Raw genomic sequence first — 60948 nt, forward strand, 5'->3', positions numbered from 1 at the left:
TATCATATACGTTACACAGCAAAACACACCAAAATCCTATATGACGTCTTGACTTATGTCACAATATGGACATTATACCAACATATCTGCCAGCTTTAGTTGAGAAGAGTGTCAATGGCCTCCAGTTTCTGGAAGTTTCACATGGTTTAGATGCCTGAGAGGCATCTATCAAACTGCTGACAGCTATTGTGTGAAGCACACCTCGTTTTCCAAATCTGCCTCGCAACAGAGTCCTCTCCTCTGTCCTTGCAGCTCTGGGAGGGGTTCTTAATGGTGTGTGAGCGGTTTGCGTGAGCGTGCATGTGCATGTATATATGACAGAACCGAACCAATGACAGGCACCTCAGCCCAGCCCAGCCCATCGCAACAAAGAGGGCTGGTGGGTTTCACTGCAGCCCCTTCTCGCTCTCCCACACGCTCATAAATAACCATACAGAGCGAGTCTCTGCCCTGGCCAGGGGGAGAAAAAGGAGAGAAAAGAGCCATTTAGGCAGCTCCTCTCCTCTCATGCCTTCCAACTGACCTTTTCCAAGGGTCAATCAGTCCAACCACAACTCCGTACCGCGACCCCCCCCCCCACCCCTTCCTCCCATCTCTCTCTCTCCTTGCTGACACTAACCTGAATCATCCCAACACTGGTGCTGTGGAGAGAAGCCACTTAGCAGGCTTGGGTCATTGTAAAGGAGCATTTAAGACCTGGAAGGCATAAAGCCTCGCAAGCTCTCAGTCCCAGAGCATGCGAGATGGCAGCCGGGGTCAGAGGTGAAGGTCACAATATGGGAGGAGGGGAATAAATCCTGTAGCATGGGCGACAATGGCTGCAATCCCCACTGACAATGATGCCATTGTGGGCCATGGGTTGCTTAGTGTGTCCTGGAGCTGTGCCTAATAGAGTTATAGTGCTGATGTGATGGCTGTAGCCGAGGAGAGTAGTGTCCTTTTATATAAAGGGGGCAACTGCCGAGAAGCTTGAAAGAGTCCACGGCTTCTCAATTTTGTTTTGCATGAAAGCCTGGGATCGTGTATGTGCGTGTGTGTGTGTGTGTGTGTGTGTGTGTGTGTGTCTGTGTGTGTGAGAGAGAGAGGGTTAGGTTACTAGCTTAACTTCACTGAGTTTCCAGCCATGAATCCTTTGCTCACTGACACACATGACATCCTCTCTGAAAAGACTCATAGTTGAGTCACAGTCGAAGATGCATCGCAGAAGTTGTTCTGCTGATGTCAGTGAGCAGGTGGGCTGCCTGACTCACAAGTAATACACTTTTTAGAACAATTGGGGGCTTCAGAATTTATTTATGACTAATCCTGGAGTGATACATTTTAATAATCTAGTATTTATAGAGCAAAAATACTGCTTCATATCATTACAATTTGGATATCATTGGGTTTTGGACTGTTGGTCGGACAAAACAAGCAATGTGAAAAGATCACTTTGGGATCTGGGAAACTGTGATGGCCATTTTTAATTATTTCTAACAATTAATCAAAAGAAAATACAGATTATTAAAACTGTTGAAGTACAAGAGTGTGAAAATACAGGATTAGAAAGACTACAGACCCATTGTTTTGTACGGCTGCTACCTTGTCCAGGTCTCTCTTCTAAAAGAGATTTTTGATCTTAATGGGACTTCCTAGTAAAATAATGTGAACAAAGTCGCATAAGTGACGTCTCTCTCGCTGAAGCTACGATGCCTGTGTGTTTCGTACTCGGATGTACTCATACGAGCAACGGGTCTTACCTGTTCTTTCGAATCCTGGCTGGTAAAAAGTACCAGGAGTCGCTGGATAAAACACATCAGGTCAGATAACATCACATTTGTGCGTGGAACATATGTAAGATAGCAAGCTAGTTAATGTTGGTGACGTATTTTGTGTGAGACGAGAACTGTAGTTACTAAATTGACAAACATCATATGTGTGATTCCTGCCACAATTAAAACAGGATCCAAATAATTATTGGTGTCTCACACCGTTGATCCCATGGGGGACACTGGAAAGGGGGGACTTCGCCTCTCTACGACCTACTTTGATCCATACCTAATGACACAAGGAGGATCTCAAAAACTGGCAGCATCGCATGGATATATTCTACTTACCCTCTTCATGGTCAGGCCTTTATTTGGCGTGCCACTTAAACAGAGAGGTGGGGAAGGCCTCCGGAGAGACAGAGGCCGCTGATACCACAGGATCATCATCCCAAGCATAACTCAGACATTCAGCTGGTAAACGTTATGTGGTGGCATGCCACGAGTACCTCAGTTGTCACCTCTGTTAGTAAGATTAGGGTCTGGCAGAACGGAGTGACAGATGATGAGCGTTGGGTATGACCACTGGGTGCTAATGCAGAGGACGGAGACAGAGAGCGAGAGGGCTGGACTTGACAGACACAGAGGCAGACAGACACCGGAGCGTTTGGAAAAATGGTATGTCAGTTTTGCTGATGTCTATAGTAACAGTAGCCTCCAATTTGACATCCACCAAACATTGGTTTTCTGTTTTTTTTCCTCTTTCTGGCTTCTCTTTGACCTCCTTAAAAGAACAAGCTATGTTTCCCAGGGCCCAGCTATTTGAAGCTCATAGTTTTGGTCATCCAAAGTTTTCTGTTCCAACTCAAGCCGTTCAGACACTGTCCCCACTTACATTTCCACAATGGCAGGGTCCTGGGGGCCAGACCATAGCCGCCCTACACTCTGCCCACAGTTGAGTTGCCTCTGGCAGGACTACTGCGTGCTTTGTGTGCTGGTTCTGGCCGCCGATCAGGGAAACCCCACAGTCTCTCCATGGTGAATGTCGAACGCCCTGCCAAGACCATTATGCATCCCTTCAATGGCCGTGAATAGCAGCACACTACAGTACAGAAGATTTGAGAGATGTGCAATTCACCCAGGGCTACAATGCGAGACCGTGACACAGATACCGACATTGGTGAACTGAACTAATTCCTGACATGGTGTTGTGTCTTTGAGTCTTTTTCTTTTTCCGACAACAAACAAAACAAATCCTGATAAAAACGCGTCCTACGTTGCATCGCGCAGCAAATATGGAAACAGTTGATTGATAATATTCCTTGACACAGTTAGTGGACAAAGTCTAAACAAGCATTAGTACAAAAAAGCCAGGAGATTATTCCACTGATTCTACAAATACTGGTTTGTTGTGACTTAGTGTGGCTGAGTGAATGACAGCGGGAGGCCTATCGTGTACACATTTAACACTCTTAAATATGGGGATTAAAGCTCTTTCCATAATTTCACCAGAATTCATGTAAAACAGGCTGAACCAAACTGACCTAATAACCTCAAGGACACAAAAACAATCCTGTTTGCCATTAACTCTTATAGTTATCTTTGTCTCACTGACACTGCTTGCCTGACCAATTGACCAAAATACAACGTCTCTAACACCTACTGTCTTTAATATTAGCTGCCTATAATAGTCCCTCTGTAGTCATTCTGAGTTGCTTGTCAGATCAGTGTCAAAAATGTAATTCTAACAGAATTAGCTGAACTGTTATCTACATTTAGCACAGAGGAACATCTGTCTATTAATTTCAAACTCATGCAGCGTTTCCCAGCACTCCCACAGTCCAGTGGCATATTGCGGTGGTAGTGGATATCAAGATGAGTCACATCAGCTAGCAGGCAGCTGGCAGGCTTGCAGTATCAGCCTATCCCGTTAATCTTACGATTAGCCTTCACTGATCCCATCAGGACTGCCTGGATCTGGGGTGCAAAGCCTAAAGGTTTATCCTGCAAGTCAGCCCTCGTTCACCCTGGTCACTACACGCACACGACACAAATGGGGCGCACATGAAAAAAATACAAAGCACACACCCCAAATATTTCAGCATTTTCTAATACAATCACGGAGGCGACATATTCCAAACACAAAGCCCCCGGAGACTGGAGCTCGTCACGTCTGTGCCTCACTGTCCCCCCCACTGGCGTGTCTGGAGCCCCGATGTGTTTCGAGAGGATGGCGTTAGTGAAATGTGTCACAGAGTTCAGACCCTGAAGTTAAAGGGGCAAATTTCTGTGCTCTTCTGACACCAGAGCAGGGGGGTTGGGCAGCGGCCAAGTGAAATGCCGTGACAGGCCTCAAGGCTTCTTAAAGTAGGAACGCATGGAAAGCACACAGGCAAACGCTCGATACATCGCACCCTCAAATAAACATGTGACCACATTCACCCAACATGTGCGCACACCCACGCAATTACATACCTGTCAAATGGTGGCTCTAATGCCTAAAAAGAAACCTGGCAACATCCCACAACTACCATTTGGCCAGATAAACAGCATTTGCATATATGCAACATGCAAATGATGCACAGTTTAATGTTGATATTTGCACTGTGTTTGTTGGAAATAGCTGCCAAGTGTGCGTCTGCGAGTGCAGCATGCGTGCGTGCTCTCTTGCTATAATATGCTCCATCATGGCAGTTGGTTTAGCACGTTTCTTCGGCACCGACTGGACACAGGAAAGAATCGTCTTACTGATGGGAAAAAGGAATGCTGGAGGCAATTACCCCCCAGACTCTCTGTCCTCAGGTCAAAAGGGGACCGGCCATAAACGCCTGGACACCAACAGAGACAGACCTCTGACCATGCAGGCCTTGTTTCACTCTCCCTGCAGCCACTAATGTCAGCTGGTTGGAAGAGGCCTCGGTTGTTTAAATTTATAGCACAATGTCATTCTGTGTCATGAGCGAACAACAATGCGTCTATTCATCCAACACGCATAAGGAGATAGTAATCCTGAGACTTTTTTTAGCAACATGAAGATAGAAACAGCATAATGTCTCATCATAAACTAATAAATTCCTCCCACGTTTACATTGATTTTCAAGTCGCTGATGTGTACAGGTGTTAACACACCTAATCGTGTGTCTCCAACAGGACGATGGCAGAGCAGCAATAATTACGTTTGCTGAACGTGTTCGACAAGCTCAACAAGAATATAATACACACTTGCCAAATAGGCAGGCTACTCTGTCACCTCTCAGACAAAAGGGGTTTGGAGTCTGGTGCTCTCTGGATGCCAAACAGCTGAAGACACTTTAATTATCATGAAAACCTATTGCATGATGTCATTCTATTGCAACCTAGTCACTCAGCCAGGAAATTAGGGCAAAGCTAAAAAAGAGGCATGACATGCTTTAATAACCAAGTTGTTTAAAAGTGTAAAATCATATAAGGTATATTGTGTTGTCATTAAATGATTCTAATAGACTATAGGTTTTTCCTTTTCCATTCATGCCCTGCCAGGCATTTTTCAGCTGTTACAGTGCAGCTTGAGGAGAGCTGAATGAAATAGTCTGGAATGTACCATTACAATAGAGAGGGGTTACTAATGCAACACACACTAAGTATCTATAGGTGGAATTCACTTAATACAATATTATTTTGTAGATTCAACTTTTAAATGTTTTTTTTTGTTTGACAATGAAATATAAACTTGACAGGATTTATTCTACATGACAATGCATCCTGCTTGGAAAAATATCTCCCCCTACTGTAGCAGCAGAATGGACTGCGCCAAGATGATGTTACGAACAGCCCTTTAAAGTCGCTCCACTTCCGAGATGAAGTTAAAGTAAGAGCTGCTCCACACAGCAAAGAAGAAGAGGCAAAGAAAGGACTGACATCTGTCTCCTAGTTTAGACAGGATATGTTGAAAATACACAGCTGGACTTTGGAATGTTTTATGGACTCGGAATCAAAGGAGATTCGTCCAAATCCATGTTGGACGTGGCGACTGCATTGAAGTAACACATTGTTGCAAAAAAAGACATTTCTCTTTCCTCCTCTCTAAAACGCACAAAGACAACAAACAGCAACCTGGACTACTCTTTTGCAACAGGAATGGTTTATCCTCCTGAAGGCTTATTCTACATCGAAATGGATCAAGCACCACCAGGTAAGTTATTATAGGGTTAAATAAAAAGACAGCCATTGTCTCATCTGCAGGTTTTTGCAGATTCCTTTTTGTCTGCTTCCTTTTTTTGTGACATCATCTTATATAATAATAACAAAAGCTGTCATCTTGACAACATGCAATGCAAGGTGTTAGTATAAAAACGTTATAATAATGGTCAAGTCTTCAAGTGCCAGAGCTCCCCCAGTGGCATTGCCCAGGCATGCATACTGCAATTCACTTGCCAATTACGTAATACCTTTTCTGTGGACCGACTCAGGCGCAGTGGCTCTTTTTTCTTTTGTCCCACAGCTGCGTATGAGACAAACTTGGACACACACTAATGCATGGCGGTTTTTTTGCATGCATCTCTGACTCCAATAGATGTGCTAAAGGCGTATGAGAGTGTTAAAAGAGTGCATGTAAAAAATAAAAGGGTGAACATAGTTGAGGGTGCAGTTTAATAAAGCGCCGCATGAAACGACCGCTTTGTTCTCTGCTCTCTCTGCAGCCAGCCGTGTGTAATGTGTGTGCTATAGCTCTCTGGAAAAGTAGGCTAGAGGCAAGAGGACCAGACAGCTCGTCTCATGACTTTAACTCATGAACAATTCATTTTATTATTTACATTTTGTCATTTCAACCTCCTTATTATTACATTGTCCTAACATTGTCCCATTGTGCCTGAACTCCACACAACCACCCAGCTCATTTGATGTTAACTAATTGCATCATAATGTTAGCCTTCATTAGTTATATTAATATTATTATTATTATTATTATTATTATTAATAGCTGCAGTTGATATGATGCAATAAAAGTGAATACTGACACATCCATAGGAACAATACAGATCCCCATGTATTATTCCCATAACCACCTAGCTCATTTAATTTGGTGGCATCATCATTTTAGCCTACATTAAGTATTTTTAAGATTATTATTATTATTATTAATAGCTGCAGTTGATATGATACAATAATAAAGTGAATGCTGACACATCCATAGGAACAATACAGATCCCCATGTATTGTTCCTATAACCACCTAGCTCATTTGATGTTAACTAATTGCATCATAATGTTAGAATACATTAATTATTTCAAGATTATTATTATAATTAATAGCTGCAGTTGATGTGATACAATAATAAAGTGAATACTGACACACCACCAGATAGGAACAGTACAGATCCCCATGTATTGTTCCTATATCTGTGCTGTAGAGGGATGCTTCAGTGACCATTCATGTGTGGTTATTATTAAGACTTTTTATGTGGTTTTAGGGTTGGACAAAAGTGCAGAAAACCAGCCTTCAGCGTCACTGATATAATACAATAAAGTGAATACTGACACACGTCATAGGAACAATACAGATCCCCATGTATTGTTCCTGTATCTGTGCTTGTATGGATGCTTCAGTGACCATTCCTGTGTGTGGTTATTAAGACTTTTTTATGTGGTTTTTTAAGGATTGGACAAAAGTGCAGAAAACCAGCCTCCAGCGTCACTGATTTCATACTGTTTTATTATTCCACACTTAAATGACTTGTCTGCACTGGTATGCTCGTGTGGCTTTTTGGAAGCCAGCAGCATAGTTTCTTGGCAGGAGACAGACAGAAAGGGGAAGAAGGTGTGCAGATTTAATTTTGCTGAGTTCAGGAGCCGCAGCTTTGCGTTTTTGTGTGTGTGTGTGTGTGTGTGTGCCTGCCACTGTGCTGCTGCTGCACCTGCCTTTTGTTTATTTTAAGGTCAGAAAAAGAGGAGAGCGGATGGTGGGAGAAAAACCCACATTTTCTCCTCTCTGAGGGTGCTCTTGTATTCTCCCCCAACTGCCTCATGAAAGGCACTTTTGTCCTGCAGTGAAATATATCGCCCTTCACCTCCTCTTGATGCGGTTTGCCCTCCTTTTTTCATTTTTTTTTAAGGGGAAAACGCTTTTCAGCCAAACTCACAGATTTTTTATTCCTTTTTTAAGGTTGACGGAAAACTTAAAGAGGATCTGTTAGCGTGCAATCATTATAGAAAAGAGAGGGGGTGGTGGTCCCAGAGGCTCAAAATATAATTTACGGTTGATTCAATGCCTTTCATGCACTTCAGGACATGCCAGAGGCTGCTGCAAAACTTTAGAAGTTAGACCATGAATCTACTTCGCAAGAGTTGCAGGCAACTGAACGCCTTAATTCTGAGAATGTCTGGGACAACAAAAGAAAACGTGTTTCTATTTGTTGACAGACTAACTGCCACATTTCCTTTTTAAATCACTTGGAAATGATTTAGAGTGTGATATCTCTAGGAAACATGCCTGGGCTTGTCCTCACATCTTGACAGGCTCCATCAAGCAAGGGTGTGACAGAGTGTGTGTGTGTGTTGGTGGGGGGTGGTATACATTCAGATCACATGCATTTGCTAAACACACACATACACGCACACATCCTTGGTTGCAATAGTCATAGTATTGAAGGAGTCGTGTTTTACAGCACTTCACTCGATCTCACAACGGATCAATGCTGTACAATCTCTTTCTAAGAAACTGTTATCCCTGTTATCTTTTCATTTTCTAATCTGTGTTTTTCTTTCTTGTAGCTCTCCCTCCCAGGTCAACAAAGCCAGTGTCCTCCACCATGAACAACAATAACTGCCTTTCGCCACCTACACATACGCTACAGGAAGCTGAATGGTACTGGGGTGACGTCACCAGGTAAAGTACCTTCTTCATCTTGCCATGAATCTTGCAAACACTGAGCGTGTGTCATCTGATTGTCTCATTGGTATGTCAGATCCGTTAACAGTTAACTGATTACCCCCTCAGGGATGAGGTGAACGAGACGCTCCGAGACACACCTGATGGCTCCTTTCTGGTGCGTGACGCATCCACAAAGCTGCAGGGAGACTTTACGCTGACGTTAAGGTACGCAGAAGGAAAAAGAGGATCTAATTGTAACAGCACTGCCACAAATATCATCAACAGCGTTTTTATTTTACGTTGATGAACTAATTTTGTGCTTCACTTTTTTCAGGAAAGACGGGCACAACAAGCTGATCAAGATTTACCACCGCGACGGAAAGTACGGCTTCTCGGACCCCCTCACGTTCACTTCGGTGGTGGAGCTCATTTGGCACTATCAGCAGCACCCGTTGGTGGAATACAACGCCACGCTGGACCTAATGCTCACCCATCCTGTGTCCCGCTTCCAGCAGGTTAGTGAGCACCATTAGGTTATGTTTTTGGATTTAAAAAATGACGGTCAAAAGTGCGACGCTGCAATAAGTGATGATAGATTTCTTTGTTAAATACGGAGGATTATGAATTGCACATATTTAAGTGTCGTTTTTTTTTACTTCAGGTGAAAGAGGACAGCGTCGATGTGGCAGGAAGAAAGCTCAAAGAGGTTCACTGTCAGTATCAGGAGAAGTCAAAGGAGTTTGATCGTCTTTACGAAGCTTTCACAAAGACCTCGCAGGTAAAAACAAACGTATTAAAATGAACTCTGATGGACCAGTTCTTTTCTAAACAGTAGAATTTACATTCATCAGTCTCCTGAGTCGTTTCTTAGCGGATGTATTCTTTGTGACGCAGGAGATCCAGATGAAGCGAACGGCAATCGAGGCCTTTAACGAGACGATGCTGATCTTCGAGGAGCAGTGTCGTGAGCAGGAGCGTTACGGAGAGGAGTTTGAGATGAACAATCAGTCCGAGGGAGCCGACAAAGATCTGGAGAGGTATACCTCATCACATCATGGTCCAAAGAGTGTCCCTAAAATGGGGTTTAATTTTAGTGCCATGTTTCTTGAATTGCATTCAGACCTGTGACTTTTACCTCCCTCCTTGTTAGCTTTCTGATAAATTATGAGAAGCTCAAGTGTCGTCTCGGGGAGATCTATGACAGCAAAATCCATCTGGAGGAAGACTTGAGTGCGCAGGTGGAGGACTACAGAGAGACGGACAGGAAGATTAACAGCTTGCGGCCTGACCTCATCCAGCTGCGCAGCATCAGAGATCTGTACCTCAAGTGAGTATATTGTCAGAACATTGTTTGTGGTGACAATTTCTGTCGCCGCTCTGTGAAGTATAACTACTCTATATTAAAAAATTCTTTACACTTTCCTTGCAGCTGGCTTAATCACAAAGGCGTAAGGCAGAAACGCATAAACGACTGGCTGGGGATACTGAGCGACAGCCTCGATGAGTAAGTTTCAACAAATCCTGTTTTAAGAATGCAACTTATAAACGAGAGAGATTTGTAAGAGAATTGTTACGGAGGTGTTACAACACGACTCTTTGTTTTTTCAGCACGTACGTGTTGAAGGGAGACGAGAAGAATTTGCCACATCAGGATGAAGCAAACTGGTTTGTTGGTGAGCTGAGCCGGACGCAGGCCGAGGAGATGCTTCAAGGTAAAGCTCCTGGAACGTTCCTGATCCGCGAGAGCAGCAAACAGGGATGCTATGCCTGCTCTGTTGTGTGAGTATAACATTTTGGAGATTGATTTTGCGATGAATATTACTTTATGTGTGACACTCATATATTTTTTTTCTTCATTCATTACAGCGTGAATGAAGAAGTGAAGCATTGTATGATCTATAGCACACCGCACGGATACGGCTTTGCTGAGCCCTACGACGCCCACTGCTCTCTGAAAGACCTTGTCCTGCACTATCGCCTGCACTCCTTAGCGCAACACAATGACGCCCTGGATGTTCGGCTGTCGCATCCAGTACACGGCAAAGCTGCAGCCACGCCTTCTCAACACGCAGAGGAACACAAACTCATACAGACTCCTAAACACACAGCGGGGCTCCCGCCGGCCGCTCCAGAAATGTAATCCAACGGAAAGAGACAAAAGGACATGTTTACTGTATCCTGCGAGAACGACTGCATCGAGGTGCATTGTGTAAAGTTTTGCACTACAGTGATTCCATCAGTTTTTGTGAATGGGATTTCACAGATTGAAGTGGGACTGGAATTTGAATGTCAGCTTGAACTTTTTAATTTTTGTTTTCAAAGAGACTGTTTAAGCTTTTTTTTTTTTTTTTGTACTTCATTTATTGCCGTTTGTTTAATGGACACATTTTTGGTGTGGATGTTGACAACCAGAAAATTGCTCACTGACATCAGGTGCTGCACCTTTGTTTCAACTTCAACTTCTACAACCAGAGTTGATGTTGCTAGAGATGTCCATTTCTCTAGTTGAAATGTATTCAGTTCTGAAAATTTGACCAATAGTTTAGAAATATATTTGGTTACTACGGAGTTATATTTGTGCCTCATTCTTGAGCGTGTGATGGCACATTATGAGCACTGTTTTTATTTGCAAGCACTTCAATTATATTTAGTAGAGAAATGATTTATCATGCAAAGACGATTTAAATTTGAGCATGAGAAAAAGAAAATGTGTCCTCAAAATTATTGACGTGTTATCTACGTAAGCACACAATGAGCGCACAGACAAACCCAAGAGCATGCAGAGCAAAGATGTTTAAAGGAAAAGTCTTTGCACACCAAGTCCGTATTTTTCGTATGGATTTTTGAAATCCGTCGTCCGACAAAAATCGTTACTCGCAGAAACCTTGAGTCCGATGAGTTATATTTTTCCCTTCGTTGCAAAAATTCGCAAAACAAGACAAAATTGAATGGATTATGTGGGTGCGATGGATATCGCTAGTCCTAAATGGGGCTAATAAATGAATGACATTAGCAAGAAGCTATCGTTTGGCTGCCTAGAGCACAATCACTACCGTCTAATATTTCATACATCCTTTGTTTTGCGACCATCCCTGATTCCAAGCTGTTCTGCAATCACTTGCTTTAAATTCTGCATCTCTGTATTCTTTTATTTCTTTATCGTAAAATGCTCTCTGCTAGGAGACAAAGTGAATCAGTTTATCAGATGCCATTTTGGATGATGACGTTTGCACGGACGTTGGCTCTGAGTGGTCAAACAACCCTCTTTTGACGAATGCAAAAAACACAGATAATCGAACCTGTTCCAAAAACTTTAATGACGGGCGAAAGTGTCACAGTTGCTGTGTTAACGTGATTGACACAACGTGAGGTTGCATTTATTTTAAAATGTGCGACAGTTTCGGACGAAAAATACAGACTTGATGTGCAAAGGCCTTAAGAGAAACACTGAACTATAGTGTCCAATCCCACAGAGCACTTAGAGGGGGAATGAGTAAAACTGAGGTGCAGTCGTGGATAATAGGAAACACTAACAAGCGTACAGAGCGCAAAATTGTTTGCTCAAATTAAATAATTCTTTACGTGACAATAATTTCTCTATAAAATATAATTCACGTGATTATAAAATACCTTTTTCCGTGCTCAAAATGTCCCGTTGCGTGCTCAGGAGTGAGAAATGCGTTACTACTACTTAGTGCATTTGTGCGGGGGGGAAAATGGTGCTGTAAACAGGCTGTTTCCGTCATACTGGTTTGGTGGACCAAACCATTTTTGGGTAAATGCCACGTGTGAATATGTGAAAAGTCGTGGTGCATCTTGACAATTTGCCCCTTTCTTAACCGACATTCATATACAGTGGATAATTATGTAGCATTAACATCCTGTAGAATACCATTGTAAGAGCATACTCAATGTTATACCCATTGACCAAAGCACTTAATAGTGAGCAAAACTACATCCCTGTTCAGTCCGGTAATTGCATTTGGGCAAATGGGGAGGGCAATTTATGTACACCTGCTGATGTGCTGATCAAAACATAATCTGAAGTACTGTATGTTATATTCTGTTACTCAAAGAAGTATAAGCTTTTTGTATTCTATATATATTTTTTCTATAAACATGCCACAAGATGAAAGCTTGAAGAAAGTGCAATCCAACAGTATTTCTATTGTTGCAATGTATGACGATGATGATGGTGGGTGAAGGTAATGCTGTTATGAGAGGTTGACATTTGCCACAAAAATGCACTCTCTTTGGTGGTGTCGGTATGATGTGGCCTCCGATGTTTGTGTGAACTGCCAGAGGTCCGGAAGTATCCTGCCTCCATTACTTGAACTGTGGCATTGCTCGAGCTATGAATGTTTTTTCATGACATGCAGCCTACATAGCTTAAGAGGAAAGGAATCCATGTTGAACTTGGCACATTTTTCAAGTTTGAGGACAATAGATACTCTGTACAGAGAAACTGTAAAATGTATTTCTGAGGTTGGTTTATGGAAGGAGGGTGATTAAGCCTCTTATAAAAATATAACTCCACTGGGGGATAGAGGAAACTCCTCGGGTGAAGCTAAGCAATGTGAGATCCTGACCTTTTTCTTGCTGAAAGACAATAAACTGATGAGGGTTTTGTCAACTTACGTGATCCATTTGCTTTTTTTTTTTCTCCAGTCTATTCCTGTTTCTGCTTCTTTATCATTTAAGGTACAATTTCTATGACACGAGTAGAAAAAGTATCAAATAGAAAGCATAACATGACTTAAAGTGAGATAACTACATTTACCGTCTATCTCTAGTCGAGCCATTGTGGTCCGATGAGCTTATCCTTGGGTCAGCAGAGATAGGAGGCGAGCGAGGGCACTGGAGGACACACTGTGGACAGATGGAAGAGAAAGGAAGCGATAAGACAATAGCAGGATATGTGCCGGCCCTTTTCCCCTACTCGGCCTGGCCCCACTGTTGAGTCACTAGAAAACAATCTATCAAACCTACTTCACCAAGAATGTGTGCCGTATTGTTAAACTTTTCTGAAGCTCCCGTGAAAGGAACGCAGCTCAACTGTAAACATTTAGTACCAGCCAAGCTTGAGTTTGGCCTCCAGAAATTTACACTATTATTATCTGATAATTACACAAAGTTTTGCACCAAAGACACACTACTATATAAGCCACTGATGATGACTCTGGGTGACATCACCATTTGGTCCTCTTGTGACCAGAGCAACAGGTGGCCTCTCTCAACCATCACATAAGGTCTGTGTTAGTTAGGTAGGGATTAATGAGGTGCAGAGGGCAGGGATGTACCGGGGGAGAGCGTCAGTTCCAGGCCACGGATTACTCCCTCTTACCTGTGTCAGCAGCACAGAGGACCGGTAGACAGGCAGGTGTGCGTGCTCTGCTAGGATGGACCAGATGCAGGGGGAGATAAACTGGGGAAAAAAAGTTCAGAAACTTGTGTTTGATGGATTATTTCTCTGTTGTTACAATGCTAATGGTCATTGTATTTTACATCGTTGGAAAGCCTGTTTATATTCCTTCACAATGATGTCCAACTTGTAAGGATCATGCATTTGTGGGATGAGCAGCACAGCTGATTATGTGGGTAGCGCCCCAAGAAAAATTTGCCAAAATGCTCTGCCAATGGTAAACAGTGTATTCTCATGGTGGTATTGACTCTTGTTTTGAGTTGTTTGGTGGATTGGATGATTGAACTCTCTTTCAGTAACAAGGAACAAACAAGACATATTGGCTATTTTACACTTTATTCACTTAATACACCGTCAGGAGCCTCAGTAGCGGGTGAAGGGCAGTCATTGAAGGCTTCCTGGTAGCCTTATGAGACTGTTTGCCATTGGCAAAGCATTTTGGCAAATTTTGTCTTGGGCGCTACCCACATAATCAGCTGTGCTGCTGATCCCACAAATGCATGATCCTTACAAGTTGGACATCATTGTGAAGGTAAATAAACAGGCTTTCCAACGATGTAAAATACAATGACCATTAGCATTGTAACAACAGAGAAATAATCCACCAAACACAAGTTTCTGAACTTTTTTTCCCAGTTTTAGATGGATGGATATATAATAGGGACAGACTGTACCGTGCGCTGAGTCACACTCAGGATGCGTGAGTGAGTGTCCGAAAGACAGAGTGGGTAGAGAAAGTGTGTGGGGGAAGTAGGTACAGGAAAAGAGTGCATTTTTCTAACTCCTGTACAGGATGGTGTAAAAAATGAAGGGAAAAAAGGTCATGTTAGGCCTTTGCAGCATTTCCTTCGACCTGAAACACCCTCCCACCTGGCTATATCCCAGAGCTATTTGCTTTCGCAGCCTATTTTCCTTTAGTTCCCTGAGTTTAATCTATGTAAAAGCCCAGCCCCCACGTGTTTTTCCTGCACAAACACACACAGTGCATCCCTACTTTCTCCTTCTTTGTCGGTTCAGTCAAGTTTAAATTAATTTTGCTTTATAGTTCTCAATTTAAATAAGTCCTGGCTGGGGAAAGGGAGGGGGCAGCAGGAGGAATTATATTACTATATATTTGCGCTCCCCCCTTCTTATTTTCTATTAACTTATTTGTTGATTTAATTTATTATTACTCTCGTATTTTCGTATTATTAATGGGGGTTTTTTGTTTTTGTTTTTTAACTCTATTCTTTCTTTTTATTATTATTATTATTATTATTATTATTATTATTATTATTATTATTATTTATTTTCTTAATTTTATTTCAATTTTGAATGTTGAAGTTGCTATTTAGTGTACTTAATGAGTTTATCTATAAGCTTATCTACTTAAAAAATTGGTTTATAAACTATTGTAATTACGAACTGTAAATTGCATATAGATTCACAGGTTGATCACGCTTGTTGAGGCGTTTTGAGGTCATGGAAAAGTATAAAAAAATTAAGACGGAAAAGTGTTATGATGCACATCAAAACAAGTTTCAGTATGAAAAAAATGTTGTGCTTTAGTTGGAAAAAAGCCTGATAAAGGTATTTTATTACACCTTCTCAGAAATCCCACTATGATGGTAAACCAAAGGAAAAATATAGTTAACATGGGTTAACACGCATGCACATATACATATGCTCGGAGGTGACCTGAAGTGAAGGAGGATGCATGTGTGTGCCCACTTAAAAATTGGTTTATAAACTATTGTAATTACGAACTGTAAATTGCATGTATAAGAAAACAACCTTGAAAAAAGGATGGATGTGTGTGTGTACCCATGTAAAAAATATTACTATATATATATTTTCTTTAACTCTATTCTTTCTTTTACTCTATTTTTTGGCAATTGCATATATGAAAACAACCTTGAAAAAAGGGAAAAAGTAAAGTATAAAAAAAAGAATTTACTGTTTTGATCGCCCTTTTGTTGAGACGTTTTGAGGAAGTATAGAAAATTAAGATGTAAAACTGTTATGATGCACATCAAAACAAGTTTCACCCTCTCAGAAATCCCACTATGATGGTAAACCAGGGTCTGAAATTAACTTTTTTCACTTTTCGCAAGTGTTTTTTTGTCTGTCACTAATAAATTTTAAATCTATTTACTAAATGAAGGGATAACATTTTAGATCTGATGTAATTCAATATTCTATGTATTTTACATAAAAAAACATTATATACAAGGTAAATTACAGTGTTTTCCCCTGCACGAACACACACACAGTGCATCCCTACTTTCTCCTTCCTTGTCAGTACAGTCAAGTTTAAATTCATTTTGCTTTATAGTTCTCAATTTAAATAAGTCCTGGAGGGAGGGGGCTGCAGCCAGCAGGACGAATTACCTTTGGAGTCACGCCTAAAATACACACACACCATCAACTGTCTCGCAGGCTCCTCAGAAAAGAAGAGAGGTTTTTGCTTTCAGTTTTGGCTTCATCCAATCACATCTCTCCTCCCCTCTGTCTCCGTCTGATTCCACCGGTTTCACACTACCAGAGGAGCCAATGGGAGGCGGAAAACGTGCCACTGAGTCGGCCAATCCGCGAGCAGTTGCTATGTTGGAGGCAGAATCGATAAGAGGGATTTTTTTTTTTTCTTCTTCTTCTCTTTTTTACTAGCTCACATTATATAGCTGGCTTATAGGCTGAAGGAGAGAGATCCTGTTGCCTGCCAAGCAGCATGCAGGCAGGCTGCAGGACTGAGAGCCATTAAAACACACCAACCAACCAGCAGCTCCACTGTTTCTTTCTTTCTTCTTTTAAGAATTCACAGGTTGATCACGCTTTGTTGAGTCGTTTTGAGGTCACGGAAAAGTATAGAAAATTAAGATGGAAAGCCGTTATGATGCACATGAAAACAAGTTTCAAGTATGAAAAAAATGTTGTGCTTTAGTTGGAAAAAAAGCCTGATAAGATATTTTATTACACAGAAATCTCAGAAAACTCTCAGAAATCCCACTATTATGGTAAACTGAAGGAAAAATATAGTTAACATGGGTTAACACGCATGCACATATACAAATGCTTGGAGGTGACCTGAAGTGAAGGAGGATGCATGTGTGTGCCCACTTCAAAATTGGTTTATAAACTATTGTAATTACGAACTGTAAATTGCATGTATAAGAAAACAACCTTGAAAAAAGGGAAAAAATAAAGTATAAAATCAGAACAAGTTTCAGTATGACAAAAAATGTTGCGCTTTAGTTGGAAAAAAAGCCTGATAAAGGTATTTTTATTACACCCTCTCAGAAATCCCACTACGACGGTAAACCAGGGCCTGAAATGAACTTTTTCACAAGTTTTTTTTTTGTCTGCCACTCAGAAATTTTAAATCTATGCACTAAATGAAGGAATAACATTTTAAGATCTGAAGTCATTCAATGTTCAATATTTTTTACAAAAAAAATATTATATACGTGGTAAATTACAGTGTTCAAATTACGCCGTAGCTTCCGGGGGAACCTATTGTACACAGTACTGTACTGTACTGTTCTATTATCATCATATAGTGGTTATTTGCATATAAACGCACAATTTAAATGATTAGGAAATAAATTATTTAAAATAATCTTGGCATTAGTAGTTTTAATGATGTATTATAAGCTGCTTAGAAAGTTAAACAGGTAATAATTCTCTCTCTGATATCTATTTTATATGGCTGTGAAAACATCTCCTTCAAACAACTGAATTTATTCAAATTTCTCACCAAAACGTAATTATACGAGATTACATTTTGCACATATCATGATAAAGTTGTAATTTACCTTCGTCCAATAGTTTACGGAGTAGAGCTTGAACGCGCATAATGTAACCTGCGTTAACTTTTTTGTCCATAGTTAGTAGTCTGCACATTTTTTATCTGTTCTAAATGTACCTTAAAGGGAGATTTGTCAAGTATTTAATACTCTTATCAACATGGGAGTGGGCAAATATGCTGCTTTATGTAAATGTATGTATATATTTATTATTGGAAATCAATTAACAACACAAAACAATGACAAATATTGTCCAGAAACCCTCACAGGTACTGCATTTAGCATAAAAATATGCTCAAATCATAACATGGCAAACTGCAGCCCAACAGGCAACAACAGCTGTCAGTGTGTCAGTGTGCTGACTTGACTATGACTTGCCCCAAAACTGCATGTGATTATCATAAAGTGGGCATGTCTGTAAAGGGGAGACTCGCGGGTACCCATAGAACCCATTTACATTCACATATCTTGAGGTCAGAGGTCAAGGGACCCCTTTGAAAGCCTCCTTCACCACAAGCTAGTATGACATGGTTGATGGTTCATTTATTGGCCATCTCGGTGACCTCTAGTAACAGTGACCGGAGTAAGGGGGCTCAGATCAAACTTAGATGAGAGGTGACACTGATCCTGCTCTTATACGGGGATAACATAATACAGCTTGCTGAAGAACTATTCTGGAGAAATGCCAATCCAGATCCACAACCAAATCAGATTTGCAGATACCAGCTTAGACAGGGATGGCAGATGATCCGACCTCCTTGAAACAGGTAGAGCAGGACACTGACTCACCTCTACTTTCCTTTTGGATAAATGCTCCAACAGTTTACATGACATACATATTGTGTTGTACTTCTATTTCTCAAGGAAAACAAATTTTCACTTATGATTTCAGCTGTAATAAATGAAGGACCTCAAGCTCTCAGGACAATCTCATTGCGGGAGTTCAGCTCTCAAATAGATTAAAACAGAACCAGCAGGCACCTTGCCAACAGGCCAATGTGGCAGACTGCAGATGACAGAGAAGCTTCAGAGTTCAAATCAGGAAACCAGCTTGGTCTGAAAGCATAATACAGTATGTACATTGTAGGCGGCGAACTCAAGATAAAGATAAAGAAGGGTTACGCAGTTCACAAGTCCTGTCAGGTGAGGAGAGAAGCCTTGTCTTGCGATATCAGAACAAACACGTAGATAACATTTGCAAATACAATGTATTTGTAATAAGAAGGAAATTGTACACACAAAATAAAACACCCAGGTATTTTTACAGTGAAAGTTATATATAAAACTCATCCCACAGAGCGCTGTAATTACTCGTTTCGCATTATCTGGTTCGATTTAAAGCCAAGTACTCAGTAAACGCTGAACTCTATCTACTCCCATAAGAACCCTTAAGCTGTCATCTCATGATGTTTTTCTTTCCTGGTGAAAGCGACGTCTAGCCAGAAGACAGAGGCCCTGATGTAAAAAGTCAGACATACCCTGCACTTAAAACAGAATGGTAATTATGGTGACTGCTTTCCATAGGATGACCCTCGCACTATTTACTTTTTCTCCCGCTACATGGGGAGAATCTGGGAGCAAGGCAAACACTCTGCTTCCCATCACCACAATGGAGAGACATGATGATGGTTGAAAATAATCATCGTGTTCATGACAAGCAGAAACTTTAGGGAGAAAAAAAAAGAAACTGAGAGACTAGAGCCTAACAAAAAAATAAAAACATAATCACACACTGTAACAGAACCACTTTCACCAAATGAAGTCTATGTCACTACCTTCAAATTCATTTTAGCACCTCACCTACTTATTAAAACCTGTTTTACAAGAGACACCTGCCCAGGCAGCAGCATAAAGAACAAAAGGCAAAGAAAAATAAACTCGTTCATATTACAAATGAAACACATAAAGCCTAGACACTATAGGGATTATGCACAGAAATTCTATCATTAAGGTTCATTTAAAGGATTTAGCAGAGGCCTGTTGTCTGCCTTTAGTAATGAGGTGAATCAGTAGCTACAATTCAGTTATTTAAACCAACTTCATGCTGGACTTGTAGAGAACATGTACGTCCCTCACGAGCATGTATCATCCCGTGATTGAAAGGAGGCTGTTGTCAAACTTCAATGAGACACCAAATGAGGCTCTTGAATTGCAAATCAGCACTGATCACTTCACGACTGCTAAAAATACGTAATGTGATTAACACACAAACTCAGGCTTGTGTGCAAAGTGACAGTGCTCGTGCCACCGATGAGAAAAAAAAAATAATCTTATTAGAGGATGAAGGATACATTTCCATCCAAATTTTCATATTTTTGGGTTCTCTGATATGCATGTTGGGCTGCACGGAGGTGCAGTGGTTAGCACTGTTGCCTCACAGCAAGAGGGTTGGGGCCTTCTGTGTGGAGTTTGCATGTTCCAAAGACATCAGGTTAGGTTAATTGTTGACTCTAAATTGCCCGTAAGTGTGAATGGTTGTCTGTCTCTATGTGTCAGCCCTGTGATAGTCTGGTGACCTGTCCAGGTTGTACCCCACCTTCGCCAAATGTCAGCTGGGATCAGCTCCAGCACGCCCCATTACAGATAACGGATGGATGGATGATATACATGTTGCCAAGTTAAAACTGTTTAATCAGGGATGATTTAAAAAATATATTACATTTCATGTTAAAACATGAAAACAGGTTACTGAAAAATGGGAAAGCTGGACATGACAGAACACAGTAGTATTACAATGAATATATTTTCTTTTTTTTATACTTAAAAAACATTTATTAATTTGCTCAAAGTTAGACGTCCGTCGCTGATTCTTTGGCTAACAAATGATGCTTTTCATGTTCACAAACTCACTGTAGTCTCTCAGGGCAGACAAGTCAAATCAACATTTATTTGTATTGCCCTTTACAATAACCAAAAGGTACCCAAAGGGCTTTACATTAACATCAAGAAATAACAGGAATAAAAACATAACATATCATAAAATCATAAAAAGGTACATAAAAAGCACAGGAAAAATGTCAAAATGTCAAAAGTCTTGAGCTTAGATTTAAAAAGCACTAGGTCAGTGACAGTGCGTACATCAGGGGGTAACTTGTTCCATAGTTGACGAGTAACATGTAAGTCTAGATTTTTAAATTCCTCCCAAGATATACATTAAAGGTGACATGGGAGTGTAATTGTTTCTCTTTGAAAGTTCACTCAGTTCAGAGGGCGAGCTCTGCCTTATATTGGCTTACTAGGAGTCCATTTAAGCTGTATCCAATAAGCTAATTGTTCAGCTGTGATAATGGCCATGGTGGATGCCCTTTAGGGAAACAGGACACACTGGAAATGTAACAATACATGGCAACAGGAGGGGAAACCAAACCAAGCGTGAAATACAAAGGCTGGCCAAGGTTGGCACATATCTTACCTTTGAGATTTAATTGGCCAACGTTGGTGTCACCACATATTCTCCCAGTACACACCACTGGCTGTTAGATTCTGTGTGACACATTGAAATAGCAGGAAATACAAGTCATATGACAGTTACAGTACTTTTTTTCCTGTAACTGCCAGAGTAGGCGTATTTCATTTTCACCTCAAACTCAGTGCACCAGACAGGTCTAATGGGCCCGAAGCAGAGCTAGAGTTCTTCTGTAATGTAATGACAGGTTTCCAACATAATATTTAAAACCATTTTTTTATGTCAAGCTAAGCTGGAGTGTAGATTACAATAGAGTAGAATAGAAAAGAATAGAATAGAAAGCTTTATTGTCATCGTATTAAATACAACGAGATTCATTGTTGCCACTTCTGGTCATTGTGCTTTAAAACAAATACTTGACAAGACTAAACGAGGCAGATAAAATATATATAACAGGTAAAACACACTCAATATATAAAGCAAATAAAACAGGCGAACTAGTGTTACACTAGAGGTATGAAATATAAAATAGATGTAATGTAAACAGAGATGATTGCACTTGTAAAATAGGTAGGGTAGATGTAATAAATAAAATGTAAACAAAGGTAGTTGCACTTGAGGTGTATATATTGCATCAAGGATATATTGCACTATAAAGAGTAGGATAGTTAGCTTGGTCAAGTCTCCAGTGGAAGAGTATATACAGCCAACAACACAGTGGAGGATGGCTACATCTAAAAATTACCATTCTGCTGGGGGGCTGACATGCTAAGAATACTATGATAATTTACATGGTAGGTTTATGTGGCTTGTTGTCAAGGACTTCCATGTGTTTAGCTGCTTATTCAGAAAAAGGAGACACTGCCATCTGGTGTTTGTGTGCTATAACAACACCTGGAGACAGTTATTGAGTGTGTAAACTGACCAGAAATAGTATAAAAATAAACAAAACACAAATTAAATATGTATACATTATATTCTATACATTATATAGAATAGGCAAGCACCCAACTGGGAAAATACACATATTGTAATCAACCAGAAACTGTCGAACATGTACTGATACACTGCAGGAATTACAGTATCCAGAGGAATCACCTTTTACAGTCACTAAGGAAGGCTAAACACCAGGACTTTTCATTGTCAGGTCTATTGGGGAATACAGCAGCTAACATATACTGTGAAATTATTCAGTTTTTAAGAGAAACTGATTTTGTTAAACGAATCTAGAGTTTTCCTCATTATTATTATTATTATTATTATTATTATTATTATTATTATTATTATTATTATTATTTATATATATTTTTTATTTTATTTATTTATTTTAATATTTTTAATTTTCAGTATATATATCTAAAAAAACATATATATATATATATTTTTATTATCTTTTTATTTTAAATTTTTAGTATATATATTAAACAAATTTATTTTAGATATATATATCAGAGAAACTGATTTAGTTAAACGAAACTAGAGTTTTCCTCATTATTATTATTATAATTATTATTATTATTTATATATATATATATATATTTTCTTTTTTAATTTTATGTTTTAATTTTTTTTTTTTTAATTTTATTTAAAAATATTTAAAAAAATATTTTTTATTTAAAAATGTTTAGATAGTATATACTGTGAAATTATTCAGTTTTTAAGACAAACTGATTAAGTTAAACGAATCTAGAGTTTTACTCATTATTATTATTATTATTATTATTATTATTATTATTATTATTATTATTATTATTATTTATTTTTTATTTTATTTTATTTTATTTTATTTTATTTTATTTCTTTATTTCTTTATTTCTTTATTTCTTTTTTTCTTTTTTTCTTTTATTTCTTTTATTTTTTATTTTTTATTTAAAAATGTTTAGATAGTATATACTGTGAAATTATTCAGTTTTTAAGAGAAACTGATTTAGTTAAACGAATCTAGAGTTTTCCTCATTATTATTATTATTATTATTATTTTATTTTTATTTTTTTTCTATTATTATTTTGTTTTATTTTGTTACTGCACAATCTCCTGCTCCACACTCCAGTAGTGCAGATGCTGATGGTGGCGGTAATGCACCTCTCAGATGGTTTTTGCCAAACCACCAATAAACACAGAAGAAGAAGCAGAAGCAGACCAGTGCAGTCGATCCAGAGAGACTGATGTGTTGACAGTCTGCAGGGCGACGGAAGTTGCCTGCATCCTCATCAGTAAACTTATGGGTGAGTCTCCGTTAACAACAAGATGAATTTAGATTTGTTTTTCTCTATAAAAGTCTGTAATGTCTCTGTGAGTTGTCACTGTCTGAGCAGAGACTGGTCGAGCTGTTAAGTGTACATTTGACTGATTAAATGATGGTTGAATCCACCCTGAGCTGTCTGTTGCTTAGCATCTCAGCTAACGGCGGTGGGAGGTGTTTACCTATTTATATACAGCTAATAGAGCAACAAAGGTGACAGACAGTAACGTATATATGACTGCACCAGTGTGCTATAACACAAAACAGTCAAAAGAATCTGCTTTTATACATTTATAGCTTATTATATGGCCTCAGTTTTAAGATAAGATAAGATAAGATATTCCTTTATTAGTCAAACAGTGGGGAAATGTGCAGTGTACAGCAGCAAAGGGGATAATGCAGAAAAACAAGATGCATCAGCTAACACATATGACAATAACCTGATATTTTCATTTCATTCTCACTGTGCAATATCATTTTCCACTTGTGCAATGTTGTTAATAGTCTGTTTATTGTCAATACTGTATATACTGCTCCTATTTTTATACTTCCTTCTATTTAAATGGTTCATATTTTGTTACACTTTGTTTAGCTCTTTTTTTTTTTACTGTGTTAGCTGATGCATCTTGTTTTTTTGCACTATCCCCTTTGCTGCTGTACACTGCACATTTCCCCACTGTGGGACTAATAAAGGAATATCTTATCTTATCTTAACACAGTAAAAAAAAGAGCTTAACAAAGTGTAACAAAATATGAACCATTTAAATAGAAGGAAGTATAAAAATAGGAGAAGTATTTACAGTATTGACAATAAACAGACTATTAACAACATTGTGGAAAATGATATTGCACAGTGAGAATGAATGAATGAATGAATGAATGAAATTCCACCTGAAAATATCCGATTATTGTCAGATTTTTGGTGTGTGGTGGGCTGGTTGTGGAGTCTAACAGCTGCAGGAAGGAAGGACCTTGGATAGCGCTCCTTCACACACTTTGGGAGGAGCAGCCTGTCGCTGAAGGAGCTCTCCAGTGCTGAGATGGTGTCCTGCATGGGGTGGGAGTCATTCTCCATCGTGGATGACAGCTTAGCCATCATCCTCCTCTGCGTTGTTACACAACAGTCAAGTGTTGTCAGTGTGTGTTTTGGTGTTGATGCTCTTGTGTCTTTCCAGGTCTGTTTTGTGCTGAGACTCACTAGAGAGAGGGAGGGCCTCCATGTTAACACAGACCTGCCCCAGCTGCTATGTACTCCACCTCCGTGTCAACATCCACTGGTTGTGGTGGTGGTGGTGCTGATGCTGCGGCTGCCATGGCAACGCAGGCGTCCGAGCAGGCTCTGCTGGCCTCAGACCGGTACGCCAGACTCATCCTGGCCCAGATGAACAAGATGCGGCTCCGCACCGACTTCTGTGATGTGGGGTTGAGGGTTGGCAGCCGGGTCTTCAGGGTCCACCGACTGGTGCTTGCTGCTAGCAGCCCTTACTTCTCCGCTCTGTTCTCCGGGGGGATGAGGGAGGCGGATAAAGAGGAGGTGCAGATCCTCGGAGTGGAGACTGATGTCTTTGAGGTTTTGCTGGACTTCATATACACAGGTCCGCATCTTCCCCATCATCGAATTCAAGATCTGTGAAGTTTCGTATCATTTTTCTGAGTGTAAATATGAACCCTTTTTTCCTATCAGGCGTGATCAGTGTGACAGTGGAGAACGTCCAGGAGCTGATGGTGGCAGCAGACATGCTGCAGCTGAACGAGGTGGTGTCTATCTGTGGAGAGTTTCTCAAGGGACACATGGACCCGTCCAACTGTGTGGGCATCTTTCAGTTCCTGGAGCAGATTGCCTGCATGGAGATGCTGGAGTTCACTGAGAACTACATCCATGTTCACTTTCTGGAGGTATGAAACAATAAGAGCTACTGCCAATACTTGGTGTTGCTGTCAAACTCTTTTTTTGTGTTTCCCTGATAAATTGAAACTAGATGTACGTGAAATCTGTTCTCATTCCGTCCTTATTCAAAACAAGCCCTGTCAGACACCATCAGCATTTTATCAGAATTGTAGATTTACTTATTTATTTTGCTAAAAGCGTTTCAACTCACGCTGAATTTTCAAGTTTGATGCTTACAGATTGGCCTCTATCAACTGCTTCTCTTTAGGTGTGCGTCACCGATGAGTTCAGGGGCCTGTTGAAGGACCAGCTGGTGAGGCTGCTAAGAAGTGAAGAGCTGAGGATTGAGGATGAGTACCAGGTATTCACCGCAGCCATGGACTGGGTGCTCCAAGATGTGGCGAAGAGGAAAAAACACGTAGTGGAGGTGTTGGAACCGGTCCGCTTCCCTCTGCTTTCCCCACAGAGACTGTTCAAGTACATAGAGGGTGAGGGAAACTTAACATTTTGCATTTATAGTTTACATACTTATTGATTTATATTTACAATATTGCTGTAAGGTGACATATTGTAAACAACATTTTCAACTTTTTTTTGCCATTTTGATGTTCATTGAAGGTATTACGGACTTCAGCCTGCGGGTGGCACTGCAGACTCTGCTGAAGGAATACACTGAAGTCACAAAGTCTCCCAAAGAAAATAAGATGTACAGTCAGTTACAACCAGCCAAGATGAGACCCAGAAGAAAAGCCAGGAAATACCTCTACGCCATAGGTTCTGTTTCAAATTTTCAACAAAGAAAAGTAACCTGATGAATTTAGGTGACAGTACCTGAGATGTTCCAAATGTCAGAAATGTCATTTATTGTGGACCTTTACTTATTTCCTCGTGGCAGGAGGCTACACTCGGCTGCAGGGCGGCCGCTGGAGCGACAGCCGGGCGTTGAGTTGCGTGGAACGCTTCGACACCTTCAACCAGTACTGGACCACCGTGTCGTCCCTGCACCAGGCCCGCAGCGGGCTGGGGGTCGCAGTACTGGAGGGCATGATCTATGTGGTGGGAGGTGAGAGAGCTGAGGCCGTTTTGTGTTTGTGTTTAAAAAAAAAAAAACCTCAACAATCCTCAGTCTGACGAGGAATATTTTTTTCTCACCAGGGGAGAAAGACTCCATGATATTTGACTGCACTGAGAGATACGACCCAGTGACCAAGCAGTGGGCCGCCGTGGCGTCTCTGAACTTTCCGCGCTGTGGAGTTGGCGTCTGCCCCTGCCACGGAGCTCTGTATGCACTCGGTAAATGCCACAGTAGCACTATGTTTAACCACAATCCATGAAAAGTACAAGCAATGACACAGCTGGATTGGATGATAGAATCTCATCATTATCAGAACAAAACAACATGTACTGTGCTTCTTCTGTAGGTGGTTGGATCGGCTCTGAGATTGGGAAGACCATGGAGCGTTACGACCCAGAGGAGAACAAGTGGGAGGTCATCGGCAGCATGGCGGTTCCTCGCTACTACTTTGGTTGCTGTGAGCTACAAGGTGTGTTCCTCCCCTTTGGTTGAATAATAAATATGTACAGTCCCGTGCAACCTGTAAGCTTAGTTAAGTGCCTTTCTGAGTGTTCACAAACTGTTTCATACACACTTACTGTAGTGACCATTTGTCAGAAAAATCTAAATCAAACTTAAATCAAAGGGCCACTGACACACCATGGGTACTCGCAGGCAAAAAAGTCCATTGGTCATGCAAAGTATCTGTGTTTCTTATGATTTATTTCTTAAAAAACAATAAGCAAGCAAACGAAAGAACAAAGAAATCATGGCTATCGCTGCTTCTCTTGCTCTGGTAAGAAAACAACAACATAGGCCTACCCAGGTGCATGCTGGTCCTATACCTGCCTATTACCTATACGTATATAACCGCGGGTGCCCACAGTGTTACCCAGTTCACAAACAAAACAAAGCAAAAATACTAATTCACACAAAAACTAAATGTACTACACAATCAAACAATACTACTTATTATTCTTAGTAAAAGAACAACTAAATACTAACAACAACATAAATAGCTCCTTCGCTTACAAATGCTACTGAACCCTTATTCTCGTTTGGGTTTACTACGGTGTATTTCTTTACTTCTCTGATGACTTGGACACTCTGTGCAGCAGCTCTGAACTAAAAGTCTCTTTCCAGGGTTTATTTACGTGATTGGAGGAATCAGTGACGAAGGAATGGAGCTGCGTTCAGCCGAGGTGTATGACCCCATCTCCCGCCGATGGAGCGCCCTCCCCGTCATGGTCACACGTCGAGCCTATGTGGGGGTCGCCTGCCTCAATAACTGCATTTACGCGGTGGGCGGCTGGAACGAGGCGCTGGGTGCACTGGAGACAGTGGAGAAGTACTGTCCAGAAGAGGTAAAGTGGGACAATTTCATTTTCAGCCCGTAACATCTGTGTCCCAGCATTCTCCTTCACCTCTGTGCTTGTCTTTAACAGGAGAAATGGGTCGAGGTGGCTCCGATGTCCACTGCTCGCGCAGGCGTGTCAGTGTCAGCAGTTAACGGGCTGCTGTACGCCGTCGGTGGCAGGGCCGCCAGCAGAGACTTCTCCGCTCCAGTGACAGTGGACTCTGTAGAGATCTATGACCCTCACCTGGACACCTGGACTGAAGTCGGCAACATGATCACCAGCCGCTGTGACGGCGGGCTGGCCGTGCTCTGATAGCCAGGAATATTCAAACTGTGGACGTCCAAAATCGGTACCTGAATCATTCCAAAACTGCATAAACTGAAGAAAAGCTGCACCTTAAGAAACACAAAAGTGTGTTTCTGTCTCAAGTAGGCTTTCACATGATCATCTATGTTATTTATACATGGATTAGACATGTTTTTGTTTTTTTTAATTTGTCCACAACATTTGAGATTCATTGAACAGCAGATTTTAAACTGGAAAACTGCCAAAAGTGCTTATACTGGACTCATCTGTGTCTCTATTTTCAATTCACTAAATACTTTTACAAGAGTATCGGTGGAAACAGACTTGTTTTCCGGTCTTGTGTATTTGAAGACAAAGCGATCCTTGTGATAAGGATGTTTTTCACAGCAGAGGAGTTCTATTTTGGATGGACCTTTTGGGAACACTGCAAACAGTTCTTGGATAAGATGTAAAAGCACTGTTTGTTTTTTCTTTAATTTTCCTTAAAGAAATGTTTGAGGTGAGTGCATTGCTACTTGAAGGATTTATCAAACCACTTGAGCCTATTTAATAATGGAACCAAAGTTCCATGGTAAGTGATTCCTGTAAATAAGTATAAACTTGAACAGCACACCAGTGCAGTTATCACTCAGCAAATTTCACTGGATTATTTTTGTATATATATGATACTGTAAATAATAGTGCCTCTTTAATCACTATTTACACTCAGATCCAAGCAAGTGAAGAGTGTTTTAATCATTTCACTCATAAGTGGCGCCTGACATTACTACAATTTACGTTTCATTTACATTTCAACTTTATACATACCGGTATGTAGAAATGTTTTTACCTTCTTTATGGTAACTTATTTCATGTTTGCAATCTGAGTGGATCCGTTGCACAATGCAGCAGTATTTCCTATCAACGGTTATAACATCTTGGTTGTTTTTCAGTCTTAATAAACTTCATAAAAGAGTTATGTGTGTGCTGGTTTTAAAATGAACCTACATTACTTCTCTCTTCATTTAGGATAGCTAAAGTGTAATAACTTAAAAGATGGCTCAGGGCCATCCTCCACTGTAAACATCACACTGATCTGGCACATACTGTACATGACAAACATCCTGAGTTGACTGTAAATGTTTGCACGAGAGATTTTATGAACTGTGCAAACAAGAACATATGGAATCACTTACTTAGTGCCAGATAACTCAGCACTCCTGGATTTACACTGAATAGATCAAATGAATTGTGATACATTTTTACCGTAAAGGTTGTGATGTGTGAAAATGTAACATCTTTACATAACTGATAAAATATTCAGGTCTCTGTATCCTATACTCCAGGGAGAGACGGATCAGTGAGGATGTTTGGGAACAGTTAACATAAATAACTCAGAATTATACTGACTTGCATCAGTCTGGAGTTACACAACAATGGAAGGGAAATGTATGCAAATAGCCCCAATGTTTATCCATTGTCTCAAATTTGCACATGTAAAATTGCCACATTCAAACACATTTCAACAAGGGTACTTTACGTCTGTACTTTTCACAGCAAAGAATGTGATTCTACAAATGTTTTCTGATAAATTATTCATGTTTCATTCATTTCGAAGTCTGCCTTGTTCTACATTTAAACTAGTTTGTAATTTCTGTGGTCATTTTGCAACTGTTCTTATTCATTTTTGTAAATGATATGCCACATTTCTACATGTCACACTTGTCCCAAAAGATATTAAAACTATTACATAGGTAACTGAATTACTGTAGTGCGTTGGTGTACACTAGTGTGAACAAAACAGACTGCCTACATCTGCACTTAATTTGTCATTTTTTATTGAGTCCATGTAGCTCAAAGTACAAACTGTCCCCTTAAATCAGTTCTGAATCTCTTTGATCTTCTTCTCGGTGCAGAATTTTTTAATTGTCAGGGTAGCCACCAGCGAGAAGGTGGCAACCAGAGTGAGGAGAGTCCGCATGGCTTTGAACCAGGAGGGGTAGCCAGGCAGCAGGGTCAGGTCGTAGTGCAGAGAGAGACCCAGTCCCATCATAACAACCAGGGCTCCTTCTGTGATATTATCCCTGCAGAGTAGCGCTAGCCAGGCCAGAAGTGAAGGCACCACACTGTTGCCCAAGTTCATCCAGTCAGGCTGAGCAGGACTACCGGCAGGGAGGGCAAACCCCCAGCGGGCACCTCCGAGGAAAGAGACTATACAGGCTCCGTAGACCACTTGAGCATATGCAAGTTCAGGGTAGAAGGACTGCGTGGCAGCCATCAGCAGAGGGGCAGACAGGAAAGGGATGAGCCCAGAGACACCGAGGTAGAGAGCTGGTTTGGGAGCCTGGGCGAGGGCCATCAAACTGAAACCCTCTTTGCTGTCGCCTCTCTCTGAGGCGCCTCGTGAATCCCCGTGGCAGAGACGTGAGGCGGGCCAGCTCACGCGCCTGATGCTCAACAGCCTGTTGGTGGGAGTCAGTCTGGATCTGGATGGCGTTAACACTGAGGAGGCTCGAGAGTGAAGCAGCAGCTGAGCTTTTGTTGTGTAGTTTGGTGCTCTGGTTATCTGCTGAAGACATCTCCATACTGGAACCTGAGAACATAATCATCATTAAAGTGCATAAACATCATGATGTATTATTGTTATATATAATGCTGGCACATATAGTATTTATTAGTAAGCAGGCTGCATTGATCTACAGTCAAATGGTATGCTTGTGTGCTGATGTGTATGTATGTGCATATGGAATTGTATGAATATGTATATGCTTGTTTCTTTATTTTCCCATTCTATTGTTTTTTATTTTATTATTTGTGTTTCATTGTATTCTGTTGTGATGTGAATTTCCTTGGAAAGCACTGCAGTGCTCTACAAATAAAATGATTATTATTATTATTATTATTATAAATTCTCTTACTTACCACAGAAATGATGAGTCTTCCAGATGCAAATCTAATCATTTTCAATCTGCAAAAGACAAGTTATTAATTAGTAATAAATCACTCCCCATAGCAACATGCACTCTGCAGTTTGATCTATGATATAAACACCCCAGTGCTGCTATTAGCAGTTAGCACACATCATGTCAACCTGATGCAATACAGAGCTATCCGACTGTAACAACCAAAACAACACAGAAGTTACACTTACCTAAACCTTACCCTTTAATTATTTGTCATGCAAATGTTTGCCACGGCCACCGCAGACACAACTGCATTGAGTTTAGTGGTTGCAAAGTTAAAGTTAAGTAGCTAAACTAGAGGTCGTTTGCAGGCTGGCATTATATCGGTGCTCGATTAAATGCCTGTCTCCTAATAACTGAATGAGACTGGTTCTGGTATCGACTGGCTGGGCTGTGAGTGGAGGGGGAGGTATTAAGTTGTATTCAAGATCCAAAAATCCCAAATATAAATGCTATCAACAACATGTTTGTTCTAGGATATATATTTTATGCAGAATAATGTATATTATTGGATTATACTTATTGATGCATTAATGTGTTCATCACTTTAATGTTGCAGCTGGTAAAGGTGGAGCACATTTTAATGACTTTATATACTGCTGGGTAGTTTCATCTATAATAATACATCATTTATTCGTTGATTATATTTTGTATTAATAATCTGAACATGGATTCAAGATTCAAGTCCTTCATTGTCATTGTGTAGTACAACGAAATTAGATTGTGGCAATCCCATAGGTGCTAAAAAAGATAATACAATAAAAAAAAAGAGATAGTGCAATATAAATATATAAAAAATACATATAAAAGATAATACAATATAAAATATAAAAATACAATATGTATATTGATGACTTTATATACTGCTGGGTAGTTTAATCTATAATAATACATCATTTATTCGTTGATTATATTTTGTATTAATTATCTGAATCTGTATATAAAGTTATTAAATCAATGTAGTGGAGTAAAAAGTACAATATTTCCCTCTGAGATGTTGTGGAGTAGAAGTAGAAAGTATCAGAACATGGAAATACTCAAGTAAAGTACAAGTACCTCAAAATTGTATTTAAGTACAGTACTTGAGTAAATGTACTTAGTTACTTTCCACCACTGAGTACATGTTATACTGTTGTGTTTTTCTAAGCATTCTTTACTGCTCCTGTTGGAATAAAATAATTGTTGATTATTTAGCTGAAAAGTAGTAATGTGTTTTTGATACCTTCACTTTTTTGCATCAAATCATACTGGAATGTTTGCTGAAATTGATTTGATGTGGCACAGCCCTACCTAGAAACATCTCCACCAGCCACCACTGTATATTATTATAGTCTAATTTATCCCTATCTTTCATATTGTAATATAGTTTGGGCGAGTACTTTTCCTACAAACTGTTTGTGCAAAACAAATAAACAGACAATAAACAAACAATAGAATATTTAAAAAATATATCATGTCATAATTTCAACGTTGTTTTGTTTTAAATAGCAAAATTATTTACAGACGCTGACAGTTAAGCCTGTTTTATTTACTTTGAATGTAAAGTTATTTTGCACTAACCATATAATGGTTGTCCGTGTTTGCAATTAGGTACATTCCTGGAATGTAATATGCATGTGCAATACTCTTGGCACTTTATTCTATTTATTCCTTTATTCTTTTATCTCGTCTTGTTTTTTTATTCTTGTATTTATTGTTTTTATTGCGAATATTTTTATTCTTGTACTTTTATTGATCTTGCACCTCCCCATATGCCACCTACTGTGTTTATTGTTTATTGTTTATTTGTTTAGCACAATTAAAGACTATTAAACATAACAAAAAATAAATGAATAATATACAGTGCAGGAAGAGGCAAAAAACCCATTGGGCTTATCCGAAGCCTCCACCTAGAGACAATATTAATATAATGAAATAATATGACTACATAATAGTGATAAAAAACAATTAGCACAAGATATATATAATAACAACAATACCAATACAGTAAATATATCAAAAAAGACAAGTGTGTGTGTGTTGCATGGAAGTGTATGGTTGGTGTTTGTGAGGAGGATATTGATTTAAATATCTATAAAGACTTCTTCAAACAACATTGTGAGTGGGGACAAAATAAAAAACATAAAAACATAGAAACAGATACATGGACAACATGGCGAAAAGCAATTACAAGACAGCAATTAAATGACCCTTTAAGCGACTTTTGAAACATTTGACAGATGAACAGTTTATTGATAGATGTGAAAAGCTACTCCATAATTTAGAAAATATATAAATAAATAAATAAATAAATAAATACATGTTCCCTCTGTCATAGATGATAATAATAATAATAATAATAATAATAATAATAATAATAATAATAATAAATTCAGAATCAGAATCAGAATCAGAAAGGTGTTTATTGCCAGGTGTAAGGGGTATACACGAGGAATTTTCTTTGGCTTTTTGGTGCGAGACAAACAGTATAATAACAAAGAATAGATAAAACGTTAGAATAAAATAAGAATAAAAATGTACAATTTACAAAATAAGCTATAAAAACAAAAAAAAAACAACAACTTATTATTCAACTTATATAGCGCTTTTAAAGAACATGCAGTTGCACATAATTGTGCAGTATGAATGTGTATTATATCTCGGTGGCCTGCAGAAACTGAATTGCCCTTCGGGGATAAATAAAGCTACCTGTATCTGTATCTGTGTTCAACTTTTAAAAACACTGTTTTGAACCTCGTCAAGTTGCATAATCTCCGAGGGCTCTTGAACGCAGCATCACCGAGGCTGTTCGAACCCCTCAGTGGCAGCGCTGCAGAGTGCTGGTAAGCTAAGCACCTCCGAAACCCAAACAAACAGCAATAGCCTACTATAGTAAAACAAGTGGTATAGTCGCGATCTCTTTAACCACATCCAGCTTCTATATATACCTATAACCACTCTCCATCGGAGGCTGTATGTCGCTGAGGAGAAGGTTACACGGTAGAGAGTTAGCTGAGCTAGTTAGCACGCTGATGAATGTGCTGCTAACGTCGCCATTTTGAACCCCTGTGTTGTTCCAGCAGAGAGCCAGCAGGTCTGTTTACCTCTCATTGTTATGTCCGTGACAGCTGCTTTAATGCTCTGTTCTAACCACTGGGAGCTTATTGAACACGTGTATACTCTGCTAAGCCAGCTAACTGTGTTGATTCACCTCAACCAGCCTGTTGTTTACGTTAACGGTTACTAAACTGGTAGCTAGGTAACGCTAGCTATGAGCTAACATGCTAAGCTAATGGTAACCGTTTAGCTAAGTTAGCATGGACATATCTGATTATTGGTTACTGATTAACCTGGACTGTTTAGCTGTTGTGTCGTAGTTTATCTAGGTTGTTTGCATACTCTGCTAACTGTTAGTTAGCTTGGTGAAACGTGCATGTAACGTTAACTGTGTCTGCAGCAGTGTTTGTGGACATGTGCTGGTTTTGCATGGTGTATTATGATGTGGGTAAACATTCATCTGAGGATTGTAGCTGCACATTGTAGCCCAGACACATTGATGTTGAGTTATGTAATAGTTCAGTGGGAATAACGTTAACGAGCCCACCACGGTAGCTCCTCTTGAGTTTGTGCACACAGGGATTCATTAGCTTGGTGCATGTTAACGTGAACTGTGTGTTGTGTTGCTCTGCTGCTGCAGTGTTTGTGGACATGTGCTGGTTTTGCATAGTGTATTATAATGTGGAGTAAACACTGTGTTGCAGGCATTCATCTGAGGTGAAGTTAACAGTGAAGTTAAATGTCTGCACTGCACATTGTTGAGCTGTTATGTAATATAGTTAACGAGGTACTCCTTGAGTTTTGTGTTTAAGCTGTATTATATATATATATATATATCAAGGGAATGAAATTAGCATCTGACACCGACTGGACGTGGACTGTTTAGCTGTTGTGTGGTAGTTTATTTAGATTATTTGGATACTAACTGTTAGTTAGCTTGGTGAAACGTGCATGTGACGTTAACTGTCTGCTGCAGTGTTTGTGGACATGTGGAGGTTTTGCATGGTGTATTGTAATGTGGGTAAACACGGTGTTGCAGTCATTCATCTGAGGATTGTTTCACAGTGAAGTTAAATGTCTGCCCTGCACATTGTAGCTCGTGTCTGTGGCAGACTCATTGATGTTGTTATGTAATATAGTTAACGAGGTAGCTCCTCTGAGTTTGTGCACACATGGATTCATTTTGTTTAGGTGTTGTTTTGTTTAAGCTGTATTATATCCAGGGAATGAAATTAGCACCTGCCACCTGCCAAATAACAGGGTAAATGTTGGCTGGTGGCAGGTAAGAATTTCAGGTCACCTGCCACTCAGGATGTCACAATATCAAGATTTCACAACACAATTATTGTGGCCAATATATTATAATAATAATAAATGTAATAGTTCAGTGGGAATAACGTTAACGAGCCCACCACGGTAGCTCCTCTGAGTTTGTGCACACAGGGATTCAAGATTCAAGCCCTTTATTGTCATTATATAAATATATAAAAAAATATAAAAGATAATACAATATGTATATTGATGAGATGACAGTTTTGACAGATTACAGTTTTGACAGATTATTGCTCAAAGTGTCCGTTGGATAATTATATAATTATTGCACAGCATCATATAATTATTGCATCATTTTGTTTTAGGTGTTGTTTTGTTTAAGATGTATTATATCCAGGGAATGAAATTAGCACCTGACACCTGCCAAATAACAGGGTACATGTTGGCTGGTGGCAGGTAAGAACTTCAGGTTGGGATGTCACAATATCAGATTTTCACAACACAATTATTGTGGCCAATATAATTCATGATAATGGTATTATTCAGATATCTATAGAAAATTTGAAAAAAAAGAAGCTACCAGTCAAATTCTTCTTGTTTATTGTGCATTTTGTCTATTTTTTGGCAAATTAATTACAGTAAGTGTAGGGAGGTAGAGAGAGTTTGTAACCATAACTGTATATATAAAATGATTTTAAGATGCGTTGACTTATTTATACAATATTATCAAGGTTATTGTCAATACCTATAGATATATATATATATATATATATATATATATATATATATCTATAGGTATTGACCTATAGATATATATAGATATATATATCTATATATAAAGATATAGATAGATATCTATATATATATTATAATATATATATATAGAGATATATATATATATATATATATATATATAGATATAGCTATATATCTCTATCTAGATCTAGATAGAGATATATAGCTATATCTATAGATATAGATCTCTATATATATATCTATATATATATAGAGATCTATATCTATATCTATATATATATAGATATAGATCTCTATATATATATATATATCGCGTCACCCTATCTACCACCATGGCAGACAGGACTTCCTTATATTAAGAAATATTATTTTTAAAAGGCAATTCCTGAGTTAAAAGTAGTCACGGATTAGATTAAGGTTATATAATATATTCCATATTTCTAGTGTCTGGTACCACTGACTCGGTGTTTACAAGTCTAAAACGTTCTACATAGATTTCAGAAGTGGCAGACAAATAAATTGAGTGGCCGGTAGAAATGTCCAGTGACCTGCCACAGTGGCAGGTGAGGGACAAACTTAATTTCAGACCCTGATTATATCGCATGATTGAACGAGATGTACCACAGAAGAAGAATCGCTGTTGAAATCGTAAACCTCCAGTTTCATTCAGCAGCGTGCACTCACTCACTGCCAGGCCTGTTTAGATGTGCAGCAGTCTGGTTGGAGAAGTACCGAGGAAGAAAGTGTACGAGTTATTTTTACACTGTTATAAATATTTCATTTACCAAAGCCGACACAATTTTTTTTACAAAAGAGCCAGCTTTCAGCATGAAATGGTTCTGAGATCACGGAGTCATGGCTTTTCTCCCATGCCTCTCAAAATATATTTGAAGTGTCAAAAGCAGTATCTTGAATTTGTAGCTATTTTTGGGGTTTAATGTCTGACATACTCCTTAGCTATTTGCAGCAACACAGGTATATAGAAGTAAAAAGGGAGATGTTGGTTTAAGCTTAATTTCTCTGTAAGCCAAACTAATTCTAATACAGCAGCCCTGCAATAAATATGTTACAGAGAGGTGTTGATTCAACTTAATGGGTTATTTTGGAAGCTGTAGTATCTAATATTTTGATAAATTCTGATTCAGCAGCACCACTAACGCAGCCTCCAAAATAAGCATACGGCCGAATCAACACCTTTCTAAAAAAACGTCTCAACAAAAAACAATATTCTAATTTTCATAAAGGTATGATTTTTGTATTTGTTAAGCTAGGTGTACTGTATGAACTGTAACTGCAAGTATTTGTGAATTTCTTTTTACCTGGAGCTTTTTCTGATTCAAGCCTGTTTTTGTTTAATGCAGGTCCAGAGTGTTCCTGTGCAGATACCAGTGAACCTTCAGCAAGAAAACAGAAACCTGCACTGCTGAAACTTCATTAAAGAAGGGAAGGAAAGACCCACCGGACAAATTTTGGACGCATGCTGTTTTTCAACTGAGAAAAAGATCGATTGAGCTTTCTGGAGGATTTTTTCTTTTTGGACGAGTTTGATTGTTGTCGAAGGATTCTTGCGCATCATATGACATGAAGACCTTTTGACTCGTGGAAAGAGTTTTGTTTAGCTTCTGATCTCGCATATCTATGAAATCAGAGCTCTACACTACATCTGCTTCAACCAGAATACCGCACATAATTAAATGGGCATCTTACAAATGTGATATTAAAACATATAAAGATAAAAACGGCATTATAATGCATCCAGCAGCATCTCTATTTCACTAACCAAAACTTAAAATGACGGCAATGTAACATAGGGTTTTACTTCCTTCATTGTCATGTGACTTTGAACCTTTTGAGCATTATTTTCTTCAAACTCGGACAGTCTTTTTCATCAGTTTAATGAGGTGAGCAGTGGTTGTCAGTGACCCCCGTTGCCAGTGAAAGACTGTCTCTGAACTCATTTTTCTTTTCTGCGTGTGCTTTGGTAGATCTTAAAATGATTCGGTAAAAGGTGAGTCGACGTCAAAGCATACTGGCACGCAGTGTGTTAGGACAACACTTGTCTGTTTCTCCTCATCTGGTGTCAAAGTGGAACTGCTACACAAACTGCTGTCCATTTTCTTGGGCGAACAACTTTCACAGACTGCTTCCTTGTGTTGATAATAAGAAAACCTGGATCTTCCTCTCCGTTGGGATACATCACCTGTCAAATCAATTCATTTTGCCATTCAGCTTTAAGTCCAATCCAAGGTTTTGAGTGTTACTCCTGACAATAAGATCAAATGAATTGGTGAAGGATTCAATCTGCCTGGGGAAAAACTTTACCTGGACTGGAAACAGTAGCCTTCGATTCATCAGAGACGTGACCTCCACAGGAGCTGTTTGGGAATCTGGTTCGAGAAGGAGAATAGGTCCTTCATAGACCTCCGTGCTTCTGCTTTAAGAAACCTACTTCCTGCTTGGCCAGTTCTCTGGATTGCCATTCCAGATCATTCCTGCGACCTTTTGACCCATCTCCCAGTGTTTCACCCTGGACGAAGGGATCTGCCTCTGGGGAAAGGGGCTGTGCTGTCCTGGAGGAGGTGGAGAGGGGGTCGTCGGTGTGCTGCTCCCTGTCTGTCACTCTGTGATCAGCGCCAACAGGCCTGAGGAACCGAGCCCAGCCGGACCGCGAGAGGAGGCAGAGGACTTCAGAGCCACAGACTCTGGGGTAATGATGAAGTTTCACCTGACTGAAACACACATGCATGTACTCAACAGCCATGAAATGAATTGCTGTAGTCATTTGTCAACATTTTGTAGATGGCAAGTGTTCATTTTCCATCTTGTACACACAATGGTTTTAAAGGAAAATGAGAAAGTTAAGCATGATAAACTATGTACATTTTTATCACATACACACGTTGTAAAATAATACTTGTATTATGCTGCACAAGATATTTTCCATCCTGGCTGTCAAGTAGTTATCAGCTTCACAGGCACAGCTGCAGCAAGTCGAGCTTTGTTGTTTTCTGCTAAGAATAGGACTCTTTTTTGGCTCTTCGGGGAGACCTTTAATACACAGTGAATTTCTAAAGAACTGCTAGTAGACAAAGTACTAGATGGATGGGTGTGAAAGAGAATTTGATTTGTGTCTCTGGGCTTGAATTAACTGAATCTGAATTTTTAAAACATGTCATTTCCTCCTGTCCCTTTTCTGTCGTTAGATCCTGGCCATGAGGTTTGATGCCTCGATCCACTGACCGGAAACACTGGACCTAAATGGCGCAGCATGACTTTGTCCCTGCCTGGCTTAACTTCTCCACGCCCCAGCCTGCCAAGGTGTGTGTGTGCGTGTGTGTATACTGTATGCATTAGAGTGTGTGCCAGTTGATCACAGGAATAAAATGGTAATTGAAATAGACAGAGCTTGAAATTATAACTGTCAGTGTCACTGCTCTAACACCTGATGTGACTGTGTCTGTACACCTGAGCGTGTGTGATGGCAGTGCAGTCAGTAGATGGTTCAGCAGAGGCTCACCTAGACACCTTCATGAAAAAAAGACTGATGATGGAAGGAAAGAAACCATTTTAATAATCAACTCAACGTCCTGGTGGAGGATTTCATGGAGGTTTTTTGTGATTTTTGCATGCTACTAAATCTGCAGCGGCTTTTTCTAACCGGCCAAACTTGCAGGCTCGTGCAGATAAACTAAAGATTGTGAAGGATTTGCTGTGATTCAATGAAGATTCACAAATCAAATTTGTGGAAGGGTGGAGATGGATTTATATGAAATTTATATCATGATATGCGACTAGGGTTTCTGGTTATCCTAATATGACGACGGTATGTTGATGCCTCGCCAAAAGCTGCTGTGAAGTGAAGCAGTTTTCTGGAACTGCTTAACGGCTGTAGCTGAGCGAAATGGACAACGAATACTCAACCTGCTTTGCCGACACATCAGATATTTATCTTTCTATCATACCGATACTCCGACTGAATCTTGTTAACATTCTGTTATTCATTCAGACTTTTTTTGACCATTTTTGTTGGCAGAGGATTTGACTTTGTTCCCCTACTAATAATGTGTGAGTGGTACATAGGCCTGCACGATATGAGGAAAATCTGCAATGTGCGATATCTTTGTTCAATATCGCGATGACGATATAACTTGCGATAAATGAACAAATATTGAAGAGTGCATATTAGCTATACTTATGTCAGCCTGGTTGTCTTTTAATACAGAACAGGGTTGGAATTGAATATCTGAAATATAACTGGGGTAAATGTTTTTAGAGCAGCAATAGTAATGTTTACAACAGCAAAGTCACTATATATACTCAATAATCTTAAAAAGAATGAGGAACACGGATATCAGTCAGTATCAGTCCTTCCTCCTGTCCTCTGTCCTCCTCCCTCTGATGTAATTCACTGCCTGCAGGTAATGTCATCGCTGGTAGAGGGAGGAGGAGATGCTTTATCTCAGCCAACTGATGAGTTCACAAAATTTTGTTAAGATACGTGGTGAACTACATTTAACAGTTAGACAACATACAGACAGCTTTTATTTTAGCTTGTGTAGCTTTGTATGTGGAGAACTCCTCCGCAGCCCCAACACAGAGCAGGGGAGAGGATGCAGTGTGATAATAAATACTAACATTATGGATTTTAACCCCGGAGCACGTTTAATACCGGGTTTCTGTAACCATCCCTAAATAAAAAGTGTTGTTTTTTTTAATCATCGCCGCTCAGGCACTCTTATGCAATGTGTTTATCGCGCATGTTCATATCGCAATGACGGTGAAAATACAATTTATCTAACATCACTTTTTTTAAAGTTAACACTGAAGCTGTGTTGGCTGTCTGACGGTTGTAATAAGTTAAGTAAGTGCACCAAAAAACCTGCAATCAATATTACATCTTCCATTACCTAATGCATGGTGAGGTATCCTAATGTAGGAAAATAACAAGCAGACAGCACAAAGTATGAGAAGCATTATCACTGATTTAACATGGACACGAACCAATGAAACAAAGGGGAGGCTGTGTTTTATTAACGCAAAAGAAATGTTTGATCCAATTAAAGAAGATTTCTTGCAAACTGCTCATCCTGGTTATTGTGTTATCCATTCAGCAGATGTTTGGTAGCAGACGAGGGAGGCTGGCTGGATTACGTTTGTTAGCTAGCCAAGATGAGTTTTTAGTGTTTTCTCCTAAGGATATTTAACCAAATATCATGAGCACTGATTAGACTAACTGGTACAACTTAAGGTAAGCACAGACTGTCTGACTCCCCACCAACTTTATTCTCGTCCACAAACGCTCGGATTGACTCCAACAGCAATTCACAGAAGCAACACCAGAGTTATTTTAATTGCTGGGCATAATTTAGGATGTGGCTGCAATTTAAGGGGGTCTGGAATCCAAGCTGGATCTGCCACATTTAGTTCAGGTTGAATATTGTAGGAAAACACAAATAGTCATCTAAAAATATAGCCTCTTGAAAGTAAAACCAGGGGGGGAATTGCAAATGAAGAAGGGTGAATGTTAGGTGAACGATTTGGATTGGTTTGTGTCCTTCCTTTAAATAAAAAAAGTGTTATCGATCTGACTGTCCATCTGTGATTGTGAATGGTTAATCTGTGAGTCGGGAAGTTGCCCAGCTAAGTGGCCTGTCTGCGAAATTGAGAGTCGAGACAGAGAAACAAGTGCACAGTCAGTGTCCTGCTGACACATGACTTCACCTCAATGTCATTTGTCTTCAGGGATTAGTCTGCGTGCACTCGCCAGGGTCGGTGCTGCAGTTTATTCTCCTACGTCTTTGTGCACATCATATTCCTGGATATTGTCGGTGGATGTTATAAAAAAATCCTTGAGATGACGCTTGCAGGGATAGGCTGAAGAACACAGTCGTATTTGATCTTTGAACCTCAGCTGATGACAAATATGGACGTGATTCAGATGGAACTGAGCATTTGCAGTCGACATTATGAAGCACAGCTGTGTCAGTGCTGCAGCGACTTTAGGATCTCTTCCACAGCAGCGCATTTGTCACGATGAAGCGTTCCAAGATTGTTTTCGGTTCCTGTGATGTCTGTTTTTGTTCACTTTCGTCCCCTAAGAATAGATCCCCACATTGACGGTTTCACTTGGAGGTATTTAGGGAGTAAGAGAGGAACATTGAGTATGGAGAGGATTCCTGCTAATCTAAGTTTCTTCACAAAGACGAAGATAACGTAGAGAAAGAAAATAATGTCCAGAAAAATGGTCTAAGGGTAACAGCTGTTTCTGTAGTTTCTTGTGTCGTCAGTTTACCCTGGCATGTGGTTCACTGTGGAGTCCCACTTTGACTGACCCTGTCCCCTTTCTGTCCTCCTCCAGTCCCCTGCTGCCAACCTTGAGAAACAAGGTGAGCCCCACCACCACAGAGACGGCAGAACCACTGTGAGTCGCCGCCGCCACAACTCGTCTGATGGCTTCTTTAACAACGGCTCCCTGCGCGCTCCAGCAGGTAACGGCTCAGAACATTTAACTCTCTTATTGTTTGTTAACCCTGTTCTTGTTATTACAGCAACTGTGAGAATATGAGTTTAGCAACTGAATCTTCTAACACTGTAGAGCTGGTGTAGTGTAACAAAATCATCGCTAAAAATATATATATAAAAGGCTTTGTTGGGAATTGTGTGATGTCACCAAACCATATGAACTAATAAGAATAAAAACAGTGCATGTTGTCCTGCAACAAGACCAACAGAGGAATGAGGGCGATGTCAATAAAATGCAGCTTTTACACATCAACACAGTCCTGAGAAGAGGTCTAATCAGACACAACATTAGTGGAAACACCTGTGTGGGTGTGTAGGGGCTTTAAATTCATCTTTTGATTAAAGGATAACTTCTGTATTTTTAAACTTGGATGCTATTTCCCTGTGTTTTTGTGTCTAAGTGACTGTTGGGGACAACATTGTTTTAAACTGGTCCGGTATTGAGGGAGTATGCTGCCGCTGCCAGCCTGTAGGGTCCTTTCCATAATGTCAGACACTTATAATAACAATCTCAGCCTGTCAGAAATTAATACTACGCTTCCGCAAGATGTGATACGTACATGAGCAGTAGGGGCAGTAAGGTGATGTGACATGTGGTGCTTGATTTAGGGGCCTTACATACCATCTACAACGGCGCCGCTGCCATGTTCTCTGAAATGATTTCAGAATTAACAATACAGTAACCTCCTTGAATGACACCATCTTTATTGTTTACATTATGCAAATCCAGAAGTTCTATATGGTCTGAGTTCTCTGGTTGAATCCTCCACAAACGCGTGGTTAAAAAGCAAGTATATCTCCGCTCCCTCACCCACACAGGTCTTTCAGTGGTTGAACTGATGAGGGATCAGAAACTTTACAGCAGCTCGGTGCGCCTTGTTTTCCATCCTGTGCGTTGAAATACCTGTTTCTTTTCTTGTTGCGTTAATGAACCAGCGAACAATGGCTAATTTCAGTGTAACTTTAGCTGGTGTTATTACAGGGATAGATGAGACAGAGCGTGGATGTGTTAAGAACATTAGACAATGAGTGGATATTTCCACAGACTGCTTACTGACGTAGTTACACTATGGGAGGAGTAAAGATTACATATGCGTCTTCTTGAAGAGACGGATGCATTTACACCTTTTCAGCACCTGCCTCCTGAGGTGGTTGATTTTAAAGACAGATAAGTTGAACACTCAAAGCTGTTCCTGGTTCGTGGTTAACATGTTGACAGAAGTGGTTGAGTGAAGAATGAACAGGTAGAATTTGGAGATTGTTATCTACTAATAGGACCCTTTTATTGAGCTTTATAATGCTGGGTATGTTTCAGACATTAAATCAGTCATGCCAAGTTCTGCTGGACTTTCATTGTGTGAAGTTGGAAGATAATGGTAAGCAGCAAACCTCTACAGAAAGAGGATATAAGTGAGGTCCCTGTAGTGGATAAGGACATAATTGAGGCCACCTGCTCAGAAGACTGTGATGTTGTAGCAGCGGTGAAGCAGCAGACAGGTGGCGTTGGAGTCCTATCTCCTTTTTGAGGCTTCTTTTTCCATGACAGACATCGCCTCCTGTACACACACGCATTCAAACCACCTGTCCTTTCTCTCTAGATTAAGTACATTATTTGGTTTTTGTAGACTACACGTAGACAGTGTTGCTCTGCTGATGTGTGGGCATGAATTTCTGTAATGTGGTGGCAGTTTAAAGATCCCAGCTCGTTGTTGCTCGTCTTCTCCTTTGTGAAAACGATGCTGAAGATCCACCGAGCAGTAATCTGTGTCAGCTACGCTTCCTGTTTGACTGGTTCTTGACCCATTTATCCTGCAGTCCCAGGGGGGTGTCTCACCATTGTCCCTCACAAAGGCAGTTTGATGTGTTTCTACTTGCTTTTGGTGTGCGGTGCCAGTCAGACATGTTGGGGAAAAAATATCTGAAATGTCTCTTCTAATAGTTTGGACACTAACTGCTGGTGTATTGTCATTGTAGGAAGGTGACTGTGTTCACTCGGTAGTTGTTTGTGTACCCTATAGGTGCTTTTGGTCTTTCACAGAGGAACCTACTGTAGATCCAGGCTGTTAGGGATGTTGTCGTTTTGCTGGCATTCAACATTAAACCTGGTTATGCTTCCTCTCTGTCTTCTGTATTACTGCAGTAGCTTAATGCTCAGCTTGCCAAATGTGCAGCAGTATGACCCCCCTTTTACATCTGGCATTAAAATGCGTTTTGGGTGATCAGATTGCAATCGGATAGTGCCGGGCCACTTGTAAGTACGGGTGTAAATGCACCCGTTGAAGACGGATTGTGATCCAATCGGCTAAACCACTTCCAGAGGTGGTCAGAGACACATTGTGAACACAGTTAACACAAATGTAAATGCAGTGGTGTTTTCAATCCACATACAACAACTACGTGGGCGGAAATACACGTTAGGGCTGTCCCGAGTACCATTTTTGGGGCTGCGGTAGTAATCAACAGCAGCGCACTACCAGCGCTCCTCCGGTCACTGGATCGGCGCGACCGGAGAGATCACCGCCACCGCTCTGTCTGCATTCAGCATCTCCTCTCCTCACCCCTCTGTGGGTGTGTGTGTGTGTGCGCTAGTGTAGACGTACCTCAAAGTCACGTTGGCAGGACCTCTCCCCCTAAAAGGTGGCTTTTTTTTTTTAGGCGCATTACGCACCGCATCTGTCTCGGCTGCAAGCCTGTGCGCCTTCGGAGGCACCTTTTCAGACAGAGCAATCAGATCTCAGTGTGGACACATGTTAATACCAGGTGTAAATGTAATCAGGTTAAATCATATCTATACAATCTGGATACGAGACACATTTGAATAGGTCTATGTTTATATAGTGTTGTAGGGATGCAGATGAAATGAAATGCTACCACTTTTGCTTGTACCAGCGTGACAAAAACAGCCATTCACTAAACTACGTAATAACAGAATTATTGATTTGCTCTGATGTCATGGCTTCCTGTTTCAGAAACCCACATATCACTGCTGGTATTCAGCACTTACTGAATCACAATGACATCATTCTTACACGCTGTATATTTGTTCTCTCTCCGGAGGTGACGGATGGCAGCAGCCCTCTCTGCTTCTGAGGCATGACTCGGTGGACTCGGGGGTGGCCAAAGGAGGGCATGGCGGGCTGGCGGGGGGCTCCTGTTGGAAGGAAACACCCAGCTGGCATGGAGCGCCGCGGGGTGCCCAGGACGGCCACCACCACCAGGGACGCCACCCAAAACGGGTAGGAGTCGACAGGGACAGGCAGGTGGGGCACCGGCAGCGCAACGGCAACTTTCATCCCCGCAAGGGCACCTCGTACCAGGACAAGTTCCCCAACGAGGAACGCAAAGACGGCAAGGACGACAAGCTGAAGTTCGTGGAAGAGGACTTTGTGAGTAGATGACTTTCACTGTTTTTTTCCTGAACACGCCACTGACCTTAACACAGTTCTTCAATGACGAAGCGCTGTTGAAAGATAAGATACTTTGGATCTTTTAATAAAGAGGGTCAGCTCTGAATATAGACTATATTTTTAGGAAAATTGTGGTTATTGTTCACACTGCGCCGGACTTTAGATAATCAAAACTATTGTCAGAAACCCTTTCCCTTTCTATTTTCTCCCCACATTTACCTTGTGATACAAAATGTAGTATTATGCATCACAAGAGTTTCCCTTCCCTGATCCATCAGTTTTAATCCTGTCAGCAACAACATGCTCACATTCTTGGATGTAACTTGAAAATACAACATGTGAATGGTATTTAATGCAGGCGTTTGTCATTTTAGCCTTCCCTCAACCCTGAAACAACTGGAAAGCCTGGGACTCAGATGCGAGCAGTGGCCCCCCACGCTGGAGTGTGGGGTAAGAGCTCCCGGTCCAGAATGGATTTAAATTCTCGAATAAACGAGAGAATAAACTCTGTAACATTTCATCACCGATTATGTTCCAGAAAACCCCCCTAGTGGCAAACAGATGGTGTCCAAAATGCTGGTTATCAAGAAGGTTTCCAAGGAGGACGCCAGCACCGCCTTCTCTGCGGGGTTCGCCACTGCTGGCATCTTGCCCACCAACGGCAGCAAAGTTCCCATCACAGGCTCCAGCATCTACAAGAACCTGGTCCCAAAGCCTGCTGTGGCCCCCACCAAGGTAGGACCTGCTGCGACGTGTCCATTTATTTCAACAACTTGCTTGATTTCTTTAAACGGGCATGCAAGAAAAGCAAATAAAGCATGTTTTATTAAATAGATAACAAGCTTTGTATACTGAATGTCACTGCTAGTTGTGTAGATGCTAAGCTGTCTCTCTGTTTGTGACAGAGACTCATTTTATGTCCTCTTTTTTCCAGAGCACCCAGTGGAAATCCGGTGGTAGAGAGATCACTAAGTCTGGCCTTCACATGCCGGGCCGAGATTCAGTCTTCACCAGCCCCGTCTCTGCAGCCAAACCCAGCACCCCAGTCAGTGCACCACAGCACAACACCCCGAAAGAGGTAAGGGCAGTAGGAAAAAAAGACAAATATAATTACAACAGACATTTTAGGGGTTTTTCCAACCCCAACATGATGCAGCAGTTCACTCAGACTTCCTACCAACATGTAAAACTGCGCAGCAAGCAAACGCTTCAAGTTCCAGTGTAGCAGTCGGTCTGTGTTGGACTCTCTTACGGCTGCATGCGTGACTGTGAGAGTAAATCACAGGTTTTATATGAACATAGTAATTATGTGTTAGTGGGGTTTGCGACGGAGATGCTTACTCACACGTGCACATGAAGTTTTCCTTTGCAGCAGTATACGTGCTGTCCAGTGCAGTAAAACGTTTTTATCTCTGGTCCGGTGTTAATTTCGTTAACAAAACTAAGATGAAATATGCTCGAGATGACAATGAGACGGCATCATTTAACTCTAAAGGTGACGATATCAAACATGCAATATCGTTGACGAAAGAAGACGAGACTGAAATCTTTATTTTTGTCAGCTTCCTCCCCTCACTGTCACTCTCTCTCTGTCTCAAACACACACACACACACACACACACACACACACACACACGGCCCTGTGGCGGCGGCTCTCAGTCCGTCTCTGTCCTTCTTGTGTTAGACATCACTCCTGACAACTGTGTTTGTACTATAATGGATAAAGCTGGCGGTTTGCAGTCCGGGTTCGGGTGGTTGATTAACGCATATTTCGCATGTTGGGTGGTGCAGATTGGCTCATATAACGAGCCGGTGGGTTCAACTGAACCGCACATAATGAGCAAAGTCAGGAGTCACCGCAAAGCTGCATTCTTAATCTTTCAACCTGTGTGTTTCATCAGATAATGATTGATAAAAAGTTTGACTAAAATGACATAAATGTGCAATATAATGTGATGACTAAAAAAGGATATTTGACACAGAACTTGGACTAAATTAAAAAATAGCTGAAAAAATTAAGCAAAAACATTTTGACTAAAAGTTGACTAAAACGTAATGACTTTTCGGTGACTAAAACGTTTTGAATTGTCGTAGACTAAAACTATGAAGGATAAAAAAATGACTAACGTGACTCAAACTAATAAGCATTTTCGTCTAAAATCTAAAATAGCTGCCAAAATTAACACTGCTATTGTCATAAACTATAATGTTCAAAAACACACCATAAAGTAACACTGAATTCATGCAAAGTGGCCGCTGCAAATGCTACAATTTGTTTTTTTCATGACCGCATACATTTTGCTCTGCTTCCTAATCTAAAAATGTTATTGGCCAAATGGATTCCATAGCTTATAGTATGGTGTCTCAGTTGAAAAAAAACAAGAATAATATTAACGTACTTTTCTCCCGTCCCGGTCCGTCTCTCAGCACCCTTCCAGCACGACTCCTCCCATAGACATCGCCCCGTCGAGGCTGAAGCTGATGCGGCGTGGTCCGGACCGTAAGAGCGAGTTCCTGCGAGCGCTGAAGGACGAGGGCACTGGAGAGCTGACGACGAGCAGCAGCCCAGGAACATCAGGAGAGGTAGGCAGCAGTTTGGCTTAATGTCCATAAAGCATCGCACAGCACAGCACAGCACAGCACAGCACAGCACAGCACAGCACAGCACAGCACAGCACAGCACAGCACATAAAGGACAGTTGGTACATGAAACTCTGAAGGTTTTAAGTGGTAAATATTGCAAAAAAGCAATTTTTCCTTAAGTGTGTTGTCTTGCTGTGTGTATTTTCTCAGGGTGAAAGCAGTACCCCAGAGCCCAAACCCTACAGCGAGGAAGTCTGCCACGAGAACGGTCTGTCCTACTCCCTCAGTGACTCAGACACCGAACACCTGTCCAGCTCCCTGGAGGCAGAGCACAGGTAGGACACCGCTAACAGCCTTCTCATCACTCGCACACACACACACGCTCTCTCTCTTTCTCTTACACAACAATCTACTAAGCAGAACATTGTGATCTGTTTTGTAGGTTGCTGAAGGCCATGGGCTGGCAGGAGTACCCAGAAAATGATGACAACTTCCTGCCTCTGACGGAGGACGAGCTCAGAGAGTTCCAGACTAAAACTGAACAGGTGAGCACTCAGAGAAACGCCGTAGTTACTCTTTGATATATCAGGGACACACTAGGGATGTCGCTTTGGTACCAAGTAGATGCCAAAATGTTGAAAACGAGACGGTAGTACCGTAGGTACCGCCAGGGCTCGATAGAAAATGTGTTTGCAGCAAACTCACTATCGCCACGTCCATTCAGGGGACGTAAACTGTTGTCTCCCTGATAATAATGCTACATTGCGAACAACAAATCTGTGTTGAAATGGTCAGGAGGAGAGCTGGTAAACGTTAGCTGTTAGCTCTGCTGATTTCAACACATGAGGGTGCCATTAATTTACATCAATACGATGTGTAAAAATGAGTATTGGGCGAATGTAAATTCTAACGTTATCATGATGTGTTCAAATGTAATCTTGTAAAATGTAGTTTTTGGTGAGAAACTTGTTTTGAAGGAGATGTTTTCACAGCGATATGAAATAGATAATAGACAGGGAATTATGACCTGTTTAACTTCCTAACACAAGAACAATGCAAACGGTAATAAAGGAGTGGATGTTGAAGCACATGGGATTTATTGTTTACTTTTGTTTTTTACCGTGGTATCGAGAATCGTGGAATATCACCGGTATTGGTATTGACTGTTATTGTGACATCGCTAATTCACCCACTAATTGTCCGTCTGTCCTTGGAGCAGCTGAAGAGGAACGGCATGCAGAGGAACGGGGCTCTCCCGAGGGCGCGGGGTGTCACCCTCCACTTCACCCCCTGGAGGAGTGTGGCGGAGGCGAAGGTCGAGGAGGGCTCCGAGTCCGAAACCAGTAGCAGCAGCCAGACCTCTGACGACGACGACTGCATCAAATCCTAACGTGGCTTTACGGAACAAAAAAACAAAAACACAAACAGCCAACACAACATCCCAGCAAGCAATCCCCCTCTTCCTCTCTCATCTTTGTTTTTAGAGCACCATTTTGAATTTCTTTTTGTTTTGATTTTTTTTTTTGTTGTCATTCTTGCACAAGGGAAAAACCAATCATATCCCAGTGAAGGGGGAGATTCCTGCTCCGCCAGACGTCGTTTTCCCTGCGTTTCCTCCTTCACTGCAGTCCCTGCCCTCTTTGACCCCCCCACCCCCACTCCTCGCCCACCCTACCCTTCTTCCTTTTTCTTCCTCGCTTTGTGGAACTGACGTGTTCATCAAGAAAAGAAGGGCAATGAATGCACACTTGATTCTGCTTTAAACAGACTAACTCATTTCATTGATGATGCTGATGACACATTATTAATGATATTAATAAAAATTGGTTCCTGACAAGCTGATATGTTTCAATATGAATCTGGCTACTGTGGTGTTTGAGTCCACATGGAGTTCACTTTGTGTAGATCGGTTTTAAAGGGACTGTTTGTAACTTCTTAAACGTAAAAATCAATCCGGGTCGGTGTCCCATGCGTGCTCGCGTGTGGCGACGCTGTTCAGACTCAGACTCCAACACAAACTACATGGAAGCACCAAAACCACAAAGTTATATCTAGTGAAGTCTTCTTGCAAAACAGTGTTGCCCGCGGTCGGAGGACGCGGGGGAGACCGTAGCTTTGGTCTCCAGGGCCGGAGTCTCTGCTGTACTCTGCCTGCCTTCACTCACGCACCGCGCTCGTTCTCGCTCTTTCGCTCCACTCTTACGTGCATGCGCTCACACTCCACACTGCAGAAGAGTTAGTAGCTCTGAGAATATCTAGTGAATGTACAGTGGACGTTTGTGCAGAAATAACTGCTGCAGCTCCTCCAGACCAACAGAGGTTTGCCGTGTCTTATGAAGTGACCGGGCTCCGCAGCGAGAAACGATATCGTCTCCGACCAAAACTCCGGTGTCTCCCCTGTTCCCCCCGGCTGCGGTCTGGAGGCTGAAGCAGGAAAAGCCAACACTAGGATCAGCAGTGATTCATGGAGAGACCTTCGTCTGGTCAGCTAACATTACTGCCAAGCAGCTGAAATATAGAGTGATATTGTGCTTTTAGATGACGTGTGTCGCCTCACTGTTTTGAGCGATGCTCGTTCATGTCTATGTAGAGCGAGCACAAGCGCGAGCCCGAGCAACAGGACGCTGACTTTCGTTGACTTATCGGCCACAGGTGTCGCTGTCAACCAGCAATTTCTGATTCTTACAAACAGTCCCTTTAAAAAAAAATTAAAATAAAATACTGCACTCTGTAAAGATGCAGCTACATCGTCCACTGCCAAGAACAACAGATGCAGCTGTAGTTTACCACTAAAATAAAAAAAAATTATTAGTGCTGAATATAACTGGATCCTATATTTTGACTTGCTCCAAGAGGAACTGTAGCTTTAAGTAGGGCTGACCAGAAAGCTTCGAAGCTTTCGAAATCCCGAAATATCCCACGAAATAAGGAATAATCTCTCAACATTATCATTAGTTATTCTCAGACAGATTTCTCTTGTTTGTTATATGTAGAGGTGTGTGTGTGTATACTGTAGCGTGGCAGCAGCACTGTCCCGAAGCTTCGAATACCATCGAATATTTATCACCGAAGCCCAAAAAATGGTATTCGGGACAGTCCTAGCTTTAAGGAAGGGCATTTGTCAGATACATTATCTGTAAATATGTTTGGGGTTGTAGTGCAAGAACAAATTCTCAAAAGAGCCTCACATTATGAAATACCAATGTAGAATAAAACCACATCTTTTTCATGTCATATAAAATATTTTTTGCACACGCGATGACATTTATACACAAATTAGGTTTTGTAAAAACTTTTAAAAAATAATTTAATTAATTTCGCTTGGATTTCTTTCAGATTTAAAAAGATAAATATTTCATTAATGAAGACGTCAGGGGGAAAAAAAGAAGCTACTTGCAGAAATGGTACATACATTTTACAGTTTTCCACTAAAAATATCTTAAGTTTATCTAAAGATGTTCCATTTCTTCAACATTATTTAGGCCTCTTTCACAGCACACTTTGACTGGTCATAGCAGGAAAAGCACAGGTGTTACTAATAACACTAACGATGTCTCTGTACACCAGCATGCACAATGCACAGACCAGAGCTATGATCGTTATGATCATTATCTACACCTGCTGTACTTTCATTATATGACAAGTCCAGGTGTCTGCTGTGAGGATTTGGCTCTATTGAAGAGGATAAATTAAGTTAAACATCAGGGCTCTCCCGAATACCATCTTTTGGGCTTCAAAGCTTTGGTGAGAAATATTCGAAGGTATTCGAAGTGCAGCAGGCTGACGTGTTCTTCTGTCTGTCTATGTCCATCTACCCCCTTTCAGTGCTAGTGCCGCACTACTGTACACACTCACCTCTACTCACAAACAGTGATATCCGTCTGAGAATAACTAATAATTAATGTTGAATATGAACAATTAATGTGGGAATGTTACTTATTTCATAGGCCATTTTGGGATTTATACATTACATTCGAATACTGATTTGGAGGTCGATTACCATGGCAACGGCCAAAGCTTCGAAGCATTCGAGTCAGTTGAGTTTATTGATAATAAACTCAACTTTTTAAATATCTAATGTAATCATGCAACGTACATTTTCAATTAATGGGTGAACAGATGATGAGATTCTAGTTTAGTGTTTTCTTTGAAAATAGGATTTACTCCTGTTTTGAACTCAGTATGTGTATTTATTTAAACAGCAGCATTTCATACTCAGAGTGATAAGCTAAAGCTGCACAGGGAAGCGAGTAGCAACATTTTAAACACAAATCAGGATGATGATAAAGTCTTAACCAAAATAAAAAGACACTAAAGGTTTATTCATTTTGAGCATTACTTCTAATTTGTAAACTTATATTCTTTTTGGCAGAAAACTGACAAAGTTACAGGTTAATGTTGAATGCAAAAGTAACCTCCAGCTTAGGGCTGCACAATTATGGCCAAAATTATAATCACAATTATTTTGATTAAAACTGATATCACAACTATTTATCGCGATTATTCATCAATTTTAGTGACATTTTTATTGCACTTTCACATTAAAGTAGAGCGCTGCTTTCACTTCCATGTTGTGCTACATTCCTGCTAATGTACAAATTAGGGCTGCACAATGTTGGTAAAAAAAACTTTTTTCTGCTATATACACTGTATATTGCAATATGACAAAATACAGGACTATTCACACTACCCTTTTGTTAGCTACATTTTAAAGTTAAATGCTTCAATCTGGTGCACTTTAAGAGCAAAATTAGCAACAATAAGAGCTAGATAAACAATTTTATGCTCTCCATTTAATCATAAACACATCGGTTGTATAGATAATATCTATACCAAAAAGTGAAGCCAAAACATCTCGATCACCGGCTGTTAGTTTAGGAAGCGCTTGATTTGATATGCAGTAGTGTTTTCTATGAGCAGAACGCACATTTTACACGTCAATATCGCAGGCGATCATGTTCATTTAATTGTGGGAAGCCAACATCGTGATTAATATTCGATTAATTGTGCAGCCCTAGTACATACATGAAGTTTTGGGCAGTTCCTTCCTCCACTAGTTGTGTCATTTGTGTAGAACTGCTGATCTATTCTGTGTTCAAATATAAAGGCCTCACTACCGGATACGTACAAGATGTCCGTGCAGCCGGTTGTGAGCAACTTATTCAGGGAAGAAAACTCAAATTCACAGCTTGATCAAACGTTTATCAAATAATATTCTTTACTACAGGTTGCATATGTGAATAAACACTGACAACACAACAGGCATAGAAAAAGATTCACATATTTACAGCAGCAAACAAGTGTAGCGACAGTAAGAGCTCGTCACGGTGGTGAAGGTCTTCTTGGGTTAAGGCAGAAACCTGGAGGGTCCGGCTTCACTGACTGGAAGAGAAGACGAGTTGGAGTTAGACTCAACAGCTGAAAACAAACCTAAAACGCTGGAGTTTTGGTGATCTGCTTTTTAAAAATCACATGATCTGAGCTACTAATGGTTCAAACAGCCTCGGCTAACGCTGCGTCTCTTACCTCTTGACTTCCGTACAGTTTTAAGAGTGTCCGTTAGTGTCTCCGTTGGCTTTGTGAACACCGTTACTCTGCTTCACCTTCTTCACCGCGCCCTCCTTCACTGGACTCTCCTCTGGTTTCCTCTGAAATACACAGGTTCGTTCAAAATGAGACAATCCTGCTGCGCTATTCGTTTTCAGATTCCTTTAAATCCAAACATCTGGCTTGCTCACCTTCTTCCTGACCAGGTGGGAGATGTTAGAGACCGGAGCTGTGGCGGCGCTTCCGTTGGTGGAGCTGACTATGTTGGTCGAGGTGCTGTTAATCTGGGTAGACGAGAAAAACCACAGCAATAATAAAGATAATATTCTTATATACACATAGAGACCCATCACCAGTATGTTTTCACTAGAGCTGTCAACACGTTAACGCAAATTTGTTTTAACGCCACTAATTTCTTTAAATGCAGTACCTGGATAATATTTGTCATCGTTTTGTGTTGTTAATTGATTTCCAATAATAAATATATACATACATTTGCATAAAGCAAGTATATTTGCCCACTCCCATGTTGATAAGAGTATTAAATACTTAACAAAGATGCGATTAATCACAATTAACGATGGACAATCATGCGATCAACGCCGACAACGAATGAGCGCCCTAGTTTTCACTGATCATTTCTTCAGTTCTTACCACAGATACTTATGTGACTCACCTTGGAGCTGGATGAGGCGTCTCCATTCTTCACAGAGGAGCCGGGGAACGCAGAGGAAGTGGAGCCTCCATCCTGACAGAGACAGGAAATTAAGTTAGATTCAAGCTTGTACACAGTTTGTTGATTTACACCTGTGATGAGTCTCAACTGAGGTCACAAGTGTATTTAGTACAATACGTCATATGTGGATCTTCTAGATTAAGAAAGGATAACTAGAGAAAAAACTCAAATGTCTCTTTTAAAATGTAAAGTCAATACCTCCACTGCTACACTAAGGGGCAGTGTTTCCCTCCTTACATGAGTAGAGTTATTATATTTATTATTTATATTATTATAGTAAACTTGAACGAAAATAAGCAGTGAAGAATATTTTTAGTAAACTGAAACTAAAGAAAAACTATAAACTTTAAGAAAAATTAAACTGAAACGATATTGCCTGGTTAAAAAAAAAAAAAATCAGTTTTTTAAATAATATATCACAACTGTAAAGAGACGGGATGATTTTCTATCAACTTTCCTGACATTGAACCTCAGAAACTGAACAGACTTGATCTTCCAGGAGATGGCGCTATGCTGCAACTGCTTCACATCAGACACTAAAGTAATGGGACACAGTTGTCCAACCATGTATATTTTAACAAACTACTGTAAAAACTAAATCTACAAAAAAAAAAAAAAAAAAAAAATTAAACTAAAACTAGCAAAGGCACTCTGAACTAAAATGAAGTTGAAAAATCTAAACTAAAATAACAAATTTAAAATTAAAAACTATGATAACCTTGATCACAGATCATGCCTCTTTATACCCGTAACTCACCAGTGAACCCTTCACAGCCTCCGCAGCAGTGCTGGTCATTTTCAGCCCCTCCTCGGCGTCCTCCACCTTCTCCTGGATCTCTGGCAGCAGAGCCTTCAGCTCCTCCATCTCCTTCCTCTCCTCCGGCAGCGCCTCCGGGCCCTCGGCCTTGTCGATCAGCTCCTGCAGTTTATCTGCCGGGCAAAGTGGGAACGTCAGCGTACAAACGACTTGAGGCACCGATCATCATATCATCTGTTGCAGCCCAACGCCGCTTACCCAGCCTGCTCTTTATGACGGAGATGGAGCTCTTCAGCTCCTCGATGGCCTGGCTGAACTGGACGTTTAAGCTGTAGGTGAGACCCAGCTGGTAGTGAGTCTCAGCGAGCAGGCGGCTGTCTGAGTCCAGGTGCTTCTCCTGCAGCTTCAGACACTCCTGGAAATCATCCAACGCCTGGGTGTAGTTTCCTGGAAGAGAGAGAGGCAGCAATTACACACTCATTTCTCAACGAGGAGAATCTCAGGTGTAACACCGGATCGCTCTTTGAGGCACGTCTGTTTTGTTAAAAGTTATGGTAGAGTAGGGTTCAAACTAAATGTTCATTATTGAATCATCTGTTGAGCGTGAATGGTTGTCCCTGAACAGGATAAGTGCTTACAGATAATGGATGGATTCCCTGAACGTGCAACGTTTTTGGTTAAATTGCTTTTAAAGTTCTTGCACCCTCATCTTGGTGTGAGCTACACTCATTAAACTAGATTATTTTAGAAGCATTGAAGCCTATAAAAACAGGATTAAAGAATATTTGACCACTGAATGCACACGTCCTGTTACTGAACAACACTGCTAATTCATTGGTTGATACAATTTGCTGTTTGTTTTAAGTCTGTGACTGGTCTCTTGTGTGAAATTTCTTATGTTGTTTTTAGCTTTTTGCAGTTTTGTTATTTCTGCTTTTATGTGAAACTTTTGCTGCCGCCTTGGCCAGGAATCCCTCAGAGAAGAGATGTTAAAAATGGGACTATTCTGGTAAAATAAAGGTTAAAAAATATCAACTAAATCCATCTCATACTGCCCCTCACCCCCTCGGACATTTGTACCGTACGACAAAAATAAAAGTATAGAAAGCTGAACGTTCTTTGAGTGACTTGTTAGTACCTGATTCAGAAGAAACTTCCCCCAGTTTCAGGTGAGTCTGTGCTGCCATCAGTTGATCCTCTTTAGCCTCTTTCCTGGTTTCAAAAAAAGGAAACGTCAGTTATCATGGATGCTGGAACTCAATGACCGTCAAATCCAGATTCTTACAATCACGACCCAGTTCACAGCTGGTGTTTCTATTACCTTTTGTAGATGACTTTAGCTACTTCCAACATCTCCCAGGCGAGCTGCAGGTTCCCCACCTCGTCCTCCTCCTCGTCACTGTCCTGAAACACATCAACACAGATTTAAAATCTGACACTTAAATATATCACATGTTCAGCCGAGTCATTTTGATGTGTGATTGGTCAAGTACCTTCTCAGCAGCACCATCTCCTTCGCCTTGCTCTTCTGCGTCGTCATCCTCTTCCTCCTCCATCTCTTCCTCACCATCTGAAACACAATAACATGCATTTAGATAAACTGGACAATGTACGGTATCATTACAACCGTTTGTAATCAAAAGAAAGGTCACCTTCTGTTTCCTCTTCCTTATCTCCTGATTCTTTCTTGGCTTCCTCGTTTTCCGTTTTGTCTTCACTTTTATCGGACTTGCTTCCGTTAACCTCGTTCTTCTTTTCCTCATCTTTCTTTGCGGCATCCTGTTGCTTATCGCCAGCCTCGGCCTTTTCCATGTCGCCCTTCTTCTCTTTGTCTTCGCCCTTCTTCTCTTTGTCTTCGCCCTTCTTCTCCTTGTCTTCGCCATTCTTCTCTTTGTCTTCGCCCTTCTTCTCCTTGTCTTCGCCATTCTTCCCTTCATCTTTCTTCTCCGCCATGGCGTCGTACACCTGAACCCTCAGCTCATCTCTGGTCTTCTCTGTTCAAGTTAGAGAGGACAGTTAGGACGAGCTAAAAATAACAATCACCAGTCAAACAGCACAAAAACAAGCCCCAAGTAGAAAGTTAAATGTCACATGATTCCCTCACCATCAATGTTTTCTGTGCTGTCAACATTGGAGTCCTTGGGTTTTTCTTCATCCTCCTCTTCTTCTGGTACTCCTTCCAGAGCGTTACCCAGGACGGAGTTCTCCATCCTACAACAACAGTGTCAGTTATAAGTCTGCATTTTCACAAGTTTCTTGAATGCAAAATGACCAGCACAGCCGAGCACAATATATTTATTTAACAATGACTCGAGACTATTTACCGTGCCAAATCCAGCAGCGCTTTACCACACCAGAAGAAAGCCTCTCCACACTCATCTGCTGTGTCTCCATACTTTTTAGCTCTGAAATAGAAAAAAAAAGTTGTTGTGATATTAGATTATAATCAGTATGAAAGCATAACAGACAACCACTGTTTTTTTTTGCACATATGCAAAACAACTACATACAGTTTCCATCATTTGCATAATACACCTTAAACTTCAATTAAAGGCTGTTTTTTGGCTCTAAAGCTCTGCAGTTACTGAGCCTAGCTGTAACAAAACTATCATACAAGTTAGTGTGTAAAAATATACATATGAATACATCTTTTGTTATCCTTTAGATTGGTTAATAATCTGTAACACTCAGAATCAGGTTTATTTCCCCATATGTATACATACAAGGAATTTGACTGTTTTTTATGCAGCTCTCTCAATGTGCTTACACAGAATAGAAATAACAGAATAAAGAATACAATAATAAAAATGAAATGTCTATATACAAGTGGAGTTGTAAACAACACAAATAGTGCAAAGAAATAAATACTGCATGGATATACAGTACATGGACTAGATGATTATGTACAGCATGTACATGTGGAGATGTCTATATGCTGCATGTGCACTGAGTTTAGATTTACAGTGACAGGTATGTACATAAAGTCACAGATGATATGTACATATTACAGAAAAATGTGCAATAAAGACAGTAAATTATAATCTAAAACATGCATTAAAGACTGTAAATTATAATCTAAAAACGTGCATTAAAGACCGTAAAATATAATTTTAAAAAAGTACATTAAAGACTAAAATATATATTTTTTAAAAAAGTACATTAAAGACTGTAAAATATAAGACTAAATTAATTAAAAAAAACATGCATTAAAGACTAAATTATAATCTTAAAACGTGCATTAAAGACCATAAAATATAATTTTAAAAAAGTGCATTACAGATAAAATATAATTTTAAGAAAAGTGCATTAAAGAGTGTAAATTATAATCTAAAAACGTTCATTAAAGACTGTAAAATATAATTTTAAAAAAGTGCATTAAAGACTAAAATATATATATTTTAAAAAAGTACATTAAAGACTGTAAAATATAAGACTAAATTAATTAAAAAAAAACATGCATTAAAGACTAAATTATAATCTTAAAACGTGCATTAAAGACCATAAAATATAATTTTAAAAACGTGCATTAAAGAGTGTAAATTATAATCTGAAAACGTGCATTAAAGACTGTAAATTATAATCTAAACACGTGCATTAAAGAGTGTAAATTATAATCTAAAAACGTGCATTAAAGAGTGTAAGTAGCCTGAGGTGTTTGTTTTGTGCGGTAGTTGACTCACAGCATGCCGCAGGCCTCCTGCAGGGAGCTCACCGCCTCCACCACCTTCCCCATCACCAGGTGCTTCTTCCCGGAGCCGATCAGCTTGTTGGCCTCCTCCATGTTCACTGACTGGACACATGAAGAAAGAAAACGACTCTTCAACTTTACGACTCAAAAGCAGAAACAAACACCATATTTATTTTAAATGTTAACTGTCCACGTGAAAGCACAGAGTCTAACATTGATGTTTACATACCTTGACTGAGAAATAAGCAGTGAAACGTTAAAAGCAGCGTCTGTTGGTTTGTGCTCCTCTTGCTGCTGCTGGCTGACTACTGATCCGTTGTTTCAATTTGGCGCGAAATAATCCAGCCCCTTCCGGTCTATTTCCGGGTTCGTAATCCAGCGCGGGAGAATTATTAAAGGCACAGAGCAACGACTACTAAAGGTTGGCTGCACATTTGATTAATATCTTATCAAAATATTATATACATAGAATGATATGGCTTAAAAGAATACCCTCCTTTTATACATTTAAAGAAACTGATTTAAAAATTTAAATTTTTAAATTTTTAAATTTTTAAATTTTTAAATTTTTAAATTTTTAAATTTTTAAATTTTTAAATTTTTAAATTTTTAAATTTTTAAATTTATTTGCCTACGAATGAAAACGTGAAACTCAATTAATTAACGGATCCCGTTTGTTGATATTTCTTTTTTGTTTTCATTAATCTTTTCCTTTCTTTACATTTGATGTATAATTTATTTTATTTTAACATTATTTCTATACTGTGAGAGAAATGTTTGGAAACCCAGCCCATTATAATGACATTATATTGAATTTTGATTATTTTCACAATAACAGAGTTTATTGCAGATCATTTTTATTTTATTCCAGCTGTTATTTTTTTTCTAAATGTCCCGATAAATTGGTTATTGATATGGCCTGCATGGTTAGACCTGCAATAATCTCTGTTTTTATGAAAAGAAAAGAATAAGGATGAAATAACATTTCATATTATTGCTGAGTTGTACAAATGTAGGCTATATGATTCTATCCATGCCATGGTTCTACTATTTATTTATTTATTTATTTATTTATTTATTTTATATTGAACATTTTAGGGTATCCATAACTACCACTACTACTACTACTACTACTACTACTGTATGCAACTATTTTAAAGCTGTTCAATATAAAATTAAGTGGTGCTGGTACTCTATATGTATGTGTATGCATGTGTGTTTTCTGCATGTGTGTGTAATCCCACATACAGAGCGGTGCTGTCATGTCCTGCTGCGAGGGACAGGGAATTCCTCCTGCTGGCTCCACTGTGTCCCCGCTGCCTGTCAAGACAAGTCTGGACCTGGTATCCATCCAATCAACCTCACGCTGAGAGACAGTCCCACTCAACCCTCCTCAAACTGTCATCATTATTAGAGACAACAGCTATAATTTACCAGTAAAATCAGACAGAACAATCAACAGCTCGTTTAGCTCACATTTCTTTCAATCAGACGCAATCAGTTAAGGCAATATTGTAGAAGATTGAAGGCTTTACAAAACATTTTTTTTCAGTTTGCCATAGTTTACTGTGTGTACTCACTCTGCCTTGAAACACCACGTTTACACACCTTTGATAAAATAAAACCCACAGAGCATAGTGCACTATATA

The 60948-nt window shown here is 40.1% G+C and overlaps 5 protein-coding genes across 12 annotated transcripts; 3 read left to right on the forward strand and 2 right to left on the reverse strand.

The window, feature by feature from the left end:
* Nucleotides 1-5577: 5577 nt before the first annotated feature.
* LOC119499125 (phosphatidylinositol 3-kinase regulatory subunit gamma-like) lies at nt 5578-13231 on the forward strand. The gene is made up of 10 exons (XM_037788359.1): nt 5578-5916; nt 8495-8609; nt 8721-8819; nt 8929-9109; nt 9256-9372; nt 9489-9631; nt 9745-9921; nt 10024-10098; nt 10203-10373; nt 10461-13231. The coding sequence occupies exons 1-10, from the start codon at nt 5862-5864 to the stop codon at nt 10732-10734; spliced, it is 1407 nt and encodes a 468-aa protein (XP_037644287.1). The 5' UTR covers nt 5578-5861; the 3' UTR covers nt 10735-13231.
* A 10041-nt stretch (nt 13232-23272) lies between these two features.
* On the forward strand, nt 23273-29792 carry LOC119498297 (intracisternal A particle-promoted polypeptide). 2 transcript variants are annotated; one of them, XM_037787054.1, is made up of 10 exons: nt 23273-23430; nt 24623-25042; nt 25132-25343; nt 25604-25823; nt 25954-26109; nt 26231-26398; nt 26491-26628; nt 26757-26879; nt 27533-27753; nt 27835-28059. In XM_037787054.1, exons 2-10 carry the CDS (start codon nt 24694-24696, stop codon nt 28057-28059), a joined length of 1812 nt encoding a protein of 603 aa, XP_037642982.1. In that variant the 5' UTR covers nt 23273-23430; nt 24623-24693. The 2 variants fall into 2 exon arrangements, with proteins under 2 accessions (XP_037642982.1, XP_037642983.1); XM_037787055.1 differs by lacking the exon at nt 23273-23430 and having other exon boundaries at nt 24694-25042; nt 27835-29792.
* Nucleotides 29793-29853: 61 nt separating this feature from the next.
* LOC119498299 (transmembrane protein 69-like) lies at nt 29854-33850 on the reverse strand. Of its 3 annotated transcripts, none has more exons than XM_037787062.1 (3): nt 33729-33850; nt 30955-31000; nt 29854-30625 (listed from the first exon to the last, which is right to left on the reverse strand). In XM_037787062.1, the coding sequence occupies exons 2-3, from the start codon at nt 30991-30993 to the stop codon at nt 29912-29914; spliced, it is 753 nt and encodes a 250-aa protein (XP_037642990.1). In that variant the 5' UTR covers nt 30994-31000; nt 33729-33850; the 3' UTR covers nt 29854-29911. The 3 variants fall into 3 exon arrangements, with proteins under 3 accessions (XP_037642990.1, XP_037642989.1, XP_037642988.1); XM_037787061.1 differs by lacking the exon at nt 33729-33850 and adding an exon at nt 31195-31379; XM_037787060.1 differs by lacking the exon at nt 33729-33850 and adding an exon at nt 31184-31378.
* gpbp1l1 (GC-rich promoter binding protein 1-like 1) lies at nt 33710-50429 on the forward strand. Of its 3 annotated transcripts, none has more exons than XM_037787057.1 (12): nt 33710-33817; nt 37421-38766; nt 39263-39377; nt 42418-42547; nt 45639-45967; nt 46363-46438; nt 46527-46723; nt 46923-47066; nt 48416-48571; nt 48782-48906; nt 49014-49116; nt 49788-50429. In XM_037787057.1, exons 3-12 carry the CDS (start codon nt 39318-39320, stop codon nt 49959-49961), a joined length of 1494 nt encoding a protein of 497 aa, XP_037642985.1. In that variant the 5' UTR covers nt 33710-33817; nt 37421-38766; nt 39263-39317; the 3' UTR covers nt 49962-50429. The 3 variants fall into 3 exon arrangements, with proteins under 3 accessions (XP_037642985.1, XP_037642984.1, XP_037642987.1); XM_037787056.1 differs by lacking the exon at nt 33710-33817 and adding an exon at nt 33934-34068; XM_037787059.1 differs by lacking the exon at nt 33710-33817 and adding an exon at nt 33934-34068 and having other exon boundaries at nt 49791-50429.
* Nucleotides 50430-53752: 3323 nt separating this feature from the next.
* On the reverse strand, nt 53753-59664 carry LOC119499474 (nuclear autoantigenic sperm protein-like). 3 transcript variants are annotated; one of them, XM_037788803.1, is made up of 15 exons: nt 59529-59664; nt 59292-59401; nt 57936-58016; nt 57716-57822; nt 57542-57605; nt 57264-57457; nt 57105-57181; nt 56933-57015; nt 56750-56823; nt 55870-56058; nt 55612-55784; nt 54795-54866; nt 54310-54402; nt 54098-54219; nt 53753-53953 (listed from the first exon to the last, which is right to left on the reverse strand). In XM_037788803.1, exons 2-14 carry the CDS (start codon nt 59390-59392, stop codon nt 54118-54120), a joined length of 1410 nt encoding a protein of 469 aa, XP_037644731.1. In that variant the 5' UTR covers nt 59393-59401; nt 59529-59664; the 3' UTR covers nt 53753-53953; nt 54098-54117. The 3 variants fall into 3 exon arrangements, with proteins under 3 accessions (XP_037644731.1, XP_037644730.1, XP_037644729.1); XM_037788802.1 differs by having other exon boundaries at nt 57264-57450; nt 57535-57605; XM_037788801.1 differs by having other exon boundaries at nt 57264-57605.
* Between the last annotated feature and the right edge of the window lie 1284 nt (nt 59665-60948).

This window comes from Sebastes umbrosus, chromosome 12 (assembly GCF_015220745.1).
Source record: "Sebastes umbrosus isolate fSebUmb1 chromosome 12, fSebUmb1.pri, whole genome shotgun sequence".
Taxonomy (NCBI): Eukaryota; Metazoa; Chordata; class Actinopteri; order Perciformes; family Sebastidae; genus Sebastes; species Sebastes umbrosus.

Excerpts from the sequence above, each read along its gene's own strand:
- LOC119499474 (XM_037788801.1), bottom strand. The coding sequence starts at position 59,392 with ATGGAGGAGGCCAACAAGCTGATCGGCTCCGGGAAGAAGCACCTGGTG. Across the intron at positions 56,824-56,932 it reads GCTAAAGTCATCTACAAAAG|GAAAGAGGCTAAAGAGGATC; the intron begins GTAATAGAAACA and ends TTTTGAAACCAG. Across the intron at positions 55,785-55,869 it reads CGTCATAAAGAGCAGGCTGG|ATAAACTGCAGGAGCTGATC; the intron begins GTAAGCGGCGTT and ends TTTGCCCGGCAG.
- gpbp1l1 (XM_037787057.1), top strand. The coding sequence starts at position 39,318 with ATGGCGCAGCATGACTTTGTCCCTGCCTGGCTTAACTTCTCCACGCCC. Across the intron at positions 46,439-46,526 it reads CCCCCACGCTGGAGTGTGGG|AAAACCCCCCTAGTGGCAAA; the intron begins GTAAGAGCTCCC and ends ATTATGTTCCAG. Across the intron at positions 47,067-48,415 it reads AGCACAACACCCCGAAAGAG|CACCCTTCCAGCACGACTCC; the intron begins GTAAGGGCAGTA and ends TCCGTCTCTCAG.
- LOC119499125 (XM_037788359.1), top strand. The coding sequence starts at position 5,862 with ATGGTTTATCCTCCTGAAGGCTTATTCTACATCGAAATGGATCAAGCA. Across the intron at positions 9,110-9,255 it reads CTGTGTCCCGCTTCCAGCAG|GTGAAAGAGGACAGCGTCGA; the intron begins GTTAGTGAGCAC and ends TTTTTACTTCAG. Across the intron at positions 10,374-10,460 it reads TGCTATGCCTGCTCTGTTGT|CGTGAATGAAGAAGTGAAGC; the intron begins GTGAGTATAACA and ends CATTCATTACAG.
- LOC119498299 (XM_037787062.1), bottom strand. The coding sequence starts at position 30,993 with ATGATTAGATTTGCATCTGGAAGACTCATCATTTCTGTG. Across the intron at positions 30,626-30,954 it reads GAAGACTCATCATTTCTGTG|GTTCCAGTATGGAGATGTCT; the intron begins GTAAGTAAGAGA and ends TTATGTTCTCAG.
- LOC119498297 (XM_037787054.1), top strand. The coding sequence starts at position 24,694 with ATGTACTCCACCTCCGTGTCAACATCCACTGGTTGTGGTGGTGGTGGT. Across the intron at positions 25,344-25,603 it reads TCCATGTTCACTTTCTGGAG|GTGTGCGTCACCGATGAGTT; the intron begins GTATGAAACAAT and ends GCTTCTCTTTAG. Across the intron at positions 26,880-27,532 it reads TGGTTGCTGTGAGCTACAAG|GGTTTATTTACGTGATTGGA; the intron begins GTGTGTTCCTCC and ends GTCTCTTTCCAG.